Source organism: Mustela putorius, unplaced genomic scaffold, assembly GCF_011764305.1.
Source record: "Mustela putorius furo isolate JIRA1106 unplaced genomic scaffold, ASM1176430v1.1 tig00003913_pilon_pilon_pilon, whole genome shotgun sequence".
Classification (NCBI taxonomy): Eukaryota; Metazoa; Chordata; class Mammalia; order Carnivora; family Mustelidae; genus Mustela; species Mustela putorius.
The window spans coordinates 10,037,366-10,107,504 of record NW_025422060.1 but is presented as its reverse complement, the minus strand read 5'-3'; the positions used below and the strand labels follow the sequence as shown (position 1 = coordinate 10,107,504).

At 42.0% G+C, this 70,139-nt stretch overlaps 2 protein-coding genes across 5 annotated transcripts; one reads left to right on the top strand and one right to left on the bottom strand.

Moving 5' to 3' along the window:
- Positions 1 to 13,654: 13,654 nt before the first annotated feature.
- On the bottom strand, positions 13,655 to 25,916 carry MEIG1 (meiosis/spermiogenesis associated 1). 4 transcript variants are annotated; one of them, XM_004774847.2, is made up of 4 exons: positions 25,765 to 25,860; positions 25,399 to 25,506; positions 17,490 to 17,656; positions 13,655 to 13,983 (listed from the first exon to the last, which is right to left on the bottom strand). In XM_004774847.2, the coding sequence occupies exons 3-4, from the start codon at positions 17,625 to 17,627 to the stop codon at positions 13,855 to 13,857; spliced, it is 267 nt and encodes an 88-aa protein (XP_004774904.1). In that variant the 5' UTR covers positions 17,628 to 17,656; positions 25,399 to 25,506; positions 25,765 to 25,860; the 3' UTR covers positions 13,655 to 13,854. The 4 variants fall into 4 exon arrangements, with proteins under 4 accessions (XP_004774904.1, XP_004774903.1, XP_004774902.1 ...); XM_004774846.2 differs by having other exon boundaries at positions 25,751 to 25,855; XM_004774845.2 differs by lacking the exon at positions 25,399 to 25,506 and having other exon boundaries at positions 25,751 to 25,916.
- A 4,367-nt stretch (positions 25,917 to 30,283) lies between these two features.
- Positions 30,284 to 69,896, top strand: DCLRE1C (DNA cross-link repair 1C). Its single transcript, XM_004774860.3, is given in 15 exon segments — positions 30,284 to 30,458; positions 36,026 to 36,077; positions 38,374 to 38,458; positions 43,112 to 43,171; positions 45,055 to 45,110; positions 45,651 to 45,752; positions 46,449 to 46,521; positions 46,713 to 46,853; positions 50,843 to 50,944; positions 53,275 to 53,411; positions 54,363 to 54,417; positions 58,904 to 58,992; positions 59,663 to 59,757; positions 68,169 to 69,052; positions 69,054 to 69,896. Coding segments are annotated over 15 exon segments (2,067 nt in total). The 5' UTR covers positions 30,284 to 30,349; the 3' UTR covers positions 69,081 to 69,896.
- The last annotated feature ends 243 nt before the right edge of the window (positions 69,897 to 70,139 follow it).

Sequence of the window (70,139 nt, the reverse complement as noted above, 5' to 3'; positions counted from 1 at the left end):
TTTTAAAAAATTCAACCTATATGTTTGGATTCATATTCTCCACAATCCAAACCCCTCCTATGAGGTTTTCAAATTGACCATGAAGTTGTTTACAAAAATATATGGTCTTTGTCAATGTGAGGTCATCACCCCTAGAGTAATAATTATTTGATGCTTTTTTTTTTTTTGGTATTAGTTTTGTCAACAGATCTCTATAAACAAGCAAACTATCACTGATCGAGAGCCTTTTAAGGTAACACTATTCTCTAAAGAGGACTTTATTTTTCATATAAAATAATTGAGAGGACACTCCTAATATGTGAGACTTCATACAGATGTAAGCCCAAGTTAAAATCTTTTTTGGGGAAAGAACATTTTTGAAGAAAAGCTCCTTGCCTTATATTTGGGAAATTATGTTAATAATTGCTCATTTAAAAATTAAAAACAAAAGGACAACTTTTCATTTGTCTTTTGAAAAATATTTGTACTGAAGGAATGTTCCCATTAAGGAACCCCATTCATTGACAGTGGATCAGCCTTACATGAGAGTTTCATGAGGATCTACCATTTTCTTGGTAGAAAAATACTACTGTCATCTTTTAAGGTGAGCAGGAAAATTAGTAGAGTAAACCACAGTTTGGTATAAACTACACAGCAAACGAGTGGCTTTTCTGAACATTTTTTGGCCATTGGAGGGTTAGAAAAATTACTTGAATTCAACAGTTCTTTAAAGCAACTCCATATTTTTAAAGTCAAGAAGCCCTACTTCAATCCATTTAAATTATCTACATTCTAATTAGCAGTAATGTGTTAGGACAAGAGTGGGTGTAGGCTTTGCAGTGCCTAAAGCCTATGTAATTTGCTGGAGTTGGGAGTTCTTTAAGAAAAATAAAACAAAATCATGAGTGCAGGATTAGGTGAAGAACTTTTGATAATTAGTTTCAAGGTAAAAACCGTCTTCCCTTGAGCTGGGGATGGGGATGGAAGGTGCCTTGCATGTATATAGAGTGATGTCAGTCTTAGTGGGTCCTCAGAAGGCATGCTGATGGGATACCTACAACACACAGCGAACTCATGACCAAGATCTGATAAAAGGTTGAAACTGGGAGGGGGATGCCCATTGCCGCTGAGCCTGCGTGGTTAGTAGAACTGCTCTCACTCATGGACTCTTGACTGCCTACCCATCCATCCAACCTCTTCTCTCCAACTAGAGACAGAATCAAAGACCAATAAAAACTGACCTTGCCTAGGGCCACGAATCCTCCAGGTAGAACGTTTCTACCTGAACTTTTCTTCTGCTTAGGTCCTCCCTCCTCATTTTTGGTTTAAATAATAGGATTCTAAATCTTTAGAGTTGAGATTGATTGGGGAAATCATTAAATCCACTCTAACAACTTAGTGACTAAGGCTGAGGTAACAAAGAGATTGGGGTTCAACTTCTGGCTACAACCCTGTCGATGTGACATCACACAAATGAATGCTTAAAGTCTCCATGTCTTCATCTGTAAAATGGGGATAATAAAAATGTCTTCCTTATATTTGGATGAAATGTATCAAACATGTTGAAGATGGTTTTAGGCACACACTAAATAAAATGAATGTTACTTACTGTTATTTGACCACTGAAAAAATTGAGACTCACAGATGTTGTCACTTGCCCAAGGCTACCCAGAAGTTGGTGACAAATCAGGAATTAAAACACAAATCCTATTAATGCTAAAAGCTACTTCTCCATTTATTCCTTTGCCCATATTCTCAGCATCAATAACCATAGACCATGAATTGGCAAGAAGGGGAAAACACATCTGGGAAGCTTTGGGTCAGAGAGCTGGGGACAGAACCTCTTCTCCACTTGGGTGGGTAACTTGAACCTTACTTTCACCTCTCCTGATCCACGAGAGTACTTGGGCCAAGTCATGGATTTACAATTTTATTTTTTTAAATCACCACCAAGTCAATATCTTTTTACATAGTGAGAAGTCAGTGCCATGTGTAAAACCTTGCACTAGGGACAATGGCTACCAAATAGGGCATCTGTGACAAGTTCCTTTCAGTCTAACAAGGTGACTGTACAAAGGCAGAATGTTATAGCACCTACGGTGGAGGAAGAACCAGGTTGCACACAGAGTGGTCCTGGCCGTCCCAATTTTACCTATCCTCTCTGTGCTATGATGAGATGCTACGGAATTGTTGGGCTAGCAACCTGTTGGGCAATACCAAATTCAGTACCTCTTTCTAGGTAAGACCTCCAATCAACCTTGTGCAAAAAAAGAGATACCAGACTTCTGCTTTTCTTGTTAAAATAAATTTATTCATTTATGTACTTGTGTATTTATTAATGGGGGGCAGAGAGAGAGAGAATCTCAAGGACACTCCCTGCTGAGCGCGAAGCTTGTCATGGGACCCCATGTCACAACATTGAGATCGAGATCATGACCTGAGCTGAAATCAAGAGTCTGACACTCAACCAACTGAGCCACCCAGGCACCCCCATATTTCTTTTTAAATCTCTTAACTATTTTTACACCACCAAGCCCTATTTAAAAGAAGAAGAAGAAAATGATTAGAAGCAATATAACTGATGTAAAACAGGAGCAAAGAGTTCCTGCCTCAGTTCCTCTCTGATTACCACTAAGTCCTTCTGTTAACCAAACCTCCAGCTCATTTCCAGAAAGACAAAGATGCAACATACCTAAACTCCACCACCTAAACAACTCTGCTGGCAAATCAAGAAGAGAGCATTCAGTATCCACTAGAAAACTGGGGTAAGAATGGATATTTGTTTTCAAAATAGAAATATCTTGGTTTTCTAAATATTTATAAAGTGCTCTCTTAAAACTTGAAGAAGAGGTTCCTGGGTGGCTCAGTGGGTTAAGCCTCTGCCTTTTGCTCAGGTCATGATACCAGGGTCCTGGGATCGAGCCCTGCATCAGGCTCTCTGCTCAGCAGGGAGCCTGCTTTCTCCTCTCTCTCTGCCTGCCTCTCTGCCTACTTGTGAGCTCTGTCTGTCAAATAAATAAATAAAATCTTAAAATCTTGAAGAGTTTGGAAGTCTAAGAAAGACTCAGTACGGTGCCAACATTCCAATTCAGTATGTTGCAAATATTCGGAAAAGAGAGAAAAAATACTCCCTCAAACTCCCCAAGAGTAAAGGAATTTGTGCCCTTGTTTTCTAGGAGAAGCTTGAGTCCCAAATCATGTCAGGGTCCCAGTATACTCAGCTGTGAATCTCAGAACCGTCCCTGGGAGCCTAGGCTGCGCCCTGCACCTGCTCCCGCACCCTGTTCCTGGTCAGGAGTGCGATGCTGCTGGAGGGACAGAGCCACTTAAACAGAGGAAGAAAGTTCACCCAGGGCGGGGACACCATTCGTGTCTCTGAGTCTCACTAGTAAGGGTCCAGAGCCATCAAGCACCCTCAGAGAAACCGCCTGATGACTCACTGGGATTTCACTGACTGTGTGTGGGAGACAATGATATAAAATGCAGGCAAGAATGGGAACTTTCAGCAAGGGAAAGTGGCTGTCAGGGGTAAACCTACAAAACTTCAATAAAATTAGGCTAAGTTCCTCCGGCTCTTTCTTGTGAAAGTAGGGAAAACCCTTCTTTGATGCCATTTCTTTGGCTTGGCACACCTCATGATATGTGGGAGGATTAAACATTTACCCAATGCTCAGATTTATTCAACAGACATTTGCTGAGGATCTGTAATCCAGGTCCTGGGTCACTTCTCAAAATTAGTGACCGGTAGCGACTCTGCCCTCAAGAGAAAACCACTAGAAGCATCCAGTTGGAGTCCCAGAGGAGAAAAGAGAGAGTCTGGTAGAGGCAGTATTCAAGAGGTAACAGGTTGGAGTTTTCCAGAACTGATGTATGATGCTGGTGGAAATTCCAAGCAGAATAAATGAAAGAAAAATCCACATATGGATGCACCTCCAGAAGGTGGTGGTGTTCACACCATTCCCCGGATTTAGACCATCACCACTCCAACAGGCCATCCCCTCTCTGATCTGTGGCTTCCTTTTCTGGTTTTGCTTTTCCATGTTCCTGGAAGGGCCCTCTCCAACTGTGTTCTCTCCTAGCTCCCACTCGACTCTTACTTCTAGAAGTTCAATGAATGACCCCAGATTTTCAACTCTGGGTGCTTCACTTTGGAAAAAATCTGACCCTACAATCCGAGACACCCTATGATTTCAGCAAAGACCTCAGGGGTGCCCAGCATTTATTTATTTGTCATAGAGCGAAAGAGCGAGTGTGCGAAGACACAAGTCAGGGGAGGGGCAGAGGGAGAGAGAGAAACAGACCGCTGAGCAGGGAGCCGATGCAAGGCTCCATCCCAGGACCCTAAGATCATGACCTAAGCCAAAGGCAGACGCTTGACTGACTGAGCCACCCAGGCATCCCCTGCCCGCCATCTAAATAGCATCCCAAGATGCTAACTCATTACTTCCTCATGGAGCACACCTGCAGGACCAAGATGGCAGGGCCACAGGCTCCTTCCTGCCCCTGCACACTCCGCCATGGCTCATCTTGCTTGGCTACCATTAGACTTCAGTACGGCCTCCTTTTGAGGTTTTTTGGTGTCCTTTCTTGCCCATCAGAGAAGTTCTAATAATGTTGAACTTTAAAAAGGACGGAGCCTTCTCTTTCCTCCTATGTTCCTTGGATTCTATCGAAATGTCTCTGCCGCTTTCTCTACTGGTAGATTTACATACTAAAGATTATTGGGAGAGGTAGCCTTCCTTGGGTTATACAAGCTCTATACTCTTCTTATGAGCAAGGGTGTCTCTGCCTCTGATGGGCTTACCTAAGAGGGAGACACCATAAGGGCTTACTCAACAGCGAGCAGACTCCAGTCCCCAGCAGCTTTTCCTAGAGTCCATTATACCTGTGTCTCTGTCTGTCTCCTTTCCTATCTATCCCCTCCCTTTTTCCTTCTCCTCCCCTGCTTCTCTTCTTCCTTCCTTTTTTTTTTTTTTAAGATTTATTTATTTATTTTAGGGAGTGTGTGTGCAGTGGGGGAGGGATACTCTTACTTACTATATGCACAATAATAATGGCAAAGAAAGGGGTCAGTCATGCTTTGATGCCTAGGTTTTTTTATTTAAAAGATGCCTAGATTTTAAATCATAGAAGGATTCAATCTTTTCTGTCACCCATTATCTTGATGGCATATGTTCAGAAATCCTAATTCCTAAACCACAAAATTGGAGAACCAGTGATTTCTTGCCATTGTTCCCGCTGAATATAAAATCCAGTAAACCTATCACTGTCATTTGCCACCCATTTCTTTCTGTGGTTTACTTGGATTACTTTAGTGATCCTTTGAAAAATCTTAAAGTAATAGGAAGTTATTAAAAATAAAAGTATTTTCCTTCGTACAACCCCCCCCCCCAAAACCCCAGTCAGAGAAATTGCTAAACGAGTTCAGTACATTCCTGGCTTGATAAATATCCGAAGGAGGGAAGCTGCTTCTCATGAGAGAGGAATGTAGGTCTAGATTTGGTTCCCATTTCTCTGAATTTAAGAACATGTTGACTTTCATATCTTCTGAAAACCATTTCAGAAATCACTTCTTGCTCCAGAAATGACAATAGTGAGAAATCTAATGCATCGAGCAAGTTACTAAATTTTCTGTGGGCTGGTTTTCATTTTGCATGGATTACTGTGTTCTGGTCAAGAGGTTTCATGTGGAGACATTTGCAAACTGCCTGTTTCCTTCAGGTCAATAAGGCTGTAGCTCAAGTACGCTGGGCAGTAGCCGGAAATGGGTATCCAGATGGCCTCCCTCGTGGTTTTCATTAGTGTAAACGGTTTTCATCATTGTTTTATAGGTTATGTGCTAAAGTGAGTGGCACTTAGGTAAACCACCAAAAATCATTCTGTGAAAGATTTAAAATAGCAAAATTGAGCATAATTAAAGTGCTTTTTCTTTCAAAGCAGGGACTTTAGGCAGCTACAATTTAGGACAGACCGAGTGTATCTGTGTACAAAGGTGTGAGGGCTTTGAATCAAGATGTCTGGGTCCCTATCCTGGCTCTAATATTTAACCAGCTCTGTGACCTGGAACCAGTTACTGAAGCTCTCTACCATACTGGGTTACTGTGAGAATTTGAGAGTCTCAAGTACTAGCTATAGTTCTTTCAACAGAAAGAAATACAGCAAAATTATATTTCGTGTGTGAGCCTGGATCCATAGGTGACTTTTGATTTTCCTACTCAGGGTAAATTCCTAAATGTTCTTTAATGAACATGCATTATTTCCATATGGAAAAAAAAAAAGGAAAAAGATAAATTTTGAAAAAGATAAAAATCGAGTATTTCCCAGTTCATTCTGGTAACAAATGATTCCTGCCTTTATCCTAGGGCTCTATGGAAGTTTTAATGATAGAATTCTATTTTATTCGTCATTAGTAGAATGTTATATTCATTCGTTCTTCTCTCCACCCGACCTTTCTAGAACTACTTGCTAAGAGATGCTGAGAGAGAGACACTGTAGGCGTTTGTCTCTGTGAGTTCATAGTCTCGCCCAGGAAGAGGGTGGGCAGGTATGATAGGAAAACAGATTTTGTAGCAGAACATGCTAAGTGCCTAAATAAGAGTGCTGTGAGGTCATGCCAGGGAAGGGCGACTAACTCGGATTCAGATTCGAGGGAGTAAAGGAAGTGAGGAAAGCCTTCCTCTGAAGTGAGAGAGAGGGAGCTCGCCGGGACACACTTTGGGGTGGTTTGTGGGGAAGTGGCAGCCAGCCAAGGAGAAAGCTTGGTTGGTGAGAAAAAGCTGGGTGCCTTAAGAACCTGAAAAAAGCTTAGTCGGGTGTGGAGGCTGGAGCTTCTCAGAGAAGAGGCCGAAGGAATAAACAGTGACAAGGTCATGAAGGGCCGTGCAGGACATCGGGGGACATTGAAACGTCATCTTTAGAATGACAGGGAACATCTGAAGAGTTTTGTAAGCCAGTCAGAGTCAAGTTTGGCACTTTAGAAGGCTCACTTGGGTTGCCGTGGAGGGGAGGCTGGAAGAGGCATGGACATTCCTGTAGTCTTCTGGAAGGGAGGAGAAGCAGCCTGGCTTAGGGTGGCAGCCGCGGGGACGGATACTGTGGAAGTCTTGGGGAAATATCCCCTTGGGGAACAAGAAAGACAGTAGAATCCAAATGGACCCTCAGACCCTCAACTGAACGTTCCCCACAGGAAAGAGGAAACACACTTGAGGCAACATGCAAATGATGTATTAACAAGTCTCTGAGGAGCTACTTCTCCCAAAGCAAAAGAATGCAGCCTTGTTTTTTTATTTCTTTGCAAATAAGGTCATCATGAGGAGGCTTTTCTGTGGCTAAACTACAAGAAGATTCTCCAGGGTGTTCAAAGATCCTTTCTGTTTGTCTGTGAGACTGTTCATGGGCCCTTGATAAAGCGATGAGGTGATTTCATACTGCAGACAGTGGCCGGTACCCCTGAGGGCTCACGAGCATGACACAAAAGATGCCATAGAAGGACTATGGTCTCTGCACTGAGTTTGGCAATGACCTTGGGCAGGGTTGAGGCTGTGTGTATGTGCAAGACTCTGGGATAGGAGATGGACATGTGGCTCGGGTGAGATTCTTGCCAGCACTATCTAAAAGCTATGTGTGGAAGTGTTCCAGAAGAATCAGGCTGGAGACAGAAGGAGGCAACAATTCTTATACAAATCGGTGGTGATCCACTGCTACTCAACTGTTACCATCCCCAGCTGAGAGCCTGCTGGAGCAGCCTGTGACCCAGAAGCTGTCTCTCTGTCAGTGTTGGGTAATATCTCTGATACCATTGCTGGGCCAGCTGACTGCAGGTTTTCCTGTAGCTAAGTATCCTCTTTGACTTACCTACGCAGTCCTTTGTCAGTCTAAATGTATCCGTGGCATTTCTCAATATGGCGGCTTTGCCACTGGCTTCTTTCCTTGATTCATTCAACAGACATTTATGAGAGTGTTTACCCTGCTGAGCTCTGGACACAAACATGAGTGAGCCATCATTGCTGCCCTGCAAGGGGCCACCAAACCTAATTAGAGATTTACTCAGTGAGACCCAGGCCATTCGATATCTGTGACTAGGTTCTGTTCTGCTCAGCAGATGCATCTTTCAAGATTCAGCCCATTACTTCCCCTAATTTTTCCAGTCTCTAGAAGTCATCTTTTATCTATCATGTTCTGGCATCAAATAATGGGCCGCTGGGTTGTTACTCACTTTGTTCAGAGTTTGTTACCTTCTTAACTACATTGTGGGTTCTAAGTGGGAAGGCTGTGTTAGGCAGCATTCTCCAGAGAATCAACAGGAGGTATAAGGAATTTCCTAGAAGGAATTGGCTCAGGTGTATACAGAGGCTGACAGGTCCCAAGATCTGTAGTCGGTTGGCTGCACAGCCAACACAGTCGAGGGTGTAGTTCCAATTCAAAGACAAGAAAAGCCCCGTGTGCCTGATTGAGCCGTTGAGCAGGAGGAACTTCTCCTCACTCACAGAGAGAAGGCAGGTAGTGTCTCTTTGTTCTTTTCAGACCTTCAACTGACTGGATGAAGACCACCTGTGTTAAGGAGAGCAATCTGCTTTACTCAACCTACCATTTCAGATGTTTGGGTTTTTGTTTTTTTTTTTTTAACTTAAAAAAATAATTTATTTATTTTTGTTTATTTTAAGTAAGCTCTCTGCCCAACATGGGGCTTGAACTCATGACCCCAAGATAAAGAGTTGCATGTTCTTCTGACTGAGACATCCAGTCACCATAGCATTTCAAATGTTATATCTTGTCCAAAACCATCCTCATGAACACACTCAAAATAATGTTTGACCAAATATCTGGGCACCTCATAGGCCAGAAAAGTTGACACATAAAATTAGCTACCAGAAGGGTCTACCCATGTTTCCCATCTCTTAGTAGCACCAGCCCTTACACACCAAGGGCATGTAAGCAGCTGGTAATGTTTGGGGATTGGGGCAGCCTCAGGCCTCAGACTGCAGTGCATGGAGCCCTGGGACAATTAGAGAAGCATTATTTTGCAGGGGTGGAGGCATGGGCAGAGAGGCTCTGAATTAAAGAACCAGACACACAATCCAAAAAAGTCATCAGTGCATAGAGGAAGATTTTGGGTTCAAACCAGCAGAACAAAACCCAGACAAGAGGGAGACAATTCAAAGCAAAAAATGCCAGCTGGAGTCAGGAGAAACTCCCTGATCTGGGGAGTGCAGGAGACGTTTCTCTTCCTGGTGTAAGTTGGCCCTGGGGTCTGAGAATGACCAGCCTGAACCCAGGGTCTTCCTCCCTCAGCTCTAAACTCCTCCCTGTGACAAAGGAGTTGGAGGATCCCCACGGCCTGTGGGAAGGAGGCACCAAAGGTGTCTGACACACTTCAGGAAGCTTTTCATAACCACTCTTCTTGCTGAGAGCGTTTTGGGGGGACCAAGTCATGAAGAGGTCACAGCCCCCTTTCTGCCACGTAGTCAGGTCCTCCAGTGCCAGGTGACGGGGCAGTCAGGGGGTGCCAGACAGGAAGTGTGTGGCGTGAAGCCATGAGGAGGGTGGGTGGGCAGTCAGCTCTCTCCCTGAAGAGAAGTGTGTCAGAAGCCTACCAAACCCCCTGTTCTACATTCCGAGGATCGCTACAGTGTACACAACAGAGCCTTACTCTTGTAGAACTTACATTCCAGCAGGGGGTAAAATCAGATGGTAAACAGAAAATAGGGTGACAGCGTGAGAAGGAGGGAGAGTGAGAGGTGCAGGGGGGCAGGGAAGGAAAGTTCTGGAGATGGTGGTGGTGAGGGGCCCCACCATTCCTTCCGATTGGCCTGGGTGGGATTATGAGAATCTGGGCCAAAAAAAAAAGGTGGCAACACCCTCCTTCCAGGCCCTGGATGAAAGCAGAGTACAGCTGGATGCCCTCAGGCAGTGGTTTTCCGACATTTTTTATCTGACATGGAGGTCAGGAAAAACGTTTCGCATCAAAACGTGGTCAGTCCGTGCATTCTTTTCTACCTAATTTTTGAAAAAAAATTAGCACCTTGAGCCTATGAGCCTATGAGCCTATGAGCCACTGGCCATTGGATCCTACGCCGTGGCTGCTGGTTCAGTGTCCCTGCCAGGCCCTGCAGAATGCAGATGCTAACACCACACCTATGGGGGTTCTCAGCTGGAAAGTCTGGAGCAAGAACTAGCAGCCACATTTTTAAAACCTTCCAGGTGATTCTAATGTGCGGGGTTGTGATACATTTGTGCTGTTGGGTAGTGACCCATGTTGTCAAAACCACTGCGTGATGGGTCGAGCTAATCGGCAACCATGAGGTTTTCCCATTCTCTGGTCCATCATCCTACCTGGTGTGCAAGACATGGGATGGGAAGAAAAATTAGGCTGTTGTCCCTGCATCCACTGGGGTCACTGGACAGAGAAGTGCTGTCCTAGTTTGTGGAGCAGTTTTGACGTGGTGAACCTCTCTCATCAGGAGTGGTGGGAACTCCAAGTGCCCAGGGGCCAGAGAAGGGTGAATCTTGCAAGCAGGCTTTTCTGAGGACTGCAGTCCCAGTCCCATGATGCTAGGTCTTCTCTACACACTCTTCCTTATCCTTGTCCTATCCCTTTTGACCACTTACCTCTGCTTTTGCCACCTAGGGAGAAACACAACTTGGAGCCATATGACATCATAATGTATTCAGGCTGTCCCAGGACAGCCTTCTTGAGGAAACTTCCCAGACAAGATGGTAGGGGGCTTCGTTCCTTAAAGCCTTGAACCCCGCCCCCTGGTAGAGTTCAGGCATTGCCGGAAGCAGTAGAGGTTTCCAATAATAAATGTGTTGATACTTTGGTCATCTGCATAAAAGAAGAACTTGCCACTTTGGTTTGCAGAGATTGGCCAGAGAGCCTGATGAGTCCTGCTCCAAGGGCCTTAGCTACAGGCTCTAGAGGCACACAACTGGGGCGATGTGATGTTGCTCAAAATGCACTGCACAGCCACACACGTGAGGGTAGTTCCTCCATAGCCAAGCCTGAAAAATCTCTGCATACGATGACAAATATTTGTCTGGGATCCAGGCCCTACAGTGGCGGTCAGGAGATGATTGGATTTGGGGACTGAATTGTATAGAAAACAAGAGCTGAGGGCAATGGCTTTTGACCTTGCTTGCTCATTAAAATCACTGGGGGAGTTTCTGGTTTTGCTTTTTTAAAATTTAAAACCAATGCCTGTGTCCTGTTCCCAGAGATATGGTTTAACTGGAACAGGGTGGGGCTCAGGCGTCAGTATTATTTAAAATTTTTAAAATTATTTAAAAAGCATCTTGTGATATTATAAAATGCAGCCAGGTTAGAGAACCACTGTCTGGAAGAAATACATAGTTCAAGAACATTTGCCAGCTTCTGGACAAAATGTCACCATATGCAGTTCCATGGGAGCAGGGGTCCTTCTGCAGAGGAAGAGGAAGGGCAGTTCTCTAGAAAGGGAAAGCTGTTTCCATCATGGACCGAAGCCTGTTGGCCAAGTCTCACTGAAGAGCAGGCAGTCTAGAAAGAGCGGGTGGCAATGGTTGGAGACCCCGCTCAGAAGCACCGCAGTGGTCAGCAGACACAAGTACCTTACAAAATTGGCAAAAAGGGAGCCATCAAGAAAGTGGCTTTCCATTTTCTAAGAAAGATTAGCACGATAGGAAAGCACTAGCTATACACCCTGTAAGACCCACTGGGAAAACATGGATTCAAGGAACCAAAATCTCATCTGATGGTTCCAAGGGCCATCCATATATCTGAAGAGAGTCTTGCTTCTGGAGGATAAAGGGGCATGTAGACCATTTGAGCTAGTTTGTGAGAAGGTTCCAGGCAAAAAGGGCCCGGCCAACTGCCTTGGCCTGGATATTATTCGTAACGTTCTCTGTGCTCTCTGGTCAAAAATGGCTGATCATGATTGAAGCTCATGTAGGCTCCGTGGCTGTGAATGGGGGTATTTCCTTCATCCATTCTGTGTAGGGATATGTTTCCTCTGGCTGCTGTAAAAATTACCACAAATGGAGCAGCATGAAACAATACCAGTTTATTTTCTTATAGTTTTAGAGGCCAGAAGTCTGAAATAAGTCTTATTTGGTAAAACCAAGGTGCTGGCAAGATTGCGTTTCTTCTGGAGACTCTAGCCATTTGCTGGCTTTTTCTAGCTTCTAGAGGCTTTCTGCATTCATTGGATTTTGGTTCCTTCCCTACATCCCTCAGACCTCTGCTCCTTGTCACACCTCTTTCTCTAACTCCGACCAGCCTGTTGCCTTCTCTAAGGACCCGAGTGATTGGACTGGGTCGACCCAGATATTCTAGAATAATTTCCCATCTCCAGATCTTTAACTTAATCACAACTTCAGTGTCTTTTGCTGTGTAAGGTACCATATGCTCAGGTTTCAGGGATAAAGGTGTGTTTGGAGGCAATGCAGATGTCAGGGGATGTCTTCTATCACAGCAGGTTAAAAAAAAACAAAAAAACAAAAGGCATTGTCAGGATTCGGAAGATCCCTTATGCTCAGTACGGGGCTGGCCAAATCTGGAAGAGGATGATAAAAAGCTTGAGCAGAGAGGGACAGATCAATGGCTTCAAAGCCATGAGATGATCCCAAGCAATGCTGGGAAAGACATAAAAGAAGGCATAAAAGAAGTTTATCCTTCCTGTGATGTTTTTGCTCAAAAAGACAAACGATGAAGAAGCACAACATTGATTTGTGAAAACTCATGTAGCTTCACAGTGCATACAGTTCTGGAAAATGAGAGCTAAAGTTAGATGAATTGATGGGTGTGATCCCCGTATCCAAAAATCTATTTAAAGATAAGGCTTACAAATGGTGACAAAAAAAAATCTAGTGAAAACATAGTTAAAGGAGAAAGGGTATCTTTCCTTTTTTTTTTCCCCCCCGATGCAAAAAGGTGATTTTATTCAAACACAGGGACAGGTCCCGTGGGTAGAAAGAGATGCTGCCAGAAAGGGTGTTTTTCATCTATTTAACCTCAAAGCACTCAAGACTCGGGAATTTTGGGGACTTCGTGTGTCTTACAGGTTAATTATTGCCTTGCTCCTTAGCACTCAGACCATTTCTGCAGTGATTCCAGGCAGCACTGGAACAGGAACTGTCTAGATTGGAAACCCAGAAGCCAACCCTGGGACAAGGCTCCACATACAAGGAGCTGATGTAGGAGGAAGGGAACCCCTGGCATGGAGTGGGGGAGTGGCAAGGGAGGGAGACAGCCAGTAGTCTATGTGATACAGCCAGACACTGTTGCAGGAAACTGAAGCTTCATCCTGCTGGTAAACTGGTAAACTGGGCACCACACACCTCTGATGGATTCCGCTGAGGCAGCAGGTGGCTGGGGCTTTTGAACACCTCCTCCCCAGCAGTCATTGGTTGAGGACTGCTCCTAGCGGCCGGCAGCCCTTGGCATTTCCAGTCTACTCAGCAAGAGGCAAAGGCAAAGCCTCTAGAAAAGAGGCAAGAGAAAGCCCTAGGGCCACAAGAGGCAGATCTGACATTTCAAAATGGTGGTCTTGGAAAGTAGTAAAGGCTGGGGGCAGGGGCAGGGGTATGGAGCACTAACCTGTAAACAACTAGCCTAACCACTGGGATGGTTTCAAATTGGGTTGTCTCTTTCTGTGCATCATGGTTACTCTACCTCAGTTAAAATAATCAGAAGAACAGGACCAAGACGAGTACAACTTTAATGCTTCTGCAATTATATTTTAGAATAGAACAGGCTGATTGATACCAGGTTTCATGGCTTTTGTGTTTCAAAACATTCAACTGAAGTCTGCATTTTGGATTATTTTATAAAATGACATTTACATGATGTAGAATGAAGCAATGAAGTCTTAGATGATGACAACACGAGAAGAACGAAAGCTAGTAAGCATAAATTTTGACTTTGTGGACTTCCTTGTCGTCACACTCCCTCTGTTTGTTGTAGTAATAGAAAGTATTGTCCCTTCTCTGGAGTTTCTTCACGTATCCCGTCTCTGGCCAACGATCTACCTGCACATCAGAAACCAGAATACAAATACTATGATGCTGGCTTTATTTTTATATAATAATTTATTATCAAATAGTTAACAGTATATCTCACATCCAAAAATTAAAGCATAAAATTAAATCTAAAAATACTTGAGCTCTCAAGAGAGTATTATGCACACCTCAAACACACCCTAAGTTGTACCCTTATACTGTAAAATAGCTAAGTTGGTGCTTCTCTCTAGATCCCAATTTCTAGATTTAAATTTCTACTCAGTGGCCAAGATAGAGGAAACATTCAAAACACTCTAAGCATTTTCTTATATTTACAAATTATTTCAAACATTATTACTTCCTGGGACGCCTGGGTGACTCAGTTGGTTGGACAACTGCCTTTGGCTCAGGTCATGATCCCAGAGTCCGGGGATTGAGTCCCGCATCGGGCTCCCAGCTCCGTGGGGAGTCTGCTTCTCCCTCTGACCTTCTCCTCGCTCATGCTCTCTCTCACTGTCTCTCTCTCAAATAAATAAATAAAATATTAAAAAAAAAACATTATTACTTCCTAATATCTAAAAGTAATGCCTGAGGAGGAAGTTAGAGTCAGGCCCCACTCTGAAAACACTTGGGTACTGAGAATCAATGTCACAGCAGTGAGAGATGGAACCAGCTAGACTCAAGATACCTAAAGGTGCATATGCAGTCCTCAAGTCCATATCACAAGTTCAGCTTGAAAACCAATTTTTTTTTTAAAAGACTTTATTTTTTAAGCAATCTCTACACACACCATGGGGTTGGAACTTAAAACCCCGAGATCAAGAGTCTCATGGTCCACCAACTGAGCCAGCCAGGTGTCCCTTGAAATCCAATTTTTAATAGAAATTTGAGGTCATGAATCTAAATCTCCACTATCTTATCTTACCTTTTCCCCACTATTCTTTCTCATACGTCAATTAGGTTTGTTTATCATTTGGCTTGACCTAGTTTGGACATTTTTCTCCCTTTCCTCTCCAAATTCATGTTCTACTTTCTTGATCAGGTCAATGTACTTCTCTTGTTGTTTGGTAGATTTCTTCTGGATTCTGTAAGATCTACTCTATCATTGCCAAAACCTGATCACTCAGGTATCATGGTCTAGATAATCAAATCTTCACCACCACCTCTATAGGCAGCTTGTCACTTCTCATATGCCCCATCCATAAATCACAACTTTCCACTGGGATACCAATAGATCATGAATACAAAGGAATGTGTGGCCTTTGTTTTCTAACAGCACATTTTCATTTTTTATGTTGTCTCATTTATTTAATAATTGATGAAAATAGGTAGAAACATATTGGATAAACCTTGGCAGGCTCTCTGACATATACAGTATAAGAAAAAACAAATCAATGGTTCCTGTCACTTAGGTCAAGTTTTTCTTTCATAGCTTCCATTGCCCCCAGCAGAGAAAGGAGGATGTTCTCAAGACACCATTATAGCTCTCTTCTTCTTGGGGCCAGGAGCAAGCTCTCTTTCATTTATTAGGGTCCTAAAAAGCATCTCATGCAGTGAAGAAATACCCTCCAAGGAGCTATATTGATTCCTATGCTCATCAACCCTTAGTCATTTTAAATAATAGCCTTTGTATTTTACAACTTTTCTTCTTGGCTTTTCACTTGAGGACTCCCATTCAATGGAGGAAAGCTTCACTCCTTTCAGTAGAACAGAGTGGAGTGGTTTGGTCCTCAAGACCAGCTACAGAGGTCAGTAAGCTTCAATAGCTCCTATGTCCCAAATGGACATATGCTTCAGGTGAGGAAAAATTAATTTGCTCAAACCCTTCCCACCTCTACCCACTGGTAGAGATATGCCAATCAAGGCAAGAGTTTAGTTACCATCCTGGCCTACCTTCAAGGCCCTCTGCAAATGTCTCCGGGGGCATGAAGCCCTTTTGGAGGATTGTCCCCCAGAGGATGTGATTTTGTCTTTCCCTAAATTCCTGCATCTTTTAAAAAGGCACATGTATTTTGACTTGCATAAATTTCTACTGTTCATGTCATTATTAATCTTCTATTCCAAGATAATAAAAGCTGTCAATCATTAAACACTTATCCTTCATTCACTCAACAAATCATTAAGCACTACAATGTTGGACACTTCAAACACATGATTTCATTTCATTCCTGTAACTATTTTCTAAAGCAGGCACTGCCATTACAATTCAACTGTTGAGCTCAGTCAAGTTAAGAACCTTGTTCAGGATTGCTCGACTAATGAGGGAGAGGAACCAGGATTCAGACCCTGGAGAGGTTCCAAATCTGGTTCTCTTCCTACTGGCCCAGTCAGTTTCTTGAGGTCAGGTACTCATATTTTCATCTCCTAAACACTTGGCATGGAAATTTGCACATGGTAGTGACAGGGCTGAGGGCACGCTGCCCCAGAACATGGCACTTTGGCATACTGATGGTTTCTAGTTAAAGTTACTTGAGAAACTAGAGCATAAAGACTCTGACCCTCCTCCCTGTACCCCTGAAAGCAGGAAAGAAATCCACACCCCCACCGCCGTGAAAGGCACGCTCCCTGCACCTGGAGGTAGACAGACATCCTTATCACCAGAGACAGAGAATTCAGAGCCAAGAGGGCTGTGTAAATAAACTCTGTTTCATTTCCCCACTAATTAGTCCTTAAGACCAAGTCGCTTTGTCTTGTCAGTTCTTTACACATTTCTTATTTCTTTGTCTGAAAGGTATATAAATGGCCTGCTTTGGTCACTTCTTGGGTCTAATATATTTGAGGCTCCTATATGTATGAAAGTGGATTAAACTTGTTTTTTCTCCTATTAATCTGTCATGGGTCAATTTGATTGTTAGACCAGCCAAAAGAACAAGGGAGAATTTTCTCCTTCCTTACAGTTTATACCCAATTAGTATTTACTGAAGTGAAATGCAAGACCTCTTCAAAATTGCCAAGTCATACAGTGAATAAGCTTGTTCTTCCCTATATCACACACACACACACACACACACCTCTCACTTTGTGGGACTTCCCCTTCAAGGAGGTTCTTTGTGTTGTCTTAAATCTGATTTTACGTCAGTCACATTATTGGGCACGAGAGTGTAATGCACAACCACAGTCAGGGGCTCTTTAATAGTTCTCTGTCACTTATACTCTTCATAATAAAATCTAACCCCTTTATAATTCAGGGTAAAAAAGAAACTGGAAAGAAGTTAATAGGTACACAACAAACTGAGTATCTGGCAATAGAATTACGTGAGTAAGGGAAAATGACTCTGCTTTTGTGGTGATCATCAACCCTTTATCTGGCAGAGCATGGTTGTTAAATAAAAGTTAGAAAGTTCTTAACGTTTCCATGCTGAGGGACCACCTCTCTCTCTAGTCTACCTGAAAACCACTCCTCTGGGCCTCAGTCTTCTCATCAATAAAATGAGAGAATTGGAGTAGAGCTTCCTTTTAGTTATTCTCTGGTTCTTTGTTTGATTTTGATCCTTTTCACTGAATGTTTTGAGTTCAGGTTTGTAGACACATCTTACCATAGAAACTTGTTTCACTTGTTTATATTCAATTTCATCCCGATATCCTGCTTGCTGAAATCTGTACAGATTTTCTATCTCTTCTGACCATTTTTTGGCACGACTTATTGATTTTGGTTTCACGTCAGAGCTAGCCATGGCTACAGGGATCTTATTGCCAATTATTTCTGAAAGATGTTAAAACAAAATTAATAGCATAACAGTGACAACTTTGAAAGTCTCTTTTAAAATGAACACAAGTGGAATTAAAAAAAAAAAAAACCTAGAATGTTGAGAATCCCATGAAGTATATTAAATTTTAAACATTCAATTTCAAGACTGAGAAGGATTCATGCTCTACTTTGGAAATTAAAAAAAACCCTGAAAGATACATAGGGAACTGTTTATTTCTTCATCACATAAAATTGCATTCAGAGCATAATGTCCTACTTCTGGTGTCCTAGGCAATAGTAAACACATTTCTGAAGTCACACTCTTATTTTTAACTACTCAGTAGATTGTCAAAATATCTTACCAACATTCCATTTGACTATATTCAAAACCGCATCCCCCACTTTTTTTTTTTTCCTAAAAAAGGAACGCAAGATCAGTCTTCTGTCTTCTTATTCTTCTTGCTGAGAAGCAATGGTTTCGCCTTTTCCCATATCTTAACTACTTGGAGGTAGTCCAATCACTGCAATCCATTTACTCAGGAGGTCACTGTGACCCTGCTCCTGTGACAGCCGGATGTGAAAAGACGGACGCACACAAAGCCCATGAAAGCTGTACGACTCTATGATACTGAGATCACTGATTTTAAAACAATGTAAGCAGGCACCAATAGCTTTTGAAGTTCAAATAGTTCACTGGAGTATGCATGATTGTCTATTCACCAAACTTCTAGAGTCAGTTTTTCAAAGACATGTCTTGCAGTTGTTTTCTCAGAGTCATCTTATTACCAAAATATGTATCAGTTAACTGACATAAAGTGCCCAGAATTTTCACCATGATTCCTTCAATCCATTCTTCTATTAAAATATGTTTCTATTGGCTGAAATACATTAAATATAGACCTCATGAGTAGGTCCTCTAAATGGATCCTTATTTTCAAAATTTTTTCAATTACAATGACAAACACTCATTACAATAGTACCTCTGCACTCTCTACCTTGGCCGCAGTCTGGAAGCAGGTGATCCTCATTCTGACCTAATGTAAGAAGGTCAATGGTAGCCTAAGGCTACATCCCAATGCCTATGTCATTCACCTCACTTGATCTCATCATACAGGCATTTTATCTTACATTATCACAAAAATAGTGAGTATAGGAAAATACATTTGGACAGGCTACATTCACATAACTTCAAAATATATTATTATAATTGTTCTGTTTTATTATTGTTGATTTAATCTTTATCATAGACAGGTATGTACAGGAAAAAACATAGAATTTATAGGGTTAGGTACTACCTGTGGTTTGAAGCATCCAGTGGGCGGTTTTGGACTGTTACGCCCATAGATAAGTGGGGGCTAGTATATGTTGAAAAGGTCAAAAATATATTGAAGTATAAAAAAAGAAAAGTCAAAATAATCATCACATCAATTAGAAGTATCCATTATCATCTTAAACATAAGATGAGTTAAGGCAGACTTTAAAAGTTTTATAAAAAAGTCTTACAATAAATGCTTTCAGAAGATTAATAAATTCAGCTCAGCCTGGATTTAATGAGGGGGAAGTAGGAAATGGACATAAAATTGATGGAATTTTTGAATTTCAGATAAGTATTTCTTTAATGTGAAGGACGTGACCTAAAATTTCTCTCATAGTTAAAAAAGAGAGACTAGTGGAGACTGTTATTTTAACAAAAATAGATTAGTGGAGACTTTTAGAAGGCTAAGAGTCATTTGTTTGAATTTTATGTATCAATCATGTGCAAGTACCAATTGGCTCTTCCATGAAAAATAAGGGAATTGGTCCTATGCATCCCCCTAACTTCTGTATACTTACAGAACTTAACATTACTTAACATTCTTTTTCTTTATTTAAAGATTTTATTTATTTATTTGACAGAGAGAGATCAAAAGTAGACGGAGAGGCAGGCAGAGAGAGAGAGAGAGGGAAGCAGGCTCCCTGGGAGAGCCCGATGGACCCTGAGATCATGACCTGAGCCGAAGGCAGCAGCTTAACCCACTGAGCCACCCAGGAGCCCCCTTACTTAACATTCTAAAGGTTGTGGTATTCACATTCAACCTGAAACCAAAATTCTCACATTTGTTTGGGCTTAGCTCCAGATTTAAATGAATTAAAATGAAGTCATTTGAGTTACACAATTCACTCTGATGAATGTAGCAACTACCCAAATGGTTATATCATTAATATTGTTTGCATTTTTTTCATCATGCATACTAATTATATCTATATCGATATGGATATAGATATAGACTAGACCAAAGAAAATTAAGGTATTGTTAATATTTGACATTTTTAAAAGTTTTGACCCTTGTTTATTAATTTCAGCTTAGGCTCATGTTGTATTTTAAGGCAATATATTGTTATTGTATGAATTTATGTAAAATATGGACTACCTGACAAAACAATAAACAAGCCATATTTCAGTGAAATCCTTGCCTTTCATTTCCATTCATTTTTTCAAATTTTCAAATTTTTATTTTTTGTTATTTTCAAAGTTTATTTTTATTTATTTAGTGGTTTCTTTTTTAAAAAATTCAAATTTAATTAATTAACATATAATGTATTAATAGTTTCAGAAGTAGAGTTCAGTGATTCATCAGTCTTATGTAACACCCAGGGCTCCTTATATCACATGGTCTCCTTAATGTCCATCACCCAATTCCCCCATTACCCCCAACCCCCTTCCCTCCAGCAATCTTCAATTTGTTTCCTATGATTAAGAGTCTCTTATGGTTTGACTCCCTCTGTGATTTTGTCTTTTTCTATTTTTTCCCTCCCTTCCCCTAAGATCCTGTTTTGTTTCTTAAATTCCACATATGATGAGATCATATAATTGTCTTTCTCTGATTGACTTATTTTGCTTAGCATACTACCCTCTAGCTCCAACCATGTCATTGCAAATAGAAAGATATCATTTTTTGATGACTGAGTAATATACCATTATCTATATATATACAACATCTTCTGTATTCATTCTCCTATCATTGGACATCTGGGCTCTTTCCATAGTTTGGCTATTGTGGACATTATTGCTATAAACATTGGGGTGCAGGTGCCCTTTCAGATCACTACATGTGTGATGCCAAGTGATATGGAGCATTTTTTCATGTTCTTTCGGCCATTTGGATGTCTCCTTTGAACAAATGTTTGTTCATGTTTTCTGTTCATTTCTTGACTAGATTTTTTGGTGTTTGGGTGTTGAGTTTGATAAGTTCTTTATAGATTTTGGATACTAGCCTTTATCTGTTAAGATGTTTGCAAATATCTAGGGGAAATACAAATCTAAACCACAGTGAGATACCACTTCACACCAGTCAGAATGGCTAAAATTAACAAGTCAGGGAATGACAGATGCTGGCGAGGATGCAGAGAAAGGAGAACCCTCCTACACTGTTGGTGGGAATGCAAGCTGGTACAACCACTCTGGAAAACAGCATAGTGGTTCCTCAAAAAGTTGAAAATGGAAATATCTTATGACCCAGCAATTGCACTACTGGGTATTTACCCTAAAGATACAAATGTAGTGATCTGAAGGGGCACATGCACCTGAATGTTTATAGCAGCAATGTCCACAATAGCTAAACTATGGAAAGAACCTGTATGTCCATCAACAGATGAATGGATAAAGAAGCTGTGGTATATATATACAATGGAATACTATGCAACCATCAAAAGAAATGAAATCTTGCCATTTGTGATGACGTGGATGGAACTTGAGGGTATTATGCTTAGTGAAATAAGACAAGATCATATGATCTCCCTGATATGAGGACATGGAGATGCAACCTGGGGGGCTTGGAGGGTAGGAAAAGAATAAATAAAACAAGATGGGGTCGGAAGGGAGACAAACCATAAGAGACTCTTAATGTCACAAAACTGAGGGAGGGCAGGGGGAGAGGGATAGGGAGAGGGTGGTGGGGTTATGGACATTGGGGAGGGTATGTGCTATGGTGAGTGCTGTGAAGTGTGTAAACCTGGCGATTCACAGACCTGTACCCCTGGGGCTAATAATACATTATATGTTATAGAAATACATTATATGTATATAATACATTATGTGTTATAGAAAAATTTAAAAATTTAATTAAATAAAGATGTTTGCAAATATCTTTTCCTATTCTGTCAGTTGTCTTTTGCTTTTGTTGACTGTCCTTTGCTATGCAAGAGCTTTTTATCTTTTAAGTCTCAATAGCTCCTTTTTGCCTTTGTTTCTCTTGCCTTTGGAGACACGTCTAGCAAGAAGTTGCTGTGGGCAAGGTCACAGAGATTGTTGCCTGTGTTCTCTAGGATTTTGATGGATTCCTGTTTTACATTTAGGTCTTTCATCCACTTTGAGTATATTTTTGTGTGTGGTATAAGAAAATGGTCTAGTTTCATTCTCTTGCATGTGGCTGTCCAATTTTCCCAACACCATTTGTTGAAGAGACTTGTCTTTTTTCCATTGGATAGTCTTTCCTGCTTGGTCAAAGATTAGTTTACCGTAGAGTTGAGGGTCCATTTCTGGAGTCTCTAGTCTGTTCCATTGATCTTTGTGTCTGTTTTTGTGACAGTACCATACTGTCACAAACTTTGTACTAGGGCTTGAAATTCAGAATTGTGATGTCACCAACTTTGGGTTTTCCTTTTCAACATTACTTTTGCTACTTGGGGTCTTTTCTGGTTCCATAAAATTTTTGGGATTATTTGTTCCATCTCTGTGGAAAAAAATTGATGATATTTTGATAGGGATTGCATTGAATGTACAGATTGCTCTAGGTGGCATAGATATTTTAACAATATTTGTTCTTCCAATCCATGAGCATGGGATATTTTTCCATTTATGTGTGTCTTCCTCAATTTCTTTCATGAGTATTCTATAGTTTTTTGAGTACAGATCCTTTGCCTCTTTGGTTAGTTTTATTCCTAGGTATCTTATGGTTTTTGGTGTAATTATAAATGGGATTGCCTTAATTTCTCTTTCTTCTCTCTCATTGTTAGTGTATAAAAATGCAACCGATTTCTGTACATTGATTTTGTATCCTGCCACTTTGAATTCCTGTATGCGTTCTAGCAATTTTGGGGTGGAGTCTTTTGGGTTTTCCACATAGAATATCATGTCATCTGAGAAGAGTGAGAGTTTGACTTCTTCTTTGCTGATTCAGATGCTTTTTATTACTTTTTGTTGTCTGATTGCTGAGGCTAGGACTTCTAGTACTATGCTGAACAACAGTGGTGAGAGTGGACATCCCTGTTATGTTCCTGACCTTAGGGGTAAAGCTCTAAGTTTTTCCCCATTGAGAATGATATTTGCTGTGGGGTTTTCGAATATGACTTTTAGGATATTGAGGTATACACCATCACTATATTGTGAAGAATTTTAGTCAAGAAAGGATGCTGTACTTTGTCAAATGCCTTTTCTGCATCTATTGAGAGTATCATATGGTTCTTGTCTTTCCTTTTATTAATATAGCATATCACATTGATTTATAAATGTTGAACCACCCTTGTAGCCCAGGAATAAATCCCCCTTGGTTGTGGTGAATAATCCTTTTAATGTACTGTTGGATGCTACTGGCTAGTATCTTGGTGAGAATTTTTGCATCCATGTTCATCAGGGATATCAGTCTTTTTGATGAGGTCTTTGTCTAGTTTGGGATCAAGGTAATGCTGGCCTTGTAAAAAGAGTTTGCAAATTTTCCTTATATTTCTATTTTTTGAAACAGCTTCAGAAGAATAGGCATTAATACTTCTTTGCATGTTTGTTACAATTCCTCTGGGAAGCCATCCAGCCCTGGACTCTTGTTTGTTGGGAGATTTTTGATTACCGCTTCAATTTCCTCGTTGGTTACAGGTCTCTTTAGGTTTTCTATTTCCTCCTGTTTCAGTTTTGGTAGTTTATACATCTCTAGGAATGCATCCATTTCTTCCAGATTACCTAATTTGTTGGCGTATAGTTGCTCATAATATATTCTTTTTTTAAAGATTTTATTTATTTATTTGACAGAGATCACAAGTAGGCAGAGAGACAGGCAGAGAGAGAGGAGGAAGCAGGCTCCCTGCTGAGCAGAGAGCCCAATGTGGGACTCGATCCCAGGATCCTGGGATCATGACCTGAGCCGAAGGCAGAGGCTTTAACCCACTGAGCCACCCAGACGCCCATCATAATACATTCTTATAACTATTTGTATTTCTTTGGTGTTGGTGATCTCTCCTCTTTGATTTATGATTTTATTAATTTGGGTCCTTTCTCTTTTCTTTTTGGTAGGTGTGGCCGGGGATTTATTGATCTTATTAATTGTTTCAAAGAACCAGCTCCTATTTTGTTGGTTCTACTGTTCTTTTGGTTTCTATTTCATTTCCATTCATTTCAGTGGGAGGCTCACTGCTTTGTTGCTGCACACTAGGTATGGCCAACAGTGAGTTCAACATGTGTGGTACAGCCTGACAATCCATTAACAGATACAACCATATATAACCTATTTTTTTTCATAGAAAAATGACACTATGAAACATGAAAGGAAAAGTGCAAATTCGCTGTAAAAGAATACTTTCAGAATTAGTCATGTTTGTTAAATGAATTTAGTGACTGTATTATATTGATTTTATAGATAAAGCACACTTTCTAAAAGTAGTGGCACAATCATACTTTTTGTTTTACCCAAACCATTTTTGCTTTAGGCTTGACTTTTTCATACCTAACAAAATACTTTTATATACTCGTATTCATTCAAAAACTATTTTCCTGAATGTTATCTAGATAACATTTTGCCACTTTCCAGCAAAACAGTTATGTAAACTATAAATATAAAAATGCTTTCAACAAGGGTTCCTGGGTGGCTCAGTTGGTTAAGCATCTGCCTTTGGGTCAGGTAATGATCTCATGGGTCTTGGGATTGAGTCCTGCTTCCGGCTTCCTGCTAGGGAGTGGGGGGGAATCTGCTTCCCTCTCTCTCTCTGCTCCTCCCCCTCTTGTACATGCGTGCATGCACTCGTTCTCTTTCAAATAAATAAAATCTTTTAAAAAATAAAAAAAAATTGCTTTCAACAGAAGAGCTGTCCAACAGAAGAGTTGAACTACTGCAGGAAAAAACCCCATTTTTTTCCTCAGTGGAAATATGTATCCTCTACACATATTAGCTATTTCAAAACTTTGTTTTCCCACAATAGCTAAAGGGAACATAAATGCATTTTCACCATAATACTGTAACTACAGGTTACTGTAACTATACTATATAGTGGTGGTGCAAATCCCCCCCTAAATTTTTGTCTCCCTTATTACTTACTTTGTACTTATTAAAAACAGAATAAAACTAAAATTGGGAAAGATCAACTTACAGTTTTTCATTTAAACAATTAAGTAATTCTGGGAAGTTCAGTGACAATATTAATCCCGCTAGTAACATTCAGCACTTTGAAATTTAGTGGTTTTACTTTGCCAAGAGTTGTGGCAAAACTACAACACTATGTTGTAGCTACAGAAACAGGAAATGGCAATGGTTGACTTTCTAGTTTTGCAAAATTCTAATTTTATTAAACAGTATTAAGTTTATATAGGTATTTTAAAAACTCAGCAATATCAAACCCTTGACAATCTCAAGTTTTAATCTGAAATCAAAGCCTTTGATGTACGTTATCTCTAACTCCTTTCTATGCAAAAGTCCTTTTCATTTCCTTGTTCGCTCTGAAAACTGCTTTTTGCCTTTAGTTGTATTAAAACCCCAAGAGCATTAATTAGTATTGCCAAACCTCCATTTCTTTACCTATTTTATATTGTTCCTAGATGTATCAGGATATGGCAAAAGAGCTGATCAGTTAACATTCCTGGGCTTGTTCTCCGAACCGTGAAAAGGTCTCATTTAGAAGGTCCGCTTGGAAGTTACGGGGAAATCAGATTTTGAAAGTCAAGGAGTAGCAGGTAAAGACCCCTGCTAACCCAGAAAATTAGAGAAGCAAGCCGGGCAAATCTCAGAAATCACAAAGACGGGTCGGAGCAGAAGGGGCGGAGCCGAGGGTTCCGGGGCGGGGCCCGGGCGGGCACAGAGTAGGGGGCGGGCCGTTCGGGCCCCTCGGGACGTGTCCACCCACCCCCTGGGTCCCGCTCTCCGTGGTTACCCTCGCAGGCCGACCTGGAGAGGCCGAGGCACCCCGCCCGGGAGCTCGCAGGAGAGCGCGGCGGTGCTCGTGTTCTCCACTCAGGAATCCGTGGGCTGGGCAGCGAGAGGCCAACTGTCGTGCCTCGGCGACCGTCGCATCCCCTAGCAACGCGTGGCGCCCCTAGCTCCGGCCCCACCCCCTGCGAGAGGGCCCTAGCGCGCAGGTGCGAGGGCGGAGACGGGCGGTTTGGAGAGACAAAGCTGACGCCAGGATGGGCATCCTGCAGGGGCTGACCCCTAGGCAGAGGAATCGAGCAGAATGTGTTATTTGTTTCTACAGTACCAGACAGAATTCCATTGGAGATTTTGGTTCCTGCGAGTAGATCCCTCATGTCTGTCCCACCCTATTTCTCATTTTGTTGAAACTAAATGAACCGGTCAATTCACAGATTAGAGCTTAGTGATTGGCAATTTATAAACCCACAATCAACAACATCCATAATTTAGATGACTTTTCTCTACCATTACCTTTATCTGTATATTTAAAATACTATCGATTTGCTTAATAATTCCCAAATTTATTTCCTCAACTCAAATCTCTCTCTGAATTCCAGACCTGTATCTCTCTCTGAATTCCAGACCTGCCTATATTCAACATCCACCTAGTTGTCCCAAACAGCCCTCTCCAAAGTCCCCTCCCCAGCCTTAACTAACTGGCTCCTAGAGTCCACTCTGTCTTGCCCGATTTATCCGTCACTGTTGGCTTTTCTGTTCCCACGAAGTCCAAGCCGCTATCACCCCCCCACCCCACGCTGGTTATTGCAATAATCTGCAACAGGTGTCTCTTGATCCCCCCTGGTCTATTGTCAACACAACAGTCCGTGAAATCTGTTTAAAACATAACTCAGATTGTGTCATTTCTCTCCTCGCAGTCTTGCAATGGCTTCTCATCTTACAGAGTAAAATCAACAAAACCCTACAAGGGTTGCATACAATTCCCCTTCCCTTGCTCTGGAGCCGTCCATCACTCCATTCCAGCCACACTGATCTGCTGGTTGTTCCTGGCCAAGCTTCCAGCTTGAGGCCTTAGCTGTGGCTGCTGCATCAGGCTCTCTATCTTACCCCTTACTACGTTCTAGTGTTTCTTCCGTCCACAGCCCTTATCACCCCTTATTATACTATTTAAATTGCTTCTTTCTTAATTTTATTGTTTATCTTCTGCAAGAACATAATTTCCACATTACCATAAAGACAGAGGTCTTGTTGACCAAATTTCTAGAATAGTACCTAGTGCACAAGAGGTGCCAAAGCAATATATTTCGAATGAATATCTTTCACCACCATGGCCACTCGGAGCAGTATAGCATCACGTCTAAGGCATGACCTTGGATTTGGATCTTGTTTCTACTACTTAGTTGTCTAGGCTGCGGTAGAGATCTTGCATTTCTAACAGGTGCTCTCCCAGGGCCCACACGTGGAGAAACACTCTTCTAATTCACTTATTATTCTCTTGTTTCAAACCATCCAGGCTTCTCGCTGTTGCTCAAGTTAAAGTTTGAACTGTTTGGCTTGTGGTCCCTTAGCTAGTTTAACCTTGACTTCCCCTGGTAAGTCCCTATTATTTCATCCCTTTGACCTAAGTGCTTTGGATTAAAAGGAACTATTTGCAGAATGCAGACTGAATAAAAGCCCATTCCAGGGACTTCAGTTGTTCCTGTGCTCAGAAGTGAACTTGAGTTAACCTTCTCCACTATGTTTTTCTTTCTCCTTGCAGAATTGAGCTCTTTTGCTCTGTCTTTGCACTGCATTCTTAGCAGGTTTCCAATAAAATTCTGTAAAACTTCTTGCATTTATTTCCACGAGTTTCTACTTCTGCCAGACTGTAAGGTCTCGTGCCAAGGATGATTCCTTTATGTACAACCGGGTTCAAGCACAGTGTTTGGTATTTAGTGGATGCCCAGTACATAGTAATAATAGCTAATATTTTTTGAACATTTACCATTGTCTGGGGCTTTGGTTAGACTTTATTTAGTTAGTTTGTCTTAGTTGAATAATAACACTTTAATCAATCAGAGGGTTGAGAGTAGGAGGTGTGAAGAAGAGATATGGGTGGTGAAGACATGCATGAAACTAATGCAAAATAAACATACATTGTGATTTTTTCAAAGCCACCTTCTGTTATGTGAGTTAGCCATGCAGTGTCTTCTTAACTCTCTACAGAAGGGATATCCTTGTCCATCTGGTTCAGTTTGTCTACCTTCTCCCATATACTCTCCAAACATTTTGAAAATAAATCCATTGAGCGATAATTGAAATGCAATAACTAGCACACATTTAACAGCCTATAATTTGAGAAGTTTGACATATGCATACACCTGTGAAATCATCACCACAATCAAGTTAATGAACTTGTTTCCTGTGCCCCCAGTCAACTATTGATTTGCTTTCTGTTGCTTTGGATCAGTTCACAATTTTCATAATTTTATATAAGTGGAATCATAGAATATGATCTTGGATTTCCAGCTTCCAGAACTCTGAGGCAATGAAATTTCTGTTGGGGAAGTCACCCAGTCTGCGGTGCTTGTTACAGCAGCTCTAGCACACAGATACACTTTAAAAAAATACATTATCTCCTTGTATGCTTCCTTGTAGACATTTTATGTCTGTTATTATGAAGGAATAGCATAGAATATAGTAAATTTATAATGTAAGTTAATTTAGATTGACAATAGTTTATAAGTGAAGAAAAATATATCCTGTAGTTATTTCTCAACAGACTTACACCTACTTCAATAATGATTTATTTGGTATGTAACATGCACTTGGTAGCAGTTTTCAATTCCTTTTAGGGACATCAAGGACTTAGAAGTCTGAAGAGCTTGGACTTGCAGAAAGATTCCTGATGTGGGATGAGGAAGTAGAGCAGAGCCAATGTTGTTGAGTACATTTCAATTTTCTTTACTAGCAGCCGCAGGAGGAATTTCTCTTGGGACTCAATAATCAGAAAATTGGACTTCTCCTGAAAATCTGTTATAGTTATGTCTCGAGGATGTGTAAGGTTAGTGTTTATGGCTTCTTCTAGAAGAGCCAAATAATTGGCTCATGTTTTCCAATGGTTTGTGCGTGTCTGTGGCTCTGCTTACCCACCTTCGCTGTTTTCTGACCTGTTTCCCCTTACCTTTACACTGTGACACTGTACCCATTGTGGAAAGAAGAGAGAATAAATAAGTGGTTAGGTAAGCATATGACTATTATCTTGACCTGCCTTACCAGGAGTTCCACATCCTGTCAGAGGTAGACACACCAGATTCTCCAGATCCCAGTCTCACTGCAGAATTTGTTTTTAGGTATATACAGCTTAGCCCTCCTTTATTCTAAGACAAACCATCCTATACCAAATCAAAGGTGTTGGCAATAGGTACTAACAGAATGCTTTACTCAAATGATCATGATGTCTATACTGCTCCCACTCTACCTCATCTTCCTCCCTTTCTTTATCGTCGCCTTTGAGAAATCTCTATTTAAATAGAACTCCGAGTACCATGGCTGCAGGAAAATGCTGATATTCCGTGAGGGTGGCACTCTGATTCTTGATTCCACTGCTTAAAATTCATTGTTCTTGGATCTCCCCTCCGCATTATTTTGTGTCTTTGTGGAAGCATTTGTTTATCATATTCTGCAAATGTGCTGTCTCCAAATGGGTTGAAAACCTACCTGAAGACACATCTTAGTCATATATGTAATAAACTGCAAGGCTTATTATAATGTAATACACAAAACAACATCTCAAGAGTGTTTGAGTTGTTTCTGATTATTAATATTGTGGTGTTTAAGGAGACTTGATAGGAAGGGATCCATTCAGTGGGATGGGGTCCCTCTTGGGCTCCTTGCTTAGCTGGGAGCCTGCTTCTCCCTCAGCCTGCTGCTTCCCTGCTTGTTTTCTCTCTCTCTCTGTGTGAAATAAATTAAAATATTTAAAAAAAAAAAAGTGAATGAGTAAATAAATGGAAGCGGGAACTAACAAGTTAATGAATCTACCATGAGTCACATACAATTTTTTTCTCATACAATCCTCATGGTTACCCCCTAAGGTAGAAACTGGGAAGAAAAGTAAAGAAGGGAAATTGAGCTGGGCTTTCAGGCTCTCAGTAGACAAGCAGGAGGTGGAACGAAGTCTGATTTCAAAGCGAAGCTTTGCATCGCCCTTCGCTTCTTGGCATCCTTGGGTAGAGCACCTGCTACAGGTGTTCACTTTCCTTTCGCGATACCGTTCCTGCACAGACAAGGACACACTGCACCAGGAAGGCCACTCGTGTTGAGTCAAGGTTTCCAGCAGGAGGCACCCTCGTCTCGCCACATCCTAGATCCCAGCCAGCTGCCCCAGCCCAGCATCCCGCCACTCGAACAATCAACCACGCGATTCGCCGGCAGCGGACTGTCCACTGAAGTTCCTCGGCACCGCCCCGCCGCCGCAGGGCTCCTCTGATTGGACGTGGCTGCATCCGGCGAGCCAATGGAGCGGCGGCGACGGCAGGTTCCCGGAAGTGGCGGCTCGGCGAGGAAAACCTCAGCTTCCGCAGGCGGCGTGGGGCCGCGTCCCCCGGGCTGTGCTGGCGCTATGAGTTCCTTCACGGGGCAGATGGCCGAGTATCCAACCATCTCCATAGACCGCTTCGACAGGGAGAACTTGAAAGCCCGCGCCTACTTCCTGTCCCACTGCCACAAGGGTGAGTGAGCGTGGCGCGCCGCCCGCCCCGGGGACGCAGGCTGCCTGTGTTCTGGCCCCGCGGGGAAGCCGCCGGGGATGCGGGGGGAGCTCGAGCAGCGGAGTGCAGGCTCCGGGAGGCCGGGGCCCAGACCAGCAGATGCACCTTGTTCCCCGCTTGGCTCTTCGGCCTCTCTGAGGCTTTATTTCTTCATCTGTACGACGGGACGGAACCGAAACTTGGGCAGCCCGTTGGACCAGGGATAACACTTGGGTTCTTTTGGTAGCTCTCCTAGCAGCGAAGAGTCCGAGGTCAGCGAGGATTCTTTCTTGCTTCTTCCTTTACATCTTCGCTTCCACGTTATAAAGAAAAGTTTCAGAAGAAATCCCACCCTACCCGCCCCCCAGTATTTATTATCAAGCAAGCACCCGCACACACACTCAGACCTCGTGTCCGAAAGCTCCTGTAGTGCATGCTCCCCCTCCTTTGAGGTGTTCTGCCCGCCTCCAGTATAAAAATTTCGTTTAAGGTGAAGCAACCAGAATACTAAGATTTCACAGCTGCACACAGTAGGTAATCCCTAATCATTAGGGATTAGGCCCTAGTGATAAAGCCTGGAGGTTAGAGACTCCAAGTGAGGCGGGAGAGTCTCTAAAACGTTCTAACCGATCTCCAGAGCTGGAGGAGACCTCGTTTTGCAACCGTTGGCTGTGTGGTTATCACCTAGGATGCCTGCGTTCGCGCTTTTGGGAAGTGCCTCTGCTTTCTCGCTCTAGTCTACGAATTTTCTCTCGTCAATGCGGAAAATCTGAATTTCGTCCCTTGATTTGTCAAATAGCACTGTGAGCCTCTTTGAGGGCCTTTCTACTTATTCTCCAGAATAACGTTTTTGGTTTTGGTGTGTTTTTCATTGTGAATCCCCCGCTGGGTGGGGATACCTCTGTTTCACCTTTTGTCTTGAGTGTTACTGGAATTTCTGAACTCAGAATGTGCTTAGCCATGATTGAGGTGTGGTGCAGGGGCTCGCCCTTGATGTCTACAAGTAACGAGTTTGGAAAAGGAATCCATCTAACGGAATCTGAAATCAGGATCATCTGTTTGTATGTTAAGCAAAAAACTGACTCCCTGTTATTGAGCAGTTTATAATCTCGGTTTCTGTTCTCTAATGACATGTGAGTCTGTTTACTCAGCCTGAAAATAATCTCATCAAGGGCAAGAACTCAGCTTCTGCTTTTGGAAATTCCCCACACTGCTTACTGGTAGTTTTCAACCTTTTTCAGAAACAGATTTCTTTGATGTGCTGTGGACTGAATTGTGCTGCCCCACCCCCTTCATATGTTGAAGCTGAAACCACCATGTGACTGTATTTGGTGACTGGGTTTTTAGGACGCAGTTAAAATTTAAATGAGCTGGATCCTAACTCATTAGGATTGATGGCCTTATGAAAAGAGGAATAGAGATTGCACTCTGTCCACACACTCTGAAGGGCCATCTGGAAGCCAGGAGGCTTCCACTTGAGCTTGGAATTTAGCCTCCAGAACTGTAAGAAGTTTTATGGTTTAAGCCACCTTGTCTGTGGCATTTTGCGTCATTCTGAACAGACTGATAGAGGATATCTGACAAAATCTGTGGCCTCTTTTGGTAGAAAAAAAATCACATTTTGATAGAACATCTCATTCCATGGCCCACTCAGTCCTGCTTATGAGCCATCTGAAACCCAGTCCTATGCTCAGGGCAGGCTTTGCTAAGCATTAGTAAGGTCTGGAGGTCAAGAGGGGGACCCGTGGCCTGATTGAGTAGCCCAGGGTTGGAGAAGACCCCACTAGGGGACAATTTCCAATGACTTGATTTGGTTCGGGAAAGCAAAAAGGCTCTGGAAAGGAGACTCTGGGTGCAGTCCTTGTAGCACCAAGTAAGCTGGCCCAGGTTCTCTTGCTGGCAGCCTTGGAGGGGTCTACAGTGGTCCAGGGCCAGCTGGGCTGGTCCTGGGCTGTCTTGATTAAAGCAGCCACAGAGGGCTGCCTGCTGATTTAGTTTGGGAGTATGGAACTGAGTCTTGATTCAGCCTCTCTTTTGCCATGGCTCAAATTCTTTGGAAATCCCAACCAGTGCCACCAGAGGTCCTAAAAGCCTGGACTAGGAGTGATCTGAGGGGATTCACCCACCGAGGGAGCAGGCACAAGTCCAGTCAAGGTCTGCTGTGCGGGGTGTGGTGACTGCATTGTTTTCTCTGGAGTTAAGGATCAGCACAGATGATTGTGTTGAGGACGTGTGTGTGTGTGTGTGTGTGTGTGTGTGTGTGTGTTTGGGTGGTAATTTGAATAATTAGGGTTTGTTGATTCACCTAAACTGAGAAGGTGTGGTCATTGCTATCTAGTCCTTCCCATGCTGGAGATTCAGAATGTGTTAGAATGACTATGTTTAAAGGCTGTCTTTCTGTATGTGTTGCTTTGGAGGGCTGCGAAGCAGACCTGTGTGGATAGAAATGCCGCATCTTTCTACCCAGCAGTCACAGTAGGCTGAGAAGAGAATAAAACCTTCTCATGCTGACCTAAGCCTAAACAAGTTCCAGATGAACTCAATTCAGTGCCTGGAACTGGATGGGTCACATAAAGTGGGCACAAAGGATGGTTGGATTAAAATGAAGGAAGAACATGAAAGAAAGTGCTGGAAGCAGTTCTGAAGTGAGTCTCGTCACTCATTCTTCTGTGGCTACTCAGAGTGATTTAGAATCTGTCCTAAGATAGAGGGGATTGTTCTTGTAAATGATGACCAGAGATGGTCAGCTTGCAGTGGTTCCTGCCCTGTTTGCAGCTGCATTTGCCACCTGCAGAAGAGTCAGTAGCTCACACGAATCAGTTCTCTTATAAAGGTGAACCTCTTGGGGCACCTGGGGGCTCAGTTGCTTGAGTGTCCAATTCTTGGTCTTGGCTCAGGTCATAATCTCAGGGTCATGGGATCCAGCCCTATGTAGGGAGGGCTCCCTGCTCAGTGGGGAGTCTGCTTCAAGATTCTCTCCTCCCACACGGATGCAAAAATTCTCACCAAGATACTAGCCAATAGGATCTAATAGTACATTAAAAGGATTATTCACCACGACCAAGTGGGATTTATTCCAGGGCTGCAAGGTTGGTTCAACATCCACAAATCAATCAGCATTTGACAAAGTACAGCATCCTTTCTTGATCAAAACTCTTCACACTGTAGGGATAGAGGGCACATACCTCAATATCATCAAAGCCATCTATGAAAAACCTACAGCGAATATCATTCTCAATGGGGAAAAATTGAGAGCTTTTTCCCTAAAGTCAGGAACATGGCAGGGCTGTCCATTATTACCACTGCTATTCTATATAGTACTAGAAGTCCTAGCCTTGGCAATCAGACAATAAAAATAAATAAAAGGCATCTAAATCGACAAAGAAGTCAAACTCTCACTCTTTGCAAGTAATATGATACTTTATGTGGAAAACCCAAAAGACTCCACTCCAAAACTGCTAGAACTCATATGGGAATTCAGTAAAGTGTCAGGATATAAAATCAATGCACACAAATCAGTTGCATTTCTGTATACCAACAACAAGTCATAGGAAAGAGAAATTAAGGAGTCGATCCCATTTACAGTTGCACCCAAAACCATAAGATACCTAGGAATAAACCTAACCAAAGAGGCAAGGAATCTGTACTCAGAAAACTATAAAGTACTCATGAAAGAAATTGAGGAAGATATAAACAAATGGAAAAATGTTCCATGCTTATGGATTGGAAGAACAAATATTGTGAAAATGTCTATCCTACCTAAAACAATTTACACATTTAATGCAATCCCTATCAAAATACCATCCATTTTTTTCAAAGAAATGGAGCAAATAATCCTAAAATTTGTATGGAACCAGAAGTGACCCCAAGTAGCCAGAGGAATGTTGAAAAAGAAACCCAAAGTTGGTGGCATCACAATTCCAGACTTCAAGCTCTGTTACAAAGGTGTCATCATCAAGACAATATGGTACTGGCACAAAAACAGACACATAGATCAATGGAACAGAATAGAGAGCCCAGAAATGGACCCTTAACTCTGTGGTCAACCAATCTTTGACAAAGCAGGAAAGAATGTCCAATGGAAAAAAGATAGTCTCCTCAACAAATAGTATTGGGAAAATTGGACAGTCACATGCAGAAGAATAAAACTGGACCATTTCCTTTCACCACACGCAAAAATAGACTCAAAATGGACAGAAGACCTCAGCTTGAGACAGGAATTCGTCAAAATCCTTTAGAACACAGGTAGCAACCTCTTTGACCTCTGTCGCAGCAATTTGTTCCTAGAAACATCGCCAAAGGCAAGGGAAGCAAAGGCAAAAATGAACTACTGGGGCTTCATCAAGATAAAAAACTTTTGCACAGCAGAGGAAACAGTCAACAAACCAAAAGACAACTGATAGAATGGGCAAAGATATTTGCAAAGGATCTATCAGATAAAGGGCTATTATCCAAACTCTGTAAAGAACTTTTCAAACTCAACACCCGAAGAACAAAATCGTGAACAACATTTCTGCAAAGAAGACATCAGATGGCCAACAGACACATGAAAAATGTGCTCAAAAAAATTAACAAGTCAGGAAACGACAGATGTTGGCAAGGATGCAGAGAAAGGGGAGCCCTCCTACACTGTTGGTGGGAATGCAAGCTGGTGCAGCCACTCTGGAAAACAGCATGGAGGTTCCTCATAAGGTTGAAAATAGAGCTACCCTACAACCCAGCAATCGCATCACTGGGTATTTACCCTAAAAACACGAATGTAGTGATCCGAAGGGGCATGTGCACCCGAATGTTTATAGCAGCAATGTCTACAATAGCCAAACTATGGAAAGAACCTAGATGTCCATGAACAGATGAATGGATAAAGAAGCTGTGGTATATATACACAATGGAATACCACGCAGGCATTAGAAAACTGAAATCTTCCCATTTGCAATGATGTGGATGGAACTAGAGGTTATTAGGCTGAGTGAAATAAGTCAATCTGAGAAAGACAGTTATCCTATGATCTCTCTAATATAAGGAATTTGAGGTGCAGGGCGGGAGGTCGTGAGGGGTAGGGAGGGGATAAAATGAAACAAGATGGGCTCGGGAGGGAGACAAACTATAAGAGACTCTTAATCTCATGAAACAGAATGAGGGTTGTTGGAGTGGAGCTGGGTGAGAGGGCTAGGGTGGCTGGGTGATGGACATTGGGGAGGGTCTGTGCTATGGTGAGTGCTGTGAACTGTGTAAGCCTGATGATTCACAGACATGTACCCCTGGGGAAATAATACATTATATGTTAAAAAAATATATATAGTAACCACACTCCAGATTTTAAAAAAAGATTCTCTCCCCCCCTCCCCCTGCCCTCCCACTCACGCATGTGTGTGCGCGCTCGCTCTCTCAAATAAAAGAAATCTTAAAAAAAAAAAAAAAAGGCGAACCTCTCATATATTTTCTCTTAAAAGAAAGCTCGAAAAGAGAGGACAACTGTTTGCTTGGCTTAAGGAATCCTCTCAAAAAAAAAAAAATGTGCTTATAGTTTTTGATTCTTTTGTTTTTAGATCACATGAAAGGATTAAGAGCCCCTACCTTGAAAAGAAGACTGGAGTGCAGGTAATTTATTTTCCTCCTTATTTGTGTGTTTTTTTTAAGTAAACGTTTTAATTGAGCTGTGAGTGCTACACAGGGAAGTACATACATTGCAAGGGGACACAGTCAGATGAGCTTTTGTAGGTGAGCGCATCTATGAACCTTCCACCCAGATCGAGAAACAGAATAGGGCCCGTGTCCCAGAACAGAGCCCCATCCCTCCTCCCAGTCAGTCCTCGTCTCAGAGGCATCGGTATTCTGACTTTTTGTCATCATGGTTTAACCTTGGCTGGTTGGGAACTTTGTAGAGTCATACTGAATAGACCCTTCTAGTTGTTTTCTTTCACTCAACATTCTAACTGTACGATTTATCATGCTGTTTGGGGTAGCAGTAGTGTGTTCATTTTCATTTCTCCCTGTGTGTGTAGTTCTGTTGCGAAGACAGTCATAATGTTTTTGGATCTTCAAGCCGAAGTACTGTGTTTTTTTCCTACAGCCCGCTTTGCCTAAATGTTAATTCCAAATCCCCAAGCTGTGTATTGGAAAGGGCCCTGTTGACTCTTTAACTTCTGACCCAGTGGATGCCAGTCTTCTCTGCAAAGTGCTATTACGAGTCTGTGTTCGTGATGAGCGGTAGCCTGTATTCACTGAGTACTTATATAAATGTCAGGCCCTATGTGTTGTTTAGTTTGCCAGTTTCTTTGAGAGCCTGTGACAAGTCAGGCACTGTGCTGGACATTGAGGCTATACTAGTAACAACACAGATGAAAATCTCTGTCTTCTAGGAGCCAACATCCTCATTAGATCCTCTTGATAACTTTTGAATAGATACCATTATTATTTCTATTTTACAGATGAGGAAACTGAGGAACCAGAGAGGTTAAATTAGTTGCCCAAGGTCACGCAGCCAGTAAGTGGCAGGACCAGGATTTCAACCAGGTCTGTCTGATTTTTGAGCCCGTGTTTTAGTTATCTATTGCTGCGTAACAAATTACCCCCAAACTTAGTGACTTTAACCCACTAATCATATGTTCTCTTTCTCAGTTTCTGTGGGTTGGGAATGCTGACAGAACACAGTTGGGGTTGCTGGTTTCTCCCTGGCTGGGTGTCTTAGGGGGACTGCCATTATCTGGGGGCCCATCATTCAGTGTTTGACACTGAGGCTGAGAGGAATCAGGCAGCTGGGGCATTTGGGCAACTCTGTCCCTAGAAAACTTTTCAGCATAGTGATTTCAAGGTAGCCGAACTTCTTAAATGGAGACTCGGGCTTAAAAAGTCTATGTCCCAAGGGAGAGCTTGCAGGGAGCCATGTTGCCCAGGAGACATAGCCTCCACAGTCCCGAGACCTCCCTCTGTCATGTTCTGTTGGTTGAGGCAGTCACAAAGACAAGCTGAAGTGGGGGGTGGTGGTTAAAATAGACCCCTCTGTCAGCAGAGGGATTTCCTTATCCATCTGTAAACATAGCATGTGTGGTTGGGAATATATTAGTGTGGCCATCTTTGGAAAATACGGTCCATCACAGACTGTGTTCTTAACTCTAAGCTTTGTTTTTGAATTTAAAAATTTGAAAGCATCCCCACCCTTTTCCCTTCTTGAGACGTAGCTTCATGTGGTGGAATCGTTCCAGACATTCCTGATCAGGTACAAACATATATCTTTAAACTCAGAGTGATGGGGGACCCCCTTTTGAGGAAGTCAGAGGGCACAGTATATTCTCTTCTTTTGCTTCTTCCCTGTTGTTCCTCTGTACACTTTTTTTTTTTTTAATTTAAATTTTAAGGTGGGGCTCCTGGGTGGTGCTGGGTGGTGCAGTCTGTTAAGCGGCTGGCTTTTGATTTCAGCTCATGTCATGATCCCAGGGTCATGATCCCACTGTTGTGGGATCAAGCCCCCTTGTGGGCTCCACACTCAGTGGGGAATCGGCTCAAGATTCTCTCCCTCTCATTCACTCTTCCCTTTTTTCTTTCTCTCAAAATAATTTTTTTCTCTCAAAATATAATAAATACATCTTTAAAAATAAATTTATTTTTAAGTAATCTCTGCTTCATATGTGGGGTTCTAACTTACAGCCCCAAGATCCAGAGTCGCACACTCGTACCGACTGAGCCGGCCAGGCGCCCCCTCTCCCACTTCGGTCTTGATGGGACCTAGATAGTTACAGGTGGTGGCATGTGGGGAACTGTTCTGACACTTGTTGAGCCAGCTCAGTGTCTGAATGATTTGAGATAACTGATATGTGGTGAAATGTACTTTTCTGGTCACCCCGATGGCTCACTATAAAGCTGCACTGACCCAGCTTTTCTAAATTTCTTCTTTCAGCTTGAAGGTTTGCTTATACTGTTCACCTGTTACTAAAGAGTTGTTGTTAACTAACCCGAAGTACAGATTTTGGGAGAAACGAATCGTAAGTTTTATTTTTTTATGACACTATTTCTTTACCTCAAGGGGAAATATTTTTCGAGGTCTATTAAACAAAGCATTGGGATTTTTCAAAGCCCAGTTAATCCTACACTGTATTTATCCACATTAATTACAGTATTGATGTTTAGTCTTTGTAATTCCTCAGTTTAGAAGAGGCCAACATTTAGTTGTTGCAGATTTGTATTTCTTGTCCATCAGTGGCTTGATTTCAGGTCTTAGTTTTGTTGGTTTAATTTCATTAACTCTTGCTAAATTGCATTTTAATTAACAATAATCGCATCTTGGATAAACCTCATTGGCTACGATACTGCCACTGTGTAAAGCTGCTAAGTTGCATTTTAATACTGCAGAGTGTGAAATGTTTAACTGATAAATCCTATTACTTAGGTCATGACATAGTTTAGGAAAAATGAACACATCTTATGGGTTACGATAAAGGGTAACAACTGGAATAAATAGAGTGGACAACTTTGAATCTGACAGAATGAAATGGATGTGTCCAATGCAAAGCATATAGTGAAGGGAGAAACAAGGGAATGGTATATGGAAAATGTAAAGATGCCAGGAAAAGTCCTATTATAACAATAATTACTAGTTAATTTTCTAACTAATGATTTTCTCAGTTTAGGTTAAGGGAAGAAAAAGGAAGGTTCCAACAGTCTTAGTCTACAAGAGGTTTAGATAAAACAAAAAGATAAATGCAAGTTGAAATGGAGTTAAAAAAACAAAAAAAGGAAAAGGTGTACTAAATAATTAGAAGCTAAAAAATCCAGAGTGGCAGTTTTTTTTGTCATACAAAATAGAATCGAAGGTAAAAAGAGATCTTGTTCCCAAGAGGATGTTATTTATTGTCAGAAGGAGCAGTGGATCAAGAAGATTTGAACTTAACATGCAATTGACAAACTGGATAAAGTCCTCACTGATCCCCCAGTGCTTGACCAGAGAAAGAGAAGCGCTGGGGAAATACAGTTAGGGTGCACACTATGGTTTAAACCTTAAGTCATTGTGGGAGCTGGCAGAGAAGGCCAAACAAGTATCAGGGTCTGTTTGATGTTTGCCTGCTGCCGGCTTTCAGCTCTCACATCCTCTTTCCCCTTCTGCCCCACATTTGGGCAGGCTGATTTAAAAAAAAAAAAAAAAAAAAAGCCTTGGGGCCCCTGGGTGGTTCAGTCAGTTAAGCTTCTGCCTTCGGCTCAGGTCATGGTCCCAGGGTTTGGGATCAAGTCCTTCATCAGGCTCCCTGTCAGGAGGGAGACTGCTTCTCCCTCTCCCTCTGCCTGCCACTCCCATCTCCTCTTTCTCTGTCAAATAAATAAAAAAAAATCTTAAAAAAAAAAAAAGCCCACCCCCTCCCTTGGCACTGATGTGAAGTTCGAACCATGGGAGCCCAGGCACACCCCCCAACCACAATAATAACCAGGGCCACTCACTGCTCCTGTCTCTGGGGTGGGGGGAAGAGCCACTTCCTCCCAGCTGGGGCACTGCTCTACTCTCTGCAGAACCTCCCTCAGGGTGGGAAAAACAGTGTTTTCACACCCTGTTGGTGCACGTGTGGCGCGTTCCGGCTCGACCGCTGACTGTAATTGGTTGTGGTGGGGTCTATCCCCACTCCACAGAGTGGCCCAACACCAAGGCTGTAACCTCAGCCTGGTATTAGGCCTGAGGTTGCCGTGGACCTGCAGGTCAGCGGCAGGAAGCCGAGTGGAGAGAGAAGTGGAGAAGGGCAGAGATGGGCTGGAACCCACAGGGAAGCCTGGAACACCTGTCTCGCACACTCCCCACCCTGGCTAGTGCTGCAGCCCCGTGGTGCTACTGAGTTCCACACTCCTGGCCCAGGCCTTCGAGAAGCTGAAGGTGGGGTCACTGCAGTCCTGTCCTGTCTGCCAGCTGAGCCAGCAGGTGCTCGTACCTGAGCTGGTAGACCTTCTGCCTGCCAGTTCACTTTGGCTTTCCAGATCTCACACAGCGGTTTCCTGTGGCCAGTGCCAACCTGGAGGTATGTGTGGAGGGGACCTCTGGGACAGTTGCAGTGCAGCGAAGTCAATGGAGTATGAGGCCACCTCTCAGTCTAAGAGCAGCTAGGATACTCATTGCTTGTAGCTCAAGCGCTTCACACACCACTCACAGAAACTGAAAGAGGGGGGCACCTGGGTGGCGCAGTCAGTTAAGAGTCTTCCTTCAGCTCAGGTCATGATCCTGGGGTTCTGGGATCGATCCCCACATCAGGCTCCCTGCTCAGCGGGGAATCTGCTTCTGTCATTCCCCCTGCTTGTGCTCTCTCTGTCTCTCTCAAATAAATTTAAAAAAAAAAAAAAACTGAAAGAGAAAAGAAGCAGGAAATAAGATAGATTTGAAGGGCTTGATTAATAAATGTGAACTAAGAGCAATCTGAGGCACCCAAAGGGAAAGCAAGATCTTTGGTATATAGGAAACATTTACAACAATTGACCATGTGCTGTGTCACAATCCTACTGGTCTGTTCTCTGAGTACAATGCGGTTTTGCTGAAGTCATAAATAAAAGGAGAGCTAAAATAATCCCACACATGGGAACTGAAATACTAAGCAACCTTTAGGTTAAAGAGGAAATTGTAAAGAAAAGCATGTAATACTTAGAATTGATGGACAGTGAGAATACGACATGTCAAAATATGTGTAACACAACTAAATTAGCACTTGAAGGGAAATTGACAGCATTGAGTACATTTCTTAGAAAACAAAGACCAGAATTACATGGAATGAGTTCAACTCAGTACGAAGGGAAAGGAGCAACAAAGGAAATCTAACTGTATGGGAAAGAAGGAAATAATTAAGGCAAAAGGACAAGTTATCAATACAGAGACCAATAACTACCACAGAAAATAAAAGGCAAGATTAACAAAGTAAAAGCTCATGTTTAGAGGAACAAAAATAGATTTCTGCCAAGATTAAAAAAAGATGCAGGGGCGCATGGGTGAGATGGGTGGCTCAGTTGGTTGAGCAGCTGCCTTCAGCTCAGGTCATGATCCTGGAGTCCCGGGATAGAGTCCTGCATCGGGCTCCCTGCTAAGCGGAGGGTTCGGCTTCTCTCTCTGCCCCTCCCCCTGCTCATGCTCTGTCTCTCTCTCTTTCTCTCTTTCTGTCAGTCTCCCTCTCAAATGAATAAATAAAATCTTTAAAAAAAAAAAAAGATGCATATAGGGTGCCTGGGTGGCTCAGTGGGTTAAGCCTCTGCCTTTGGCTCAGGTCATGATCTCAGGGTCTTGGGATCGAGTCCTGCATTGGGCTTTCTGCTCAGCAGGGAGCCTGCGTCCTTCTCTCTCTCTCTCTTTCTGCCTCTCTACTTGTGATCTCTCTCTCTGTCAAAAAAAAAAAGATGCATATAAAAATACAGAATGATAAAAGGAAAGTAAGTATTAATAGTAGCAATGCATTTTTTGAAAATTAATGATAGTATATTTGATAATTTAGGCAAAGTGGATACCTGGCTAAGTAGGAAAATACCAAATTGAGGCAAGAAAACTGGAAAACTTGAATAAGTAAACATTGAAGAAATTAACACAATTTACAAAGATCTCTTCTTCAATAAGCCCCAGGTCCAGATGGTTTTATAGGTGCATTTTGCCACATGTTCAAAGGACAAATAATCCCCATATTGGATGAGTTTTTGTGGGATATAGTAAAGAGAGAAGCTGCTCAACCTTGTTGGCAGAATTGATCATGATAGTGCAAGGAGGAGAGAAGCCATTTCATGTATGACCACGTGAACAGCCTGGTTAAGCTAACTGAATCTCAGGGTAGCAAAAAAGTGCGTTGTGAACACAGTCCGGTGTTTTTATTCCGGAATACAAGGATACATATATTTTTAAGATTTTATTTATTTATTTGAGAGAGAGAGTACGAGTTGGGCACTGTGGGGGTGCAGAGAAAAGCAAACTCCCCACTGAGCAGAGAGCTGGACACAGAGCTCAATCCTAGGACCCGGAGATCATGACTGAGCCAAAGGCAGACGCTTAATCAACTAAACCGCCCAGGCGCCCCCAGAATGCAAGGATATTTTTAACACCTGAATCTCAGTTACCCTAAGTTTTAGGATATCTGTGGACTGAAAAGATGAATTGTGTGCACTGATTCATCAACTACCTACTGAATGCCCGTCATGTAAGTTGCTGTCATAGTAAAATGGGCCAGGCCGCCTGGGAGCCCCTTGAGGCAGCCTGAATCTGAACAAGGCCAGCACCTTGTGGACAGATCCAGGCTGCGTTCTGCAGCGAGAAGCCTAAGCATGCAGACCCTGTGGCCATGTGTGTGACCGAGGCTCAAGTTCAGAGGGAGCAGGCAGTGGGAGGATAGGGATGGGGAGTGACGGGAGAATTGAATTCATGGAAACAGAATTGCCGTGTCAAAGGATATGTAAGTTTAGGAGGCATTTAACCCACGTTGCCACATCAGCCCCAGGAAAGGCACTACGTTAGCTCTATCCTGTCTTCAAGCTGTTAAAACATTTAGTATTGCGGAGTCCGAAATTACGACTCAGAGAGTCCTAGTAACTTCTAAGTCTTTTTCTGTGTGTGTGTTGGAGATGGCAGGACCATGTAAATCCCTGAAAAACTGAAAAATACTGAGTAAGATAGTACATATGATCTCTTATTTTAATAGGTATCCATTGAAATAGAAACTCCTACCCAGATACCTTTAGTTGATGAAGCATCAGGCGAGGTAAGTAAATACTAAATTTAATTTTAAAAAATTACTATTTAATAATCTGATTGTTTTTCTCTGTGATTTTGAGTGCTGCTCTTATCATAAATGAAAGTTATAGTAATTGGATGACTTTGTAGGGGGAAAATATATATGTATATATTTGTGTTGTATTTCTTTTCTACACGGTAGTCTACAAGGTAGACTTTGGCTTCTGTGTGAATTGCTCTTTTTTAGTATATTACCTGTTAATGATGAGAACTCCCGTTGTTAATATTACTGCATGACATGATGTCATTGTCACTTTAATTACATTTATTACGATATTCAGGATATAATATGGTGCTTAGTGCTTTTGTAGCAAATACATGTATTTGTGATTTTCGTATTTTCTGAATCATTTCTTATGGAAGAAACAGTGTCCACGTGGATCCAGTATATTTTTTGTCCTTAAATTTAGAAGCAGGTACTTTTGCATTGTGAATGTTAATAATAAGCAAGATTATGGACCTTTTATTTATTTATTTTTTACCTCAAATTCTTCCTAGGGCCAGAAGTATTTTCCTACTGTCTGGGAAATCTAGGTAGGATTAGTTCCCTGGCCGGGTTATAACCTGCCCTGCCGACACATTGAACTCTGAAGGGTGTCCTTCATCTCGCCAGGATCAAGCAGGGGCTGACTTTGCCTCTCCTCTCTGGAGAAGATCAGCCTGTGAAGTAGTCCTCACCAAATTGTTCAGCAAGGGAGGGCTTCAGGACTGGTTGGGGCAGGTTAAAAAGGAGGGGAAAAGGACAGCCTGAAGGTTCCCGGATGCTGTGCTGACCTCAGTTAGCGAGCGCTCGACTCCCCTGATTGCCTCGCTGTCTTGCCACTTATGTTGGCAAAAGACTTGAGCTCCTCCTGTTGACTGGAGTCTGGTGGTCCCACTCTGGTCCTGGGTTTATTCTCATGCACCACAGCTTTGTGTGTTGTGTCTCCAGAACTAACCAGGGGACCTTGCTCTAATGGGGCCATCGGAATGAATGACCTTAGACTTCTGGGAGGAATTGCCATTATCACGTAGCGAGCTGGTGTGTCCTAATACTGGGACAAGTACTTGTAGAATGGTGACTTGGGGCCAGACGACAGCAGGCTTTTTTTTTTTCCTTTTTTTTTTTTTTTTAGTTTAATAATAGCTTTACTGAGATATCATTCATATACCGTACAGTTCTCTCCATTTAAAATGTACAATTCAGTGGCCTTTCATATATTCACAGAGTTGTGTATTCACCACCACAGTTCTTTTTCGAATATATTCATCACCCACAGAGAAACCGTGTACCCATCAGCAGTCATTCCCTACTTCTCCCTCCCCCAGCCCATGGCAACCACTACTCTAGTCTGCAGGATTGGCCTGTTCTGGACATCGCCTATCAGTGGAATCGTACTGGACGTGGTCTTTTATGACTCACTTCTTTCACTTTGCATAATGGTGTCAAGGTTTATCCATGTCATAGTATGATGTGAGGATTTCATCTCTTGCCGTGGCCCAAATAACATTCTGCTGTATGGGCAGATCACGTCCTGTTCATGTGCTCATCAACTGAGCGACATTTAGGCTGCTTGTACTTGCTGGCTAGTATGAGCGGTGCCGCTGTGGACATGCGTGCCCAGGTTTTCATGTGATTGTCCGTTTTCATTTCTCTTGTGTGTAGCTCAGAGTCGAATTGCTGGGTTACACTGTCGCTGTGTTTAACCGTCATTCTGTGGGCAAGGATTTCACGCATCTCCAGGATTTGGTGCGTGAGGAAATGAGGAAAGGCATACCACATTCCTGAGAAGTACCTGAATCTGTTTGATTAAGGAGAGCTGGGTCCTCACAATAACTTCTATTATTTTTTTTTCTTTATTTTCTTTTTAGAAGGAAGAGGTTGTTGTGACTCTCTTACCAGCTGGTCATTGTCCAGGATCAGTTATGTAAGGGGGCTCATCTATTTTGCCATTTTCTTACACATAGATATATGTTGTGTTTGTAGAAATAAATGTTTAGGGTCTAGAAAATAATATGTGTGGGGAGATTATTGCTTGAATGTGTAGATGAAATTTCTTTAATCTTTGTTTCCAAATTGAACTTGGGCAATTGAGGTGAAAATCAAGTTGGAAATGTGGCTTTCTTATAATGGAAGTCTTCAATGGCCATTTCTCTGTTGACTTTGCATTTTCCTGTCCCATGGATTTTTCTCTCCATGATTAGTGGAGAGTGCTAACACATTTCAGGGGATGTCTGTTGGAAATGCGGTAGTACAGTCCATAATGTTTTCTAACCCCCCCTCCCGCCCCCTGAGAAAAGGTGGCGGCTGAGTGCCTGGTATGCTGTAGAGCTATTAAAATCCTGCTAATACCGTATTGTAGGTGACTATGTTTGGCAGGAAACGTTTACTATGGGTTTAGTGTGTTTTTGCTTTCTGAGGATGTTGTATGAGACTTAGAAGTCACCAAGATCTATTTCCTTCTCAGGTTTTTATTTCAGGGCAATAACGGAACCGTCTTGTACACGGGAGACTTCAGATTGGCAAAGGGAGAAGCTGCTAGAATGGAGCTTCTGCACTCTGGGGGCAGGTACTGGACTTTATGTAATTCCTTTTTCTTTTCTTTTCTTTCTTTCTTTCTTTCTTTCTCTCTCTCTCTCTTCCTTCCTTCCTTTTTCTTTCTTTTTTTTTTTTTTTTAAGAGAGGGAGTGTGCATGAGCAGGGAAATGGGGAAAGGGCAGAGGGAGAGAAGGAGAGCATTCCAAACAGACTCCATGCCCAGCACGGAGCCCAGCGCGGGGCTCCATCTCATGACCCTGAGATTATGACCTGAGCGGAAATCAGAAGTCAGGTATTTAACTGACTGAGACCCCCAGGTGCCCCAGACTTCATGTAATTATTGAGTGGGGGACTGAATCATCTAAAAAGTTTTACTGCTCCTTTCCTCCCAAATATAAGCCTTTGTTTCAGGTAGAAGTCGAAGTTTGTTATATGCGTGACAGTAAAGCAAAGTTTTCTTCTTGGAATGGGGTGATGGTGACATTCTGTATGTTGACTGGGGGCCGTAGTTACGTGAATTTGTCAAAATTCACTGAACCATCTTGACAAAATCTGTGTAATTTATTGTGTGGAAATCATTTCCCCAAAAAGTTGATTTAACAAAAAAATTCCAAATTCAATGGAACACCCTCTAAGATTACTACGAATTTAAGCTTTACGTATATTTTATTTAACATTAGATGGTTAACACCAATTGTTATTGTTGTGTTTTTTTTTTTTTTTCTAGAGTGAAAGACATCCAGAGCGTATACTTGGATACTACTTTCTGTGATCCAAAATTTTATCAGATTCCTAGTCGAGTAAGTCTCCCCAGAGATGTGGGCATGGTAACCAGGGTGTGGCTGTCTATTTCTAGTATGAAGTTTCTAGAATAACATGTCAGATCATAATCGTCCCATAATTAATTGGCATTAGTAACATGACTGTTGGGAGTGCAAAGGGTGAGTGATGTTCTTAAAAGTATTAAATGCCTTTAAAAATTCCTGCCCAGGAGGAGTGTCTGAGTGGAATAGTAGAGCTGGTTCGAGGCTGGATCACTCGGAGTCCGTACCATGTCGTGTGGCTGAACTGCAAAGCAGCTTATGGGTATGAGTATCTGTTCACCAACCTAAGTGAAGAATTTGGAGTCCAGGTACGGTGTTGGCTCTTTCTTTTCTGTTGCTCCTTCCCACCTCTCCTTTCCTCCCGATCCCTGCCCCCCAAAACCAACCACAGTAGCAGAGGGAAGCAGCCCATGAAAGGGCGTGGGTGGGGGGCTTGGGTGGCTCGGTTGGTTAAGCATCTGCCTTCGGCTCAGGTCTAGATCTCAGGGTCCTGGGATCGAGCCCCACATCGGACTCTGCTCAGCAGGGAGCCTGCTTCTCCCTCTCCTTCTGCCTCACTCCTTGCTTTTGCACTCTTTTTCTCTTGGGTCAAATAAATAAATAAAATCTTTAAAAAACAAACAAAAAAAGGGCATGTGTGATGGGGGTTGACAGCCCCTGTGGAGTGAGAAGTCATCTCTGTTCATGTCCTCAAGGGAAGAGCCGAATGTGGCCCTGTGGCTGGGAACTGTTGTGGCAAAATGTCCCGTAGGGGAAATTTTTTTTTTTTCAAATATTTTTTATGACTGTGGGTCATAAAATAGATGTAGTGATCTGAGTGTATTGCTTGCAATCCGAGTAATTATCGTTTTGTGACCACTCACATAGGGAATGAGACACGTGCATTTACGTACGTGTGTGCGTGTGTGCACTGGGTTGCGCTGGGAAACCTATTTCTTACTGCGGTCCTGGTCCCGGTGTGTGGAAACCGCTGTCGAGCTCGGAAGCTTCAGGGCAGGCTGGGAGGGAGTTTTATTTCACCTGTCCCTTCCTCAGGGCTCAGTGCTGGGCTCTCGGACGGAACGGCCAAGCCTGGGCTCCTGCTCTTGTCCCCTGAGAGCAGACGGAGTTCTGGCAATGACCCTGAATAAAACAGAGTGTTAGGGCGAGTTAGACATTTAAGTTCCACTCTGTTTTGCACCTTTTTTTTTTTTTTTAAAGATTTAAAAAAATTTATTTGACAGAGAGAGATCACAAGTAGGCAGAGAGGCAGGCAGAGAGAGAGGAAGGGAAGCAGGCTTCCCGCTGAGCAGAGAGCCCAGTGCGGGGCTCGATCCCAGGACCCTGGGATCATGACTTGAGCCAAAGGCAGAGGCTTTAACCCATTGAGCCACCCAGGTGCCCCTGTTTTGTACCTTTTAACATTGATCCCCCATCCAGCAAACTTGTGCCAAGTCAGTGTCATTCAGTAAAATGAAAAAGATCTAGCTTTTCTGCATATGAAATTTAAAAAATTCTTCCCCCCTCCCTTTGTAAGTCTTGACTCTCTCTGTCCTCCTTTCCTTAATTTTTCCTTCCTTGGGTCCCTCTGTCAAAATATATTGGTATAAAGTTGTGAATTCTCCATTTTGAGAAGGATTTGCTTTCATTCTGAGATTGTCATTCCTGTTTTTTTTGGTGTTAAAATGGCCTTTTATTTTTTTTAATTTTTATTTTTTTAAAGATTTTATTTATTTATTTTGACAGACAGAGATCACAAGTAGGCAGAGAGGCAGGCAGAGAGAGAGGAAGAAACAGGCTCCCTGCTGAGCAGAGAGCCCAATGTGGGGCTCGATCCCAGGACCCTGAGATCACGACCTGAGCTGAAGGCAGAGGCTTTAACCCACTGAGCCACCCAGGCGCCCCTAAAATGGCCTTTTAAATTAAAATCACAGTGATAATAGGTTATACACACACGCACACACACACACATGCACACACATAGACTGATCTCTATTATCTGCTTTTTCCCTCCTGTTCTCTTGGTGAAGTACAAAGGTAGCAGCTGCTTATCAGTCCCAAATTCCCGTTGTAAATACTCGTGTGTGTGTGTGAAATCTGGGAAGGCCTTGCAGGAAGGAACCTTGGGCTGAGGAGGGCTGGGGTTGGGGGAGAGCAGCCTTGGGGGGTGACCCTGTGACCTCAGAGTTCCCCTGGCATGAGCCCTCTCTCAGGCCCTTGAAGCCCTTTTCGGGGAATAGAAACAATTTCAGATCAGGAATTTAAAAAGGGACAACTGGGAGGTTTTTGACTAAGGGACCTCAGAGATGATCTCTGGCAACTTTTCCAGGCTTCTTTATTTTTGTTGAGGATAAAACTTTCTGTATCTCTGGACACCTTAAAATTTACCCCTTTTCATTTTCTTAGAGAGTCCAGAAAAGCAAATTTGTTGTTACTCCTTACTAGTCATTAGTAAACGGAATGAATGGAATAAGGCACAGGATAAAGAAGTAGTTATATTGGATTCTTTTTATTCTTGTCTTGGTATTAATTACCACAGCGATTTGACATTATTCTAATCTGTTAATCAGATTTCAAAATGAGAGCGAATACTTCTTATTTGTGCTATTTCACAGTCCCAGTATCAATTTAGGTACATGTTACTTACTTTGAAGAAGAGTCTTTTTAAACGGATACTCTGGTTAAACAATTTAAAATGTATCAGCCTTAAAACTTTAAAAGTGGCTAAGCTTGCCCCCGCCAATGTCCACATCTGTCCTCCCCCTTTTAATCCCATAAAGGGGTGTATTGTAAGGGGGGGGTCTGGATCTCTGCTTCCTCCCCCAGCTGAGTTCCCCCTAAAATTGCCCTTAACTCATGTGGCATGTTGGGGGTGTGTCTCCACAAGTCCGTGATTCTTGGTTATTCACTGCAGTATACCCAGTATTTAAAATAAAACTTGACCTGTAGCAGGTGCACAATAAATATGAATTGAATGACTCTTGGCAGATTGAAGGACAGTAGAGTTGACCCTTGAACAACATGGGTTTGAACCACATGGGTCCATTTATTTATTTATTTTTTAAAAGATTTTATTTGTTTATTTGTCAGAGAGAGAGGGAGAGCGAGCGAGTGAGCACAGGCAGAGTGGCAGGCAGAAGCAGAGGAAGAAGCAGGCTCCCTACCGAGCAAGGAGCCTGATGTGGGATTAGATCCCAAGACACTGGGATCATGACCTGAGCCGAAGGCAGCCGCTTAACCAACTGAGACACCCAGGCGTCCCACACATGGGTCCATTTATATGTGGATTTTCTTTAATCACTACAGTATTGTATCATATATAGTACTGTGTGGTGACAGATGGTGGCCACACTTGTGAGCACAGCATAACCTAGAGAGTTACAGCACAGCATAGCCTAGAGAGTTACACTATGTTGTACACCTGAAACTAATGAACTTCGTGGGTCAACTGTACTTCAGTAAAAAAAAAGTGCATATTCTAAGTGTATTTTCTCTTATGATTTTCTGAGTAGCATTTTTTTAGTTTGCTTCATTGTAAGAAGTATGTGATACATAACAGAATGTGTGTCAGTTGACTGTTTATAGTATTGGTGAGGGGGCTATTAGCGTTTAAGTTCTTGGGGAGTAGAAGGTTATGGGGATTTTTGACCGTGTGGGGGTTGGTGTCCCAACCCCTGTGTTGTTCGGGGTCCGTTGTATTAGCACAATTCAACGCGGTTCACCAACTGAGTCTCCAGAGTGTTTTAGTGCCACCGCCTATCGGCACTAATGCTGACTGGTTGGAATATGGTTTCTGTCCTTTGCCTCCTGACATCCCGACATATTACCGTGTGCACTGAAATAGCCAGTTAACTAGGTTTTTGTTTTGTTTTAAGGCTTTTATTTATTTGGGGGGCAGCACATGCAGACTTGGTACTGAGGGGGAGCCTGACATAGGGCTCTATCCTAGGTGCCCCTCCAAAAACCAAGTTTTAAGAAAGAAGAAAGTTCACTAACTGCATGATTTGCCCGGCAGCATCACCCTTGAACAGGTTTGTTTGTTTTTTGTTTTTTTTTTTTTTAAAGATTTTATTTATTTATTTGACAGAGAGAGAGATCACAAGTAGGCAGAGAGGCAGGCAGAGAGAGAGAGAGGAGGAAGCAGGCTCCCCGCTGAGCAGAGAGCCCGATGCGGGACTCGATCCCAGGACCCTGAGATCATGACCACACAGCCGAAAGCAGCGGCTTAACCCACTGAGCCACCCAGGCGCCCTGTTTGTTTGTTTTTAAATAGGAAATACAATTCAGGTAATATGCTTGTATGTCTTATTTTGCTCAGATTCATGTGAACAAACTAGACATGTTTAGAAACATGCCGGACATTCTTCATCATCTCACAACAGACCGCAGCACTCAGATCCATGCCTGTCGCCATCCAAAGGTGCGGAACAAATTGCTTTTCTGATTGTGGGTGTGATGCGTGGGAAACAGAATTTTAGGTTCGGAAGGAAGCTCTGAAATCCCTTATTCTAGACCCTTCAGTTTACAGATGTGAAAACCGAGGCTGAGAGCCTCCGGTGTTACCCCAGGCCACACAGCTAGATGTCACTGTGTTCCATTGCCGTAGATGGCGTGGCAGTAAACAGACACGGCTTCCCTTCGTTTTTTAATGAAATAAATCCATGTGCATTTGATGCATGTTTATTTGTAATGAATTACATAATGAGTAATGTATTTATAATGAAATTAGTAATATGTTAGAGCTTATAACTTAACGATTACAATCCATTGTTACTTATATTTGAGATTCATGACCTTTGTGCACGTTCATAACCTATTTTTCTTCTACCCATTTGAGATAAATACTTAGATATAAACATAACTTTGCCTCATACTTTGAAATGTTTTTAGGTATTGCTGGTCCGTTTCAGATGAGTGTTTTTTTAGTGTTTTCCAACTCATTTGTAATTCATTTGTGAAGGCCACCATAGAACTCCCTTCACTTATTAGATGCCCTTCTCTTATTAAAGGTCAGGTATTAAATTTTGCATTTGCCCTTAACATTTTTTTTCCTCTCAATTTATATAGTCAGTTGGCATCACTAATCCTAAATCAGGATCTTCAGAGGTGGGGGTGTGATGGCCATGATTTTCCTCTAAATTTTTAAAATATCTGAACATTCAAATGCTGAGTGATTTTTATTTTAGTTAACAATGCTTTTATTTATTTATTTATTTATTTATTTTTTATAAAGATTTTATTTATTTATTTGTCAGAGAGAGAGAGAGAGCATGAGCACAGGCTGACAGAGTGGCAGGCAAAGGCAGAGGGAGAAGTAGGCTCCCTGCCGAGCAAGGAGCCCAATGTGGGACTCGATCCCAGGATGCAGGGATCATGACCTGAGCCTAAGGCAGCTGCCTAACCAGCTGAGCCACCCAGGCATCCCAACAATGCTTTTATTTAGTGAGTCAGTCATTGTGGTAGGAATATTTGCTCCATTGCCAAAAACCCTCAAGTATACTTGCTCAGCTCTAAATAAAGGATAATTTAAAAAAAACTAAAACCACCAACAAATTCTTATCTATATCGTGGAATATTCTACTTGAGACCACTGTAGGAGAACTACAAGGGTAAGATGTTATCTTGATGATTGGTAAGCTGCATATCATAACCCGAGTCACGGATTTATTTCATCCTTTCGTGGGTGTCTCCACACACACACACACACACACACACACACACACACGCATGCACACACATCCTCACTGAATTCACGGTTGGATCAAAATCACATAGATTCAGAATAGCAACTGTTTTGTCTCGTCGGACTGGTAGTCTTTGGTCCTCACAAGCCCTGTAAATCTTTTAATTGGCAAATTTCTCTTTAATCTGAGTTTTCTTACATCCTACAAAGTAGCTGTGTTTCTAACTGTCACCTCTGTCATTTCCTACATGGCTAATTGCCTTAGAACACTCCTTCAGGCGGCTTTGTTCTTAGTCCCACAGCCTCAGGAATACGGCCCTCAGCCCCAGAGCCCCAGCGCTCTCCCTGGCGCCCGCTCCTCCGCAGGACCTGCACCTAAGGCCCCCTGATGGCCTTTGATTGGGACTGAGCGGTAATGGTTTTGCAGGACCCCGATCCAAGCATGACATCTTCGGGAAAATAGTCCCATTGTTTTTCAGCCATTTATTTATTTATTTATTTATTTATTAAAGATTTTATTATTCATTTGACAGACAGCAAGAGAGGAAACACAAGCAGGGGCAGTGGGAGCAGTGAGCCCAGTGCAGAGCCTGATCCCAGGACCGTGGGATCATGACCTGAGCTGAAGGCAGATGCCTAATGACTGAGCCACCCAGGCACCCCGTTTTTCAGCCTTTAAAAACACTTTTGTTACTTTTTCCTCCAACTTTATTTTGAAAAAAATTGAATGTGTGGCCCGTATTCATTCTCCCTCGTTGTGTAGTTGTGTCCTTTTCACATGTGAAGGGCGAGCAGGGCGTCCCGAGTGAAGGTCAGGTGTGTGTTGCCATCACTGTGGCCTCTCTTGTCTCTTGATGTAGATCCAAGTCTCCAGGCTTTTGTCCTTCTTTTAGGACATTGATATTTTCGAAGCAACCAGGCTAGTCATTTTGCAGAGTGGTCCTAAATTTGGAATTATCTGATTGTCTCCTTAGATCTACTTTTTTATTTCATTATAAACATTTGTCTTTGAGACCCTGCGTACAAACATATTTGTTGAAAGCGTAGAACTGCTTTTCTGTTTTTAGGCAGAGGAGTATTTTCATTGGAATAAATTACCTTGTGGAATTATTTCCAAAAATAAAATTCCACTCCACACAATCAGCATTAAACCATCCACTATGTGGTTTGGAGAAAGAACCAGAAGAACAAATGTCATTGTGAGGTAAGAAAGGAACCTGTGTTTTGAGACAAATCTTGCTTTTTGAGGTAATGTATCTGATTTATTTTAGTTTTGTTTGTTTCTTTTTAAAGGTTTTATTTATCATGGTGCCTGGGTGGCTCAGTGGGTTAAGCGTCTGCCTTCAGATTGGGTCATGATCTCAGGGTCCTGGGATTGAGCCCTGCATCGGGTTCCCTGCTCAGTGGGGATGCTTCTCCCTCTCCTGCTCCCCCTGCTTGTGCTTGCTCATGCTCTCTGTCAAATAAATAAATAAATAAATAAAATCTTAAAAACAAAACAAAACAAAACAAAACCATGATTTTATTTATTTGAGAGCAAGGGAGTGAGTGAGAGGAGGAACAGTGGGCAGGGCAGAAAGGTGAGAGCAGCAGACTCTCTGCAGAGCGGGGAGCCTGATGTGGGCTGATAAGGCCCACAGAGCTGAAGGCAGATGCTTAACTGAGTGAGCCACCCAGGAGCTCTGATTTAGTTTAGTTTAAATGCAGTGTATCCTAACTCAGAGAGGAGGATATACTATAATTGTGGGGAATAACCTCCAAAATTTAAACCTGTTTAAAGAGGTGCTACTTCCAAACCTGCCTAATGGCCAATGCCATTAGCCAGGATTTCCCGAGGTCTGTTTACGGTCGGTTGGCCAGAGACTGAAGGCATCTTGCTTGTCAGGGAGTGGGGATCTGCCTTCGTGGGGGATAGGAGCCCTTGATGGAGTAGAGGAGCACCGTAATGATCATCCTATTTTGGCATTAATATTGGGTATTCAGAATGTCTACAAATATTTCTGCTTCTGGAAAGAGTTCCCTCTTATCCCAGGGAGAAACCCTTGGTTGTGGGGTGATTTCATATTGGAATAGACTAAGTGGGAAAGCCTGAAATTGAGAACTTTGCTTAGTTTTGATAAGTGACCTTTTCATTTTATGTTTTCTTTTCCTTTAGGACTGGAGAGAGTTCATACAGAGCTTGTTTTTCTTTTCATTCTTCCTACAGTGAGGTAAGAGGATCGATCCCATGTACTCAGAACCCTGTTGCTAGCTGCTTTGCCAGCCCCTTCCTGTTTGACAGCAGTAGTGGTCCCCTTGGCGACCAGGGGCCTCTCTTTTCCTACTGCTTAAGATTTGGTGTGGCTTTTTCCAAAGAAATTCAGGGAAAATATCAGTAGGTGAGCTGTGTTTACTGAGTAAGAGAGGAAATTGGTTATTATCAGTTGTTTTCAGCCTAAACGTTGAAGAATACTGATGATGAAGGGTTTCTTCCCGTCTTGCTTCCTGCATGTATTTTAACTTTCCCACTTCAGTTCTGTTCACCTGTCATAAGAGGATCATAAATCTTACATAAGGGAGTATTACAGATAAAATCTCACACGGGCAGCCTTAAGGAGCTGTCCAGATTTCTGTCTTCTTCCCAGCTTGTATTGTATCAAAAACCTGTTTAAAAAATAGTCCTGAATATTTGGCAGGGGGAAAGAGCAAAGGTGATTGAGGTAGAGGCCTTGTTCTTAGGAAGGACATATATACTGGAATTACCCAGCTTAAGAAGGGTTATTAAATGGTTTTGTAGGATCCTCTTTATTTTTCTCTTTTCTTTAACTTGCCAACATGTAAAACATCATTATTTCAGATGTAGAGTTGAGTAATTCAGCTGTTGCATTGTTAGGATCCTTTTTATACAGGAAATTGACCTTCTCACTTGAGTGGGAACATGTTATGTGTGACGTATTTGCAAACTCCTCGTGCATTTCTAAAGTAAATGCTAGCCTAGCATCTAAGAAGTGCTCAGTTTTAGTAATTTCATGTATGTATCAGGAGAAAAAGGTGTATAAAATCAGACTGTCACATACAATTTTAGTTTGACCATTTCGGCACTTAAAAATTGATTTCCCTGATAACTATTATTTTTGTATTTGGGATACATGGATACAGCCCTGCAGCAGTGAGCCGTGGACGTGTTAATGATTTGAACAGGTGGATTCTTCCAGAGCTCCAGGTAGTGGCTTTCTTACCAAGTTAGCTGTAGTATTGTAAATGATTCCTTATCTTATTATCAAAGTATCATAATGACCTCTCTATTAAATGACTGACCTTAACTTTCAGGTACAAATAGGTTATCTGAGAGTAGCTTGGAAGGAACTCATTGTGATAGTATAATGTAGTTGATGTGTTTTCCTCATTTTATCCTGAAATCTCAGATTATTGTCAGAGCCGCCTCCTAGGGATTTGTCTTTGGTTTGGCACTGGCTCAGCGTCAGGGTTGATGAAAATCCCTCCTGGGACTTTATGCAGTTACCCCTCCAGGAAGGAGATATTCCCTGATGCTTGAATGGAGAGAGGAAGCAGATGAGCCCCCCTGCCCTGCTGTCGGACGCCCATGCTCCCCCTAGATTAGCACTAGTGACCGTACCCATAGAGGGTCACCTTGAGCTCCGTGTGGTCATCTTCTCTCAGGGTGGTGGTGAGGAGACAGGCTTTCCTGAAAAGTGCTCTAATTAATAGGCCTATCCTAAGTATAGATCATGTTGAAATCCATTTAAAAACATAAATTATCAGTTTTTAAAAATGAATGATTTTAGAGCATGCACTTGAGGGGAGGTGGGGGCAGAGGGGGAGAGAGGGAATTTCAAGCAGACTCACTGCAGAGGCGCACATGGGGCTCGATCTCATGACCCTGAGATCATGACCTGACCCGAAACCAAGAGTTTTCAGCTCTATCAAGTGAACCCCCCAGGTGCGCCATAAATAGTTCCTGTCAGTGTTTATTCTGAATACAGCGGATCCTCCTTATTTGTGGATTCCTCATTTACAAGTTTGCATGCTCACTAAAATTTGCTCACGACCCCAGATTAATAGACGCGGCGCTGCGCGGTTGCTTGCAGACATGCCCAACAAAGTGGTGAGAAGCGGAGTCCCTGGACATGCTATTTCCAATTTAGGTCGAAAAAGGGGGTGCTCTGCCCTCTCCGCTGAGCTCATAGGGCCAACAGGGGCCCTTTTGCAGTCAGTTTAGTGCTTCATTGTACACGTTTCTGTGCTTTCTGTTGGGGATTTCACTGTTTAAAGTGGCCCCCGAGTGCAGTGCTGGGGTGCTGTGTGTGTTCCTAAGCACGGAGGCGGGGGTGTGCTTTATGGAGAAAATCTCTGTGGCATGAGGTACCGTGCCTTGAACTGTGAGTTCAGGAGTTATGAATCAACAGTACACACAGAATAGGTAAACTTTTTTTTTTTTTTTTAAGATTTTATTTGTCAGAGAGCGAGAGTGCACGCACACTCGTGTGTGTGGGTGTGCACGTGTGGGTGGGGCAAAGGAGGAAACAGGCTCCGCACTGAGCAGGGAGCCAGATGTGGGGCTCCATCCCAGGACCCTGCGATCATGACCTGAGGCAAGGCAGACGCTTAACTGACTGAGCCACCAGGCAGCCCTGAACTGGTATCTTTATTTTTTATTATTTTTTAAAAAAGATTTTATTTATTCATTTTTATTCATTTGAGAGAGAGTGAGAGAGAGCATGAGAGGGGAGAAAGGAGAAGCAGACTCCCTGTGGAGCTGGGAGCCGGATGCGTGACTCCATCCGGGGACTTCGGGATCATAACCTGAGCCAAAGGCAGTTGCTTAACCAGCTGAGCCACCCAGGTGTCCCTGAATTGGTGTCTTTAAACAGAAACACACATAAAACAGGGTGTGATGCATTGATAGGTTGACAAAAATGCAATGACTAGAGGCTTACAGGAACCTTCTCTTCCCCTTAGGAGTAGTGATTCAGTGTTTGCTAATTCACCATTCCCAGTGACCTCAAGGAACATGACCCCGGTGGATAATGAGGATAGCTGGTGTTCATGAGTTGTTTTAAGGCAGGCATCTGACGTAAGGACATCAGCTTGTACAAGGGACAGAGGATGCCCATCTAGTGGGTGTCTCTTGTCTCGTGTGGTCACTTCATTTCCAAGTAGAAGTGAATCATTTTGGTATAGGTTGACCTTGCTTTCTTTATACCTGTTCTCTTGAAAGGCCTCAGATTTCTGCCAGCCTCAACTTTGAGTTAATTATGCAAATCATGTAGGTTGTGGACAGGTAAGAGTTTCTGATTGCACGCCTGCTCTGAAAATACAAAAGAATTTATGAAAAATACCTGAAGAATGAATGTGTCTTACTGTTTTTTTTCTCCTATTTTAAGTAAGGTTGTCACTGTATTTTAATATGGAGTTACTGTTAATCCCTGGGTTCCTACCTCTTTTGATTTGGTAAAATTGGGTTCTAAAAATTACTCAGAGCTCAGTTTCTCCACTTGTAGAAGAGAATAAAAACCTTTGTGTTGTCATTGTCATCTCTGCGGTGGATAATTTCATTGAATGTTAAACATATGCCAGGGGCGCCTGGGTGGCTCAGTGGGTTAAAGCCTCTGCCTTTGGCTCAGGTCATGATCCCAGGGCTCTGGGATTGAGCCCCGAATTGGGCTCTCTGTTCAGCAGGGAGCCTACTTCCTCCTCTCTCTTTCTCTCTGCCTGCCTCTCTGCCTACTTATAATCCCTGTCAAATAAATAAATAAATAATCTTAAAAAAAAAATATGCCAGGTGCCAGGCCAGACACTTCAGATGCATTATCTTCCTTATACTTTTAGATGAAGAATCTAAAGAGACTTCAGGTAACTTGACCAAGGTCACCTGCTCACCAATGAGTAACAACGCTGAAACTTGTCCGTGTTGTAGAGATGTTTTGAGGAATAGTGACAGAGTTCCTCTGGTTAGTGTTCTAAATTTTGCACAAAATCAAGGTACTCATGACATTTTTGCATGTAATTTTCCTCTAGATTAGAATAAACCTAGAAGATGTAATTTCCTTATTTTATTTGTTGGAGAAAAGAAATCAACTCTAAGACCTTGTTTCCTTGTGTGTATTAAGTATTCAGCTTAATTCTAATTTACTTGTAGGGAATTAGTTAATTGCAGGTGACTTTATTAGACAAGGAAACTAATGTCATTTAAAGAAGTATAGGGGGCACCTGGGTGGCTCTGTTGGGTAAGCATCTGTCTTTGGCTCAGGTCATGATCCCAGGGTTCTGGGATTGAGCCCGATCATGGGCTCCTGCTAAGCAAGGGGCCTGTTTCTTCCTCTCCCTATGCCCTTCCCCACTGCTTGTGCTCTCTCGCTCTGTCAAATAAATAAAATCTTAAAAAGAAAATAGAATCTTTGAATTCCATTAATCAGTAATTCCTAGTCCTTCCTGTGGAACAGAATCATGTGAAGGACGTTTTAATATCCTGATTCCCAGGCCCCACAGTAGCTCAGTAGGATTTTGGGGGGCGGGCCTGAGAGTTGGCTGTTTCTTTCCGAAGAGTCCCCGGGTGTCCCCCGTGCGGCTAGTGTCGAGAACCGCACCGTAAGAAATTCCTGCTGCTCTTTCTCCTGCCCTCCCTTTTGTTGCTTCTTTAACACCCAGATTTTTCAGCATAGAGATAATCGAGCCATTCTGTTTTCCTTCTTCTAGATTAAAGATTTCTTGAGCTACATCTGTCCTGTGAACATATATCCAAATGTCATTCCAATAGGCACCACTATGGATAAAGTTGCAGAAATGTGAGTAGTTGCTCCTTGTGGAATTTCTGTTGTTGAACAGGATGGATTCTGAGACTAGGTTTGGGCCTAAGGACAAGGGCAGGACTGTAAGTAGGATGGACATGGCTGTCAGTACTTTCCTGGTTGGGAGCCTGGCGGCTTTCTTCCAGTGATATGTTCTAGTAACCCTAAAGGCTTCTGGGAATCTGACACAAGGAAGCAGTTGGCAGTGAGGCCCTCCAGAAAGGAAAGAAGTCATTTCCGTGCACTTCCATATTTTATCATCACTGTGCCTTAGCTTTCTGCCTCTAGAATGAGGAGATAAAATTTGTGAGATTCTTAGGAACCCCATTAAACAGGGAAGAGTAAGCAGCCAGCTGTCCTATATTCCGTGAATGCCAGGTGTCACTGTATTACCTGATAGTCTTATAGAATAGGGACCTGCTTTTCCGCAGTGCAAGACCAAGTACAGGGGTTAGCCTTCACTCAATCCTACAGTTAGCAGCTGTGTGATGGGTTGTATTTAAGTGCTTTTACCACTTTATTACAGTGAAGTGGTTTTTTCATTATTAAACATGGCTTTTAAAAGTAGTTATATGATTTTCCCCATGGCCAAGTTTTTATCTTCTCTGTAAATGATGCTTATGTTCTAGCATCATAGGAAAAAATAAAATATTCATATTCGTTTCAGCTTAAAGCCTTTATGCCGATCTTCCCAAAGTACGGAGCCGAAGTATAAACCACTTGGAAAATTGAAGAGAGCTAGAAAAACTCACCTCGACTCCGGTAAGAAAATGGGCCCTGGGTTCAGAGGTGTGGGTTTCCATGCAAAACTTTTTTCCAGGCTATTCTGGTCTGGTGAAAGCTTCATTGGGCAGAGGTGGGCCTGGGACTTGTCATTCAGACTTGTCACCATGCTCTCAGGAAATGCTTTTCCTTCCTTTCGCAGCCTGTGAAGCCAGGAGTCCAATCTCTTTCACAGGCTTAAAACAAGTGACCTTAGAACTGTGCCTGTATTGAATTGTGTTCTCCGCTTTCTGGAAGTAGGCCCTGTGGTTTGTGTAGGCCATAAGGAGAGGCTGTGCTATTAATCTTGCACATTTCCTCTAAGATACTAGTATATGCTGGTAATGGGAACTTTGCTTGTCATCATTTCCAACCAGATTGATCAGCAGTGCTTCTACTAATGGATTTTCTCTGTACTTTCCTGCCTGTTTTCATTGCTACTTGGGTTTTCCGGCGAAGAGCAGAGGTAACCTCTGAGGAAGAAATCGGAGCTTCAGATTCCTAGCAAAGCTCTGCTCCTTCACAGCAGCCAGATTGCATAGTCAGGATTCTGAAGTTAAATTGCTTTGGAGGAGGGTCTGTTACTGTACCATGGAGCTAATACATGACCCAAAAAGAGTAGGTAAGAATGATAGCATTTATTGAACCCCTGCTGTATATGGCAGGTGTTGCGCTAGGTCCCTTACATACATTACAGCTAAACCCCAAACCTTCAAGGGCTATCATCCCAATTTTACTATCAAGGAAAATGAATTTTAGAGAGTGAAATAAATCTCCCAAGGTCCAGTCAGAAGTGAGTGATGGGGCTGGGATTCTTTGCCCTCCTTAAGACTCATCCCCTCCAAACCCCTCTCTCTTCTAAAACCTTCTGTTTGTTTCCTGGAGTCCATAGTCTCTTATGGTTCGTCTACGGCTCCAATCTCCCCCTTAATTTTTCCCTTCTCCTAATGTTCTCCATGCTATTCCTTATGTTCCACAAATAAGTGAAACCATGTAATAACTGATTTTCTCTGACTTATTTTACTCAGCATAATCTCCTCCAACCCCATCCAAGTTGATGCAAAAGTTGGGTATTCATCCTTTCTGATGGCTGAGTAATATTCCATTGTATATATGGACCATATCTTCTTTATCTCCTTGTCTGTTGAAAGCCATCTTGGCTCTTTCCACAGTCTGGCGACTGTGGCCATTGCTGTTATGAACATCGGGGTACAGATGGCCCTTCTTTTCACTCCATTTGTATCTTTGGGGTAAATACCCAGTATGCAATTGCCAGGTCATAGGGTAGCTCTATTTTTAATTTTTTGAGGAACCTCCACACTGTTTTCCAAAGTGGCTGCACCAACTTGCATTCCCACCAACAGTGGAGGAGAGTTCCCCTTTCTCCACATCCTCTCCAACATTTGTTTCTTGCTTTGTTGATTTTTACCATTCTAACTGGCATAAGATGGTATCTCAATGTGGTTTTGATTTGAATTTCCCTGATGGCTAATGATGAATATTTTTCATGTATCAGCTCATGTCTTCTGCCCATTTTTTGATTTATCCGTTTTTTTGGGTGTTGAGTTTGAGAAGTTGTTTACAGATCTTGAATTCTAATCCAAGCCTGTCTTTCCCATCTCCATTTCTGCGTTTCACTTAGAATCAAATGGAAAACCTTAAGATGCAAATTCCAGGACAGGTTCTAGGAAAACAGTTGTATTTTCAGATGTTATAGCTATCACGTACTACATTTTCTAATCCTTCGTATCTACAAACTTAATTGTAGGGTTTTTAAAGAAAGCTTTACCAAGGTATAATTGATACACAATAAATTGCACATGTAAAGTGTCCAATTTGATAGACTTTTACATATGCATATACTTGAGAGGCGTTCACCATAACTAAGATAATGAAAATATCCATTACCCCCAGGTCTCCTTTGCCACTTTGTAATTCTTCCCAGCTGCCCCTCTTGCCTCCTGTTGTCTTGCTGTGTTGCTGTGGCAACCACTGATCTGCTATCCGATAAATTAAAATTTTCTAAAATAATCACATACAAATATGGCTTAATTCACTTGGCATATTTATTTTGAAATTTATTGATACTGTTGCAGGTATCAATAGTTCATTCTTTTTTATTGATCAATAGTATTCCGCTGCATGGATATACAATTTACTGATCCATTCCTATTATACATTTGGGTTGTCTCCAGTTTTTGGCTATTACAAATAAAGCTGTAAAGATTCATGTACAAATCTTTGTATGGATGTATGCGTTCATATTAGGAGTGGACATAGGGTAGCTGTGTCTTTAAGAAATTGCCAAATTGTTTTCCAGAGTGGTTGGACCATTTTGCTTTCTTGCCAGTTCTCTTGCTCTACTTCATTGCCAGTATTTTTCGCTATCCTAATGTGTGTGCAGTGCTATCTCATGGTTTTAATTTGTATTTTTCTAATGCTCGTGAGGCTGAGCATCTTTTAATGTTCTTATTGGTGTCCATATATTTTATGGTGTCCATATATTTTCCATATATGGTGTCCATATATTTTCATTGGCGAAGTGTTCAAATCTTTACCCATTTAAAAAATTATTTTGTTACTTTTTTATTAACTTTCCGAGTTTCTGGATATAAATTATCATTTGCATGCTTTGCAAAACCTTCCAGTTTGTGACTCATCAGCAGTCTCTTAACAGAGTCTTTTGAAGTGCAGAAATTTTAAATTTTGACGCTACATTTACTAATGTTCATTTATTTATTGATTGTATAATAAGAACTCTATGTCTGACTCAAGGTCACAAAGATTTTCTCTTCATTTCCTGGTAGAAATTTTTGTCGTTTTAGGATTTACATTTAGGTCTATGATCCATTTTCTATTTATTTTTGGTGTATGGTGCAAACTAGAGGTGCAGTGTTGTGTGTGTGTGTGTGTGTGTTTCTCCTGCATATGGACATCCAGGTGCTCTTGGGACCATTTGTTGAAAAGAGTTCTCTTTTTTCTACTGAATCTTCACACTTTTGTTGAAAATCAATTGACAATATATGTGGGGATCTACTTCCAGACTTTTTGTTAATGTTCTGTTATCTCTGTCTTGACAACCCTACTGCCCTGTCTTGATTATTGTACGTTTATAAATTTTGAAGTCAAGTCAAGAATCCTGGGAAGTTTGGTGAATACACACAGCTTGGCAACCACTAACCCTATAGATCTGTCTCTGCTGGACATTTCATGTTAATGGAACTATACAACATTTGGTCTTCTGTGCTTGACTTCTTAGCATCACCTTTTCAGAGTTCATCTGTGTGGTATGTATCAATACTTACTCCTTTATACTGCCACATTTTATGTATCCATTCATCAGTTGGTGGACATTTGGGTGGTTTCTGCTTTTTAGTTATGAATTATGCTGCTTTGAATATTTGCAGACATGACTTTGTGTGGACACATGACTTATTTACTTGGGGTAAATAACACAGGAATAGCATTTCCAGATGATGGTGGGGGTGACCGTTGCCATAACAAAATATCACAGACTGGGTAGTTAAGTAACAGGCATTTCTCATAATTGAGGAGGCTGGAAGTCCCAAGATCCAGGTGCTGGCAAAGTAAGTTTCATTCTGAGGCCTCTTTGCTGGGCTTATAGGCAGGTAGCTGTCCTATCAGGATGTGCTGACATGCCCTTTCCTGGGCCTGTGCCCGGGGCAGAAGGCTGTAGGGGGAGAGGGTCGATGTCTCTATTAAGGGCACTAATCTGTCCTTACTGACTTCATCACTTCCTTTGAGGCTCCATTTCCGAATACAGCCACACTGGGGGTTAGGGCTTCAACGTGTGGATTGGGAGGAGGGCACATTTATTGCAGAACATACAGTTAATCTGTGTTCTGACATTTTACCAAACTGAGAAACTGTTTTCTAAACTGAACACATTTTCATTCCCACTAGCTGAGGATTCCATTTTTCTCCACATTGTAGCTCACACTTCTTAAGGGTAGCCATTCAAGTGGGTATAAAGAGGTATTTCATTATAGTTTTGATTTGCATTTCTCTATTTATATTGAGCTTAATTCATGTGCTTATTGGCCATTTATCTTCTTTGCTGAAATGTCTGCTTCAGTCTTTTGCCCATTTTTAAATTGGATTATTGATCTTACTGCATTGTAAATTCTTTATAGACTCTGGGTATAAGTCCTTTATTAGATATGTTTGCAGATATTTTCTTTCAGTCTACAGTTTGTCTTTCTCTTTCTTGATGGGGTCTCCTGTAGTGTGAAAATTTGAATTTTGATTAAGTCCAATCTAATTTGTGTTTTACTTCATGTGCTTTCAGTGTTGTAATCAACTGTTGCTTAATCCAAGATCACTCCCATGTTTTCTGGATCATTTCAGTTTACCTTAAGTTTACCTTGTTAGGTTCTAATTTTGGATTTCAAAGAATATTCATGCACTTTGCTCTGGCATGTGGTTAAGCAGCTTGGCTACAGTGTGATCCTTTTGTGTTTTGTTTTTCATCTTGTTAGGCAGGAGCAGGGCATTTGGTCTAGAATTAACTCTCCCACTACTAAGGAAGGCCTCTTTTAGTGCTTCTTCAGCTGCCCTGTGAATTATGAGGGGTTCCATTCTGGCTGTCGGGAACAGGCATGCTCCTAGCACCATGTGCATTCTGGGCACTGTTTCTTTCAGTTCTTTGGGGTAAGTTTTCGTTGGCCTCAGGTAGTTAGCTCACAAGCATGCACTGATCAGTTTGCTGAGCACTAGAGGGGGCCCGCTCTCCAGGCCTCTGTCCTCCTGCCGCCGTGGCTTCTCTACTCGCAGTCACACCTTCTCAACTACATGATGCTCTTGAGCTCTACCTGGGTGTCCCCGTCCTGCCTAGAAACGGTCACCAGGTTAACTGGGGAAGTCTTAGGGCTCCCTTCATTTGTTTCTGTCTCAGGTGTCCTTGTCCTTCATTGCCTGATGTTTGATTTCTTGAGAGCCTTTGTTATATTTTGTCTGGTTTCTTAATTTCAGGTGAGAAGTTAATTATAGTCCATTACTCTTGGCTGGAAGCAGAAACCTTTTAAACATCTACCCCATGCCACTTATTTTTGTCTGTGTGTTTATTGGACCACTAGTTTTTTTTTTTTTTTTAAAGATTTTATGTATTTGAGAGAGAGACAGTGAAAGAGAACATGAGAGAGAAGCAGACTCCCTGTGGAGCTGGGAGCCCGAAACGGGACTCAATCCTGCTACTCCGGGATCATGACCTGAGCCAGACAGCTGCCCAACCAAGCAACCCAGGCACCCTGGGCCACTAGTTTTGAGTTTCCAGACTGACATTTGTTTTGCCATTTTATTGCTTTTTTTGTTGTTGTTGTTAGCTTTGACTTTGTTCCTTGTTGATTCCTTAGCATTTTTATTCCTTAATATAGCAATTTTTATAGTTTGTATAGGTATAGATCTTTCAGCAACCCTCTGGTGTCAGTCTAATAGTGGGTTAGATGTGTTTTGTAAGCCCTAGGAATCGTGTTTGCTTTGGTCCATGTCACTGACTTTATAATTCTGTCCTGTGCCTGTGGTTTTTTAAAGTCTGTGGTGATTTATACTATTGTGTGGGGGCCGTTTTTCAGTTTCTTGTCTGTTAAATATGTTCTGTTGAAGCAAATCAGTGTTAGTGCCCATAGAGTACTAGACAAATCTTAAGAGCAACTGATTTTTCTGAGGGGCAAGTTCAGGAGTCATTCTCATAGACCTCTTTTGAAAAGCATTTCAATAAAGCTCTTTGTTCTCTGATATTTTATTTATTTTTTTTTAAAGATTTTATTTGACAGAGAGGCAGGCAGAGAGAGGGAAGCAGGCTCCCCGCTGAGCAGGGAGCCCAATGTGGAGCTTGATTTCAGAACCCAGAGATCATGACCTGAGCCAAAGGCAGAGGCTTTAACCCACTGAGCCACCCAGGCACCCCTTAATACTATTATAAATTATTATAGTTAATTGAGAAAATAGTTCTATAGAATGCCACAACTCTGAATTATTTTGAATAGCATTTTATTTCCTTCTCCCCATTCATTTATATAAATATCCAGAACTCAGAGGCATTAAAAATGTTTTAAAAAAACATTGTTTAGGCACCACCAAGAATAGCAGTAACCATAGTGCAAGAACAGGGTCCTGAAGCTCTTCAGTTGTGTAAGACTTCCGGCTGGGATTGTGGAGAGGTGGACAGGCTGGGGTAGGGGGGAGGGACACTTGCAGGCTTGTGCAAGGGCTGTTTACTAATAGCTGTACAAGTGTAGAGGTGCATACAAGCTGAAAAGCAGTTAACCTTTTTGTGTTAAAAAAAAAAAATAGCTGCATATGTTGCATTATGGCTATATAATGGTATAATCCATCTTTGTACATTTAACGTCACTTTAAGTCCGTCTCATACCTCTCATTATTGGGTTAAACTGTAGAAATTAAAGGTGTTTCATTTGTTGCCCAGTATGGTTATACAGACATGACAGTGGAAAGTATCTGTGAATTGTAGTATCTGTCCTTTTAAAATTGGGCTTAGGTGTGCTTATCAGCTTGTTAACACTTTTTGTTAGATGCCTCCATTTTCATATAGATAAATTTAAAATTTTTATATCGTAAGAATTCACAGTATAAGTATACTGTTTTTTAGATATATACATACAGAAAAGTTAGAAGAATTAATGTGAAAAATGTTTTGTAAAGAGTTTTACAGTTGAAACATCATACCGTGATAGTGGTATAGTTACTAATCTAAGAATATGAAACTGTTCAGCTTAGAGATATAGAAATATTGCCTAAAATGTTAATTGTGGCAAAAACAAATTTATATTCCGTGTTTTGAAATAAAGCTATACCTTGGAGCTGAAAATGATTCCAAATATAGTCACTAGATATCTTAGCCACCTTAAGTCCTTCAGAAAAGGAGATAAAGCATTGCTTAAGGATTAGGCAGAGCCAGGAATCCAACTGATCGTGTCTGGACCCAGAGTCTTGTCACACCTCCCTAGGCAGGTCTCCTCATTGGTAGAATAGGAGCAACCTGACCTCTGTGGTCCATTTTTTAAAAGCAGCTTTTAACTACATCCTTTATCACTGGAAAAATGTTATCTTTTTAAATAAGTAGTTATAAGGTAGTAAGGTAACACTTAATTTTCTTCTTAGATAAGGTGTCATTAGAAGGTGAAAGTATTTGTGTATACCCCCACCCCCGCCATTACATGCCTACTCAATTTATGAGAATTTCATTCTCCAAGTAAGGTTTCCTCCTTTTAAGAATTTAAGGGGACTGGTTTTTTTTACATTGCTAATGTAACATGCTTAAAAAAACAAAACAGTAAATTCCTTGGTTTCCAGTTCGTGCCACTTCAAAGCGAGCCCCATTTGGCACATTTGTCCCCTTTGGTATCTATCATAGCCTCGTACACTTGGCTGGCTCAGGCTGCTGTGACAGATACCAGAGACTGGATACTTAGCAACAGATATTCTCACAGTTCCGGAGGCTGGGATGTCCAAGGTCAAGGTGCCAGCAGATTTGATTCCTGGAGAAGACCCATTTCCTTGTTGTAGACCGCCGCCACCTCCATGTGTGCTCACCTGGCCTTTCCACATGCCGTCCATGCATAAAGGAGGACAGTGAGAGATCTGTCTTCCTCTTCTTAAGAAGACACTAATCCCATCTTATGGGTCCCATCTCCAGATACAGGACATTGTTGCTAGGGCTCCAAATTAGGAACTTTGGAGGACACATTTTAGCCCATAAGGTGCACAAAATAGGTATCAAAATGTTTACAGAACATTCCAGTTCGTGCAGTGAATTCAGCCAATTCACTGAGTATCCACTATTTGCCACGTAAATTAAATGCTCCTGAGACTACTGTCCATGCCAGAGCATACAGTCTGCAAATCTGGCTGTTGAACAGAAATAAAAGCACAAATCAAAATATTGGGTCCCACCTTCAGGGAGTCAGTAGGTCTAAAAGGAGAGACAGAAAGCTGTATTTTTTTAAAAAAGGATTTCCAGGGGCTCCTAACTGGCTCAGTCAGAACAACATGCAACTCTTGATCTCAGGGTCATGAATCTGAGCCCCATGTTGGCTATAGATTATGTAAATAAATGAATAAAAAATTAAAAAGCTTTCCAAATGAGACTAATGAACAGCCAGGTTTGAGAACCAATAGTATAGGCATTATGACCTACTTGGGGAATGCAGATCTATATTCTCAACTCAAAATCTGGCAGAAGTTGATAGGCAGTCATTAAATTATTCAAAATATCCTAAAGGGCCTTTTTCTTAAAGAAGAGTGAACTATTATTTGCAGTTCCACCAAATGAAAACATAGCTAAATGCCACAAATTGGATTTTAAATTAAAAGCACAAATTGGCTCCCTTTGCATTCTGTGTTTTCCATATTTCTCCTTTGTTTTTCCGCAGAGGAGGAAGATGACCTCTTTGATGACCCTGTGCCATTACCACTAAGGCACAAGGCTCCATACCAGCTAACTCTTCACCCTGAGGTATTTGTAATGACCGCAGCACAACCCCAGCCTGAACAACAGAGACAAAGCACTGGCTACCTCAAAGCAGAGGGTATGCAAACCTCTCCTTGGGCAAACTTTGTAGATTGTGAAGAATCTAACAGTGAGAGTGAAGAAGAATTACAGACTCCAGCTTCGTCTCAAGAAGACCTGGGTGCCGTTACCCACCAGCAGCCAAAGGCTGATGTAGAAGTACCACAGTGGGAAGTATTCTTTCAAAGAAATGATGAAATCACAGATGAGGGTTTGGAAAACCCCTCTTCTTCCACAGAGGCAGGGGGCTCTCAGTCACCAAAGCTTTTTAGTGACTCTGATGGGGAATCAACTCACATCTCTTCCCAGAATTCTTCTCAGTCAACACACATATCTGAACAAGGGAGTCAAGGCTGGGACAGCCAATCTGATACTGTCTTGTTATCATCCCAAGAGAGAAAGAGTGGGGATATTACCTTCTTAAACAAAGGTAGCTACAGACCAAGAATCAAAGAGCATATTCCTGCCTCCCAGATGGAACAAAGTGTACTTTGTCCAAAGGAGACTCACTCTGACTTGAAACACAGAAATCAAGACATAAAGATCGTTCCCAGTGCTGGAGAACCAACTGCTCTAAGAAGTGGGATACACATACCTCAGGAGAAAAGTTCGCTAAATCTTAGCACCACTGCAGACTCCCAGAGCTCCTCAGATTTTGAAATTCCCTCAACACCAGAAGCAGAGCTACCTAAAGGAGAGCATTTACAATATTTATATGAGAAGCTGGCAACAGGTGAGAATATAGTCATTGAAAAAAGAAAAAGCTCACTCTTAGATACTTAAAAATTAAAAACCTTGCGTTCTAGAGCAACCACTAAAAACCCTACACAAAGAGTTAAGAGTCCAAGTGGTAACAGACACAGGAGAGTGGAGTACTGAAAAATGCTCCTGTAACCTAAAACAGCACAGTGAAGGGGAAGCAGAGAACAAAAAATAGTGCTAAAAAAGAGAAAAGATATGGTAGAACTAAATCCCAGCACCAATAATTACATTAAGTGAAAATGAAAATGGTCAAAACACACAAGTGAAAACAACCCTCCCATATGCAGTCGCTGAGAAACTCACTGCAAATGATGCAGGTAGGTTAAAAGTAAGGGATGGGAAAAGATATCTAACTACCTTAGAGCTGGAATGGTTATATTAATAGCACACAAATTTCTAATGATAAAAGGTCCAGTTCACAAAGAAGACACAAGGCTAGAAGTGTATGTGCCTAAAAACAGCTTCAGTGTATACAAGGAAAAAACCAAGAAGACAGACAGACTAATGCAGAGTTCTAGCTGGAGACACTCCCACTCCTCTCTCAGTAACAGAATGAGCGTACAGAAGGTAAGCAAGAATACAGAACTGCAGAGCACCACCAACCAACTGAAACTAATGGACACAGAACACTCCACCCATTAACAGGTGCCCGTGGCACACTGACCATGCTAGACGACCGTAACTTGCAGGGTCATAAAAACATCAAAAAATCAACCCCTTATTTATCTCAAAAGACATATCACTTAAGAATGTTGGTGTGAATACAATGACAAATGTAAAAGTGGAAAAATTAGAACCTGAAAGAAAATAATTAAATGGCAAAAGCATACGTGTGTTCTGGGAGTCGTTTGATTTCCTTCAAGTCCATCCGTGGGTTATATTTTTGCATAGTTCCGTGTTTCACACAGTCCTATTAACAGATTTTCTCCAGCACTTTGTGGTATGCTGGCATTTTACAGATTAAGGAAGCAAAGGGAGAGATGGCACTTAAAACGAATTTAAGTGGCATCTCTAAAACAGTTTGCAGATCCTTTTAAATGATATGCAGTATCGCCAGGCTGCACTGATCCCT

Bases quoted from the DNA above. Each gene is read 5' to 3' on its own strand.
- MEIG1 (XM_004774845.2), bottom strand. From the start codon at position 17,627: ATGGCTAGCTCTGACGTGAAACCAAAATCAATAAGTCGTGCCAAAAAA. The intron at 13,984-17,489 runs GTAAGATGTGTC...TCTGATGTGCAG, and splicing joins AAGTGAAACAAGTTTCTATG to GTAGATCGTTGGCCAGAGAC.